A 72,089-nucleotide genomic window follows, 5' to 3' on the forward strand; every position below is an offset into this window, starting at 1 on the left:
TTATAGTTAAGTAAGTGAAGTCCCGTGTCCCCTTGTGGGGTATAAGGCAGATGATGTACATCTGTTTCACTGATCGATTTTCTTTACGGACAAGTAGGTGATCAACCTTCTGCGTCCTGCCAGACCGAGACATTTTTTCTGTGCATCCCCACCGGGAATTGAACCCATGAACGAGGTTCCAGACCAGGAGGTTCTACGCTCACGCGTTAACCACTATATCAAGGAGGCAGTCATTAGTAATAGTTAGTTCGTGGTAATTTTGCGGGTAAAAACTTATCTATCTCTATATTTAACTATTTGAGCGTCACCACGGACGTTAAGCTAGTCTAGTATTAACACTTAATTAATATCCTCACATAATACAGCGTTTATAATGTTGATAGGATATGCGGGGTGTTGAAGCTATAATCCCTTTTAAGAACCTATCTATAACCAACTAGCGTCGCGGACAACTTGGCCCGCGTGGTTATTTAATCCCCTTGGGGGTAGAATTCATCAAGATCCTTTATTGGCGCATGCCAACATCATATCATCATATTTAATAATACCACACTAATATTAATTAAATAATTAAGAGGTAAAGTTTCTTACTTTGTATGTTTGCATGCAGTAATCTTTGGAAGTACTAATCCGGCAATAAATTCTTTCAAAATTCTTTCTTTTATCGATTACCTTTTGAAGTTTTCAGAGGCCTTAAATGAGTTCATGTTTAATTCATGTTCCACTCATGTTTATTGGAGGTGACTTACCGTTAGGCGACTCACACGCTCCTTTTGCGACTATGATATAAAACCATTTTTATTTTTGATTGTACATCGTCTATTATATTCTACGATACTACATGTAGGTAGGCGTATGAATACAAAACCAAACTCAGCTTTGTTAGCACTCCTTGTGCTAAGAACATAAGCTTTGACACTATGATACCTTCCTTTGTAAATGTAGGTATATATAGACTATATATACATTATCAAAGGCACACCGTTATAGTTTTCATTAATATTTTTTTGAAATTTCCTAACGAAGTTAGATCTAAACTAGTTTTTAATAAATTTTGTAAATACTCTCATTAATTAATATAAAAATGGTGAATTAAAATCACCTAACCTAGAAATTTTGGTGGCTTAAAAAACCAAAAAAAAAATCAAGGGCTGACTGAGATTACATTATTTATCCTGAAAAATATTATTACTACATAATAAAGTTAATCAGTTTTACATTTATTACATAACAAAATAAACACAAAACTCAGCGCAGTAACTCGTCTCGACATCGTTTTGAAATTTGCCCAAAAAAATAAATACAAAATATTCTATGAAAGGCCAATTAAACCGGCGGTAGACATCATTATTTTTTATGCTAGTATTTACAAAGCGGCAGACGCTTACAAATAAATGCTTTCCGATTTTATGATCCGCTTGTTAGGTCCTCGTTATCGTAACCAAAGTTTATTTCACTTTCGACGCCGTCAATATTACAGGTGGGATTTTATTGGAATACTAGAAAAACTATACTGTTTGTTGTAGGAGGCACTCAAGTGTGGTAGAGAGGGAAAAGTGGGACGAAAACGATGAAATTTCTAGAGAACTTTTTGTACGAATAATATTGTTTATTGCGTGATTTTTGTAACTAACTATATTGTATTTTATTGTGTATGATTTTAATCGAGTATTACACATTTAGAAATTAAAGACTTATAAAGACTTGAGACTTGAGAGTCCCGCTCACGCTCGCTGTAAAGTGTTCGAAACGTCGGGTTAATAATATAATGAATAAATCGCGTTTAAAATCCGTTTAAAAGTTTAATTTCTAAATATATTTATTTACTTTTAATCGGTTGCATAGCTGAAAAAATAATAATTACTATTCCCCAATGTATTCGAATCAATTGTGCATTAACAGCATGAATCATGTATAAGAAGCTCAAGCAAACACCCTTATTGACTAACAGTTTCCATTTACAGATTAGTTATAATGTTTCGAGTAAATTTAGTTCTGCTACGTTCTCGCTCGCAGTAAATTTAGCGATGTATTCTGAACTGTGAGCACACTATTTACATTTATAGGTGTATAGTTGTTTATGCAATGATTTCGTACAGTGGATTATTTATTTTTACAGAGGTTACTACAAATGGAAATAGTTATTCATTGGTTTTACTTCAATTTTGAAAGAATTTTAATTTTTTTGTTTTATTTTAGTTTGATTTGAGTAAAGATAAAAGTATGCATGAAATAATTTGCGTGCTGGTTCGGATTATTTATATGAGGTATATTTGTATTAAATTACTTACAATACGTGACAAAATGTTCATTTCTGAAAAGAAATACCATAAAGGTAGTTAGTACTTAGAGACGATAAATGACACAAACACTTGATAGACAATAAAAAACTAGAACGCCTACCAAAAATTTAAAGCAAAATCTGTATACGTCGTCAACTTGCATCACAAAATACACAAGGAGAAATAATTGCAAGCAATCTAAGATTCTCAAACTAATAGTACAACAATCTCTTGTAGAATCAGAAGTACAATGAAACTGTAACGTGGAACGGAGATAATCCACTTGGCAGCTCACAATGCGCTGATACCACCTGCTTTTATTCACTACAGTGTAGCGCAGTTGGATATAAACATCGCAACTATCTAGATAAAGTAGATGTGCTAACATAAAATTTGTTCTGTTGGGAAATTATCACTCAATGGAGGGTAACTTTGTTGAACAAATGTTTGCGTCGTTGCATAATCCGGAGGTACATACGGGTAGAGTGGAGTTATAATAATTAAGAATATAATGCTCGCTATAAATTTTTGTATATTCCTGCTTATTTAAAATAGGCAACTCTGAACTAGAAGCAACATTATGATGATCTATATTGAGATAATAATGATACCATAGTTAAATAAATTTTCGAATTAAATATTATTACGTATATCATACATATTATAATTTATAATAGTACTTCGATGACAGACCTTACAAGACATTTTTAATGAATCCATGGATCCATATTTCATAGAAATTGGATTCTATATTTCATAAAAAAAGTCGAAGTCGAGTTTAAGATCATGTACATACAAGAACTGTTGTGTATTTCATGATAAAGTTCTTTCTATGCCATAAGTGGACAATTGAGCCTAAGAGTAAGCGATCACTACTGTCATGAATATTCGCAGATTTAATGCCTCCCCGAATGTACTGAATGCTGTTATGGGGAAAGGGATATAAAAAGGATTGACGACCGGATAGAAGGAATGGGCTGGGAAGTATGAGGAAAAGGAATCGGGCGTCCCGCTCCCCCACTCACAATACGAAACAGTAGCATGCTAATATTTCATGGTTTTGTGGGGATGTATTTATCTAACACCTACTGTCGTTGTGGCTTATAAACTGTCACATAAAGATGTTTATGGCTTATATACTAAATTCCTCTCATGAACGTAACATCCTTCTCAGAGTACAGATAGACAGCGCCGGGAAATGGCAATGAAAATGTTAATTTCTGAGCATTGTCCTGAGTCGTCTTAAATTGAATGATTATCCAATTATTTCATATATCCTAGGTCTTAAGGATTTTGTGCAATTTCAACTTATTTTGTTATATATGGATAACATTTTAGACACCTCTCTATTATAACCTAAGTGCCTTATTTCTAAATAGGAATTCAAATGAATAAATTTTTTTTTATGTCAGAGCTGGCAACTGAGCTGGTGGTAAGCGATCACAATCGCCCATGAACATTCGCAGAGGCAGTGCCTATGCGAATGCGCTACCCGCTTGTTAGGGAGTAAGGGATAGGGAAAGGGGTTATCACTTGTAAACTCAGATAAAAAAAATCGAAAGTGATTATGTTTAATATAAAACTACACCTTCAAATTGTCAGAGCTAGGGCAAATTAATATGAACCATACGGAAGACACCAGATTTCAAATAAAAAAAAATATTTAATGCTATAAAACAAAAAATTAAAAAATATTCATCATAGGTAATTGGTTGAGTATTCAGTCGAAAGTTATAATGTAACGAACTCAAAAAATTACAGTGGTTCTTCCTTTTTTATATATTATCTATATTTTTTGAAGTCGGTTGAAAAAAACTTATAATATTTACACTACTCACAACTGGCTTTTGTTATTTCTTAAAGATAATAAAAACAAAAATTTGTATTCAAACAATAGAGACTCGAATTCATAATTTGCTAATACGTTACTCATTAAAAATTCATGAACACGTGCAACGAAACGGACATCCATCTCTTTTACACGTGTGCATAAACGATTGTTTATCTCTTTCACATAATGAACTAGAGTATGTAGACCGCTATCGGACCGTTGTTTATTTTTGTAATCATACACACGCAGACCTTAGTGGGGAGAGTTTGTCAGTGATTAACGCGTAACGTTACACACATTATAATTTTTAACGTTTCGAAAAAATTGCTGATTTGACATAAAAATACGCGCATGCGTGCTGATGAAAACATATCTGTCAATGCTGCGTCATTTCTTGTCAACACGTGTAGTCTGATTTGTGAAAGCTTTACAAAATGTTTTTATAGTATTTATTTCTCGTGTGTACAAAATTGGGGTTTAAAATGGCTCGCGACGTGGGCTTAGATGGGATATTGGAGGAAATTGGGCCGTTTGGAAGGTACAATGTTATGAATTATGCGTTACTTCTGTTCCCAATATATTTGGCGGGAATGTACGGTTCAGTGTATGTGTTTGAAGCTTCGGATATCGGATACAGGTAAGTTGCTTTTATTACCAAAAACTAAATAATTCCAAATAATTGTTACTTATTCACACGAAATTATAAGTTTTTATTTATATTAATATGTAGATAGCTATTTATATGTATATAGAAAATTGGATAACTAAAAACACGATTATAACAGTAATATGCTATCAGGGTTTTTTTTTTTAAATAGGCGTAAATAATTGAGGTTATGATCACTATCGGCGTAAGCTTTCACGCATGCGCAAACATTACCACAGATAACTAAATATTTATTTCGTAAAAAGAGCTTTATGTTTACAGAATGGTTTATAACCAAAACCAACATCCTTTTAAACTTCTATTCTTTGTTATTTTCTTCTCTAAGGTATTCATTATCTGTACCGCTTTTTAATGTGTATTTATAATCATACATCTAAAGGCCAAGGTTATTTATCATTATTAAAGTAAGATGGTGCGATATTCATAATTTTCAAATAACTCTAAATTCATATTATCTTAGCATGTTTTGTTTTATAATATGTAGATTTAATCGATAGCATTATTTTAGCACTGATTAAATTAATTAATTTAACCTTGAATCAGAAGCGAAAGAAAATTATTTTCGCATTGAAAACAAAAAATAAACAATCATATCAATTTAACAATGCGCAGGAATGCGTTTAAAATTGTTTTTTTCTTTATGTAATAAATATCGTAATATATTGAAGAAAGATAAGGCACCATATAAATACCGTACTGTCCTGTATGTATGTATTTAAGTATTTAAAAACTCTTACACTCATTTTACAAACTATATTGATGAACGACCACGAAACATATATTTAATTTAAATTTTCCTTGAGAATTTACCAAATCCATTGTTTAAGAATAAATCTTCCAGTATTGCAATAAAGGAATAATTCCATAGAAAACCAAGAAAAAATATTTTCTTTAATTTCATTAATTACGCGTGTACTAACTATATCTCACAAAATTTACTTTTACATAAGTAGTAAATACTGTTATTATTATTATTTTTTATTATTATTTCAACATAAAAAAAATATTACCCTATTTTAACTTATTATGCTTTGCTTTATTATATTAGGAATATTAGTAACGTATCAACCTAAGCAGATCGGAAAATAAAACATTTATTGTGGGAGTCGAGCACGCTTCGGCACGAATTGGGCCAGCTCGCACCGGGGAAGTACCACACCCCCACAGAAACCGGCCTGAAAAAGTGGCATGCCACTGTTTCGTGCGGTGAGTGGGGGAGCTGGAGGCCCGTTTCCTTTTCCTCACCCGTCCCAGTCCATTCCTTCTTTCCAGTCGTTATTCCATTCCTTTGCCCTTACCCCATAAAAAGCGGGCAGCGCATTCGCAGAGCCCCTACCTTTGCGAATGTTCATGGGCGGTGGTGACGCTTTCCATCAGGCGAACCACCAGCTGAGTTGCCCGCTATGACATAAAAAAAAAAATCATTTATTTAAGTACATACGTAGGTTGTTAGCAGTAGTATATATTGTAATATACTGTGGATATTTTATTAAACTATGATTAGATATATACCTGTTTTAGACCTTATCTAAATCAATACATATTTAAAAATATCACGCAAATTCTTAGTATCACCCATACCTTACTTTAAAGTATTAACTGGAAGGGGCTATATACTATCCCGCATACTACAATGCTATGTTATTTATTTTCTTTTACTTACATTAATACGTTCCAAATAACATGGTTGATAACGATTCTTTAAGCATATTGAAAATCGAGAGGTCGGTAATATCGTAGTTTCTAAGTAGGAGTCATTACATATAATCTATACTAATATTATAAAGCTGAAAAGTTTGTTTAAGCGCACTAATCTCAAGAACTACTGGTCCGATTTGAAAAGTTCTTTCAGTGTTAAATAGCCCATTTATTGAAGAAGGCTATATTGACTATATGTTTACCACGGGTGATGCCGGGGCGGACCGTTAGTTTAGCTTGTCATCCATGTGTATGCTTAGATCTTTGAATCTTGACAAAATATTTTGATGCGGGTTCTTTCAATAGATAGATTGATTTAAGAGTAAGATTAATCCACATATAACACACATAACCGCACCCATGCGAAGCCTAGGCGGGTCGCTAGTCTCATATATCATAGATTACTAGGTGATCCAACTCCATAAATATTTTCCACTGTTTTTACCAGCAACCGTTATAATTTTACAAAGGAAATCTTGCACGCCGGTAAATCAAGGTAGATCGTAGGTGTTGAGTTCGCTTCACATTAACGTTAACGTGACAAAGTGAATTACGGGGAGCCTTAACCGTTTTAGACGTGAATATCCTACTACAATATAAATGAGAAAGTTTGTAAGGATGTGTGTGTGTTTGTTGCTCTTTCACGCAAAAACAACTGAACCGGTTGCAATGAAATTTGTCACGGAGATAGCGGGACAACTGGAATAACATAAAGTCAACTTTTTATCCCGATATTCCTACGGGATACGGACTTGCGCGGGTGAAACAGCGGGGCGCAGCTAGTAAACGTATAAAGATAAAATATGCTCCTCCTTTGTCTGTCAAAGAGGGCCCACTGAAAACCAGTGAATCTACGTCACAGATTAACACCGAGTGGTGTCCTTTTTTAAATGTTTTAATGCTGCACAGACTATGTTTTATGTGGAGAAATCTTGATATAAGATACCCACGCAGCCATGGGTTATGTCGGATATCTACTAAAGTCCCACTGTGTTCCAACGCCCTTCTTCAGGAGTTTAATGGGAACATACATCATGACACTGGATTTTTATATATAAATAAGATGTTAAAGAAAATCCAGCCAAATGGTCAGTCAGAAAAAGACAACCCCTTTTGTGGTGCAAAGCCGTATATGTTTAAAAAATTGCAGTTAATTGATATCTTAACAAGAGAATATGTTTTATATTCTTCATTGGTATGTTAGGTTTCGAAGAAAACGCTAATATTTTTAGTTAGTTAGTTAGTTAGTTAGTTCTTAATCTCAAATTTAAATTCATTCATAATGTGTATTCTCAATTGATATTGGAATAAATTATCAGTATAGTGTATTTGTTATTTATTTATGTGTAATTATTATATAACACAGTTTACAACTGCAAATAAAAACACAACCAAACACTAGCTAGTATGACGATAACCTATACGAATCGAAATATATACACTCTACTCGCATTCTTTTCAAATCAGGTCAAAATAATGTCGTTGACCCCACTTTCGGCAATGAGGAGTTAAGTGGTACGAATAATATGTACGTGAAATTAAATCATGGAATGCCTCGACCTTTGTCATAAATATTTCATGTCATTAGACTCTCGTTGCCAAGTCACTAGGTGCATTGTATAAAAGAAAATGCTTTCTATCACTGTCTTCAATCATTAAAACTATGCAAAGGATTTTGATGAGGTTTTCTTTATAGAAAGCGTCGTTCAAGATGTATGTAAGTACTTGTTGCGCCCCACGGTTTCACCCGTGTAAGTCCGTACCCCGTAGGAATATCGGGATAAAAAGTTGCCTATATGTTACTCCATTTGTCCAGTTGTCTACGTACCAAATTTAATTGCTATCGATTAAGTAGTTTTTTCGTGAAAGAGTAACAAATACACACACATCCTTACAAACTTTCGCATTTAAAATATTAGTAGGATTAGTAGGCTGATAACAACAATTAAAATTCTCCTAATTTAACGCATGCGTAAAAATTATTGTTTTTTGTACTTGAATAATGTGCGTCTATCCATCTTCCAGAGTAGAATATATATAAACTGTTTATTTCATCATTAAATTGATAACTCTTATTATATTAAAATTGAATGACATCGCAATATAAACTTCAATTTATTCTGAACGCTGAAGTTCAATTGAAAAAATATTTGTCAGATTGGATATGCAAATATTATAAATATGTTAAAGGGGTAGGTTTTAAGATTTAACCACTACACAAATTTTATGATATTTAACGTGAGATAGTTGAAGAGCCTAGCCTATATAATATAATATGCTATGTATGAATTCTTTTCAAAAATCTCCAGTCTTATAAAATACAAGACGACAATATCCTTTCATTACACAGGAAATGTAATGTACAATGTACTCGTGTTTTGTAACGACGTAATTAAAGTACTACAGTGTGCAATGTCTCATAAATCATATTAGGGCAATATAGATAATTTTCCCCTCGTAATGCAGCGCAGTAAATGATAATTGAACTCCGGTTCGGTTCCGTCACAAATGGCTGTTTTATCTGAAGACTAGATAACGCAGCGTTAATTTTTGTTTGATTAGGCTCTAAACGAACATCACATATGGATCATAAGCAAAAAAAAAAAAATCATAAGCAGCGTTTTTTTTTCTTCTTTGTATCACAGCATAAAAACGCTTTATATGTGCCGGATGTTCGTTTCCTCTTTCTCAATAGAATATGAAAAATTCGTTACTGATCGCACGTCTTTTGTTTTTTCTCTAATTGTCTCAAGACAATATCCTAAAGCATAAAAAATTCGATTAGTGAAATAGGATCGTGGGTGGCCGATTAATTATTTTTTATTTTATGTGACCGATTAAATATCTTCTTCCATTTTGATCGTCGACATCCACTGGTAATTTTACAATAAATTCTTTTTTTTTTAATGTAGAGATGTAACAAATTTGATTCGTTACGTGTTAGTGAATAGCATAGTACGTACTAGCGGTCCGTCCCGGCTTCGCCCGTAGTACATATATAGCCTATAGCCTTTCTCAATAAATAGGCTATCTAACGTTAAAATAATTTTTCAAATCGGACCAGTAGTTCCTGAGATTAGTGCGTGCAAACAAACAAATAAACTCTTCAGCTTTACAATTATGTAGGATAGATTTGTTATCTGCATTATTTGATAATACGTACTTATAGTCCCGTTCATAAATATTATGTGATCTTTTACTTATCATTATATTTTTATTTAAAACAGCGTCAGACGTCCGATCCGAACTTTTAGGGAAACACAAATTAACTTTATTATACTAACGAATATATTTGAAGAAAAACTCAAAGAAAGAAGAAGACACAAATAAGTTTTTGTCTAACCTAACCTAGATATGAATGGCTATATATAAGTCGTTGAATAAATTTATTTTTAAATGTAACTTTCAAAAGAATCAGTATAATTAGCACGGTCAACAACCTAATATTCTAGAAACCAGTATTTTAAAATAATGTTTGTAATTTGAGACAGTTACTAAAAAAAACACATTTTCTGTAATTATGAATGTAGTACTGTACAAATTAAATAAAGAGGTGAGGTTTAATGTACTCTCCGGATCTCCTAAACCGACTTTAGTAGCCAAGTTATCTAATGCGTGTCATAGGATATATTTTATTTTGTTTTTATCGCGCTTTAACCCGGGCGGAACCAGGGCGAGTGGTAAAAACGTATATTCTGTATTATCCCGGGTCAAGTATATAATATTGGCTAGTATATTATTATATACTATATTTGTAAAACATGTTTCCTGTTTTATGAAAGTTATGAAATGGACTTTTTATAACACACAGACACAAAATGACGTGCTCTCTTGATATATTCATACGTAGCGCATGGGCGCAAATGCCCATTTGAAATAAACAAAACATAGCATTGTCGTCAGATTTAATTTAATTATTTAATAATTAGCTAAGAGTCATAAACATAACCTTATGTACATCATATATTTTTATCTAATCTATATTATGTCTTATATGTATATATAAATAATAAATTAAGATCTAAATGTTTGCTATAAACTTGAGAACGACTCAACATTCTTATGGATATAAAAACAACCTTTAAATCCTACTAATATATCCTACTAATCCTACTAATATTATAAATCGAAAGTTTGTAAGGATGTGTGTGTCTTTGTTGCTCTTTCACGCAAAAACTACAGAACCGATTGCAATAAAATTTGGTACGTAGACAGCTGGCCAACTGGAATAACATATAGGCAATTGTTTATCCCGATTTTCCTACGGGATACGGACTTACGCGGGTGAAACCGCGGGGCGCAGCTAGTATACCATAAAAAGTCATTTAACATCCAATGATGGTCTATAAATTCCAGGATTCTATATGTGCATACAAGTTTAAAAACGTTACTCAATTGTCACGTACGAATGTGATAAATTCATTCAATGTAGGATTATCAGCACTAAGCGATTTATTTGTTTATATATAATTGTTTGTATCGCTCTAAACATGCGAATGAAAGTCTCAATATAAATACAAAGTGTGATGTGATAGTGTTTTGTCATAGTATTGACGAAATTATTAAGGATTGAGACTGTGTAACTTTTTCTCTCACGTCATTTTAACATAGACAGAACCTTAGAAGTGCATAAAGAAACTCGCTTAAATCCTAAATGCCTGTTTAGATACATGTTGTATGGAAATTGTGACTGAAAATAAATAAATAATAAAGATTTTGATATTGTTGTTAAAAATCTACTTTTTGTGTAAATTGAACATTTTTTTTATACGCCTCTTGAAAATAGTCTCCAAACAATCATTAACTTTTCTCAAAACCTTATTTTCTATCACTTCCTACACTTGGTTATACGAAAAAATATATAGAGAATCTAACATTAAAACAATCATGAAAAATAAACAGCGTATGATAATTATAATACGGATACACCTTCACAAAAGGTCAAAAAGCGAATATTCGTAAGCAAAACACACTATGTATTAATTGTTATTGTTTACTTACATATTGATGCCATTTACATGATATAAATGATAATTAATTAAGATGTCTATTTGTTTGATTATTTAATTAGAATAAACACAGATATTATTGATATTTTGACAAATAGTTTATCGATATGGAATCATGATAAGGTTACGAAACAGGAAATGCAGTAACATTATAATCGTATTTATTAAATACGGACTTTATAATATCGACATCATCTTCATTATCACCAATAATGATATGAGGTAAATAAGGCAATCAAATGAAACACACTAGTGGCGCCAGGACAGGAGATTTTCAGAGATGGTAAAATTCAGATGGAGGTGGGAAATTCGTTCATTACATAAATGAAATGCTTAAGCAATTTGAAATAAATATTTTAAAAATATTTAAAATATCAAATTTGACTGCAAAAAAAAACGGAATTTTAAAAGTGCCCAGTATTACGCTAAGCTTGTATCTGCTTTCTACAACAGCAAACTACACGTGAAATAAACAACAGAATAGATGAAAAAGGCGCATTCACAAGCACCTAGCTGGCGATTTCTAAAGCCAACCTTTGGGGTTCTTTTTGAAAAATTCTATTGTAATCCAAAACTGACAAACGGCGTTACGTCACGGCCGTATAAATCCAATTCGAACAGCAATTGTTGCGTACAAATATACCTACAAACATATCCTGTGCGTGCGATCGAATCATAACCCGATAGAACCTGACAATGACGCGGAAACCTCCCCCGAATATTTGATGTATCCAATAGATGACATAAATCTTAGTTCTTACAAGGAACGTGGTTTGAAAACTTACGCGAGAAAGTATTTTTTGTCGTGGACGTATTGCGAACAGATCAAATTAGTGTTAAACTATATGCTGCTCTGTATTACATAATGTATAGTAAAGAAATAAATAAATAAACTGGTGCGAGATTTTATTATTTATTTTCGCTACACACATTGTAACAGAAATCAAAATCTTGGACAGAGTTAAGTTAAAATTATTGAATACATTTGTACAAGATACCACTATAACTAACTATAACTAACAAGGATATAAGAGTAATGATCCTTTTATATTTTTTCCTGGAAGCTAGAGCATTTCATCAAACCTATTAACCTTTATCCTAAAACCTTCAGAATTGGCAATCCATTTTCAGAGGCACCAGGCTTCTGCATGTGTTCGTGATGATCACTTACCATCGACTGACCCACCGGCCTCTTTAACAACAGACGTAAAGCAGCTAGTGGGTTACCAAAATAAACAAGGATTTCAGAGGCGAATATTATAATTCATTCATTCAGCGTACAAAGCAGCCGTCACTTGATATGAAACCAAGTATTACGCTATCACATACATCTGTTCGTACACCGCACAATCAATCACGGAGTAGACTGATATTAATTGTATTTGTTATTAAATTGATATCCACAATATGGGCTACTATTTAGTCCCTAAAGACTATGCAGTGGCAATTTTATTGGGTGTGGATTACAATTAAGGAATCGTGTCGAAAGTTCTGGATATCTGCCTAGCTGGGCTAATATAAATGGATTCTATTAAACTCGTATTTCATAGAATTTACTGTAATGGAAATCATGGACTTTGTACATAAATGTTGGCGAGGTCAACTGAAATTCTTTCCTCTCGGAAATATTGGTTTCCGGATCATCTCTTCATGACTATGATGAAATGTAACAGAATTCGTAATTAACCGAATAATGCGTCGCTAGTGTATTTCACAGAAAATATTATAATAGAGAATAAAATGTCATATATGTTTTGAAATGTCAATATTATGAAAATGTATGACTTTCATGTATTTTTCAACCTATACGTATATATTAGGAAATAATTGCGAAGAAATCCTGACGCCATAGCGTACCGTTAACAACAAATCGCACAGAGCAGAACAACAGGATTAAACAGTACATGACTAACTGCCGCAGGGCATACATTTAATGTTATCCCGCTTGATCACAATTACACTGGCCCAACCGTCATGTAGGGGAACGTCACTCGGACATGGGATTGCGTGAGCGCCGGCAGGCATGTTGTACCATACTCTTTGTGCTGGATAGTTAATATCGTGTACCGTGTGAGTTTTTGCAACACGTAACTGGCAGTTTTGTCGACATTGTTTTGGTTTTAGGGTGGTTGAGGAGTGATTTTGATTGGCAATGGATTCAAAAGATGCTTTTTGTAATGACATATGTAATACAATGTACATATAAATAACGAAAAGTATAATAATAAATATTGAAAGGAAACGATTTCGTCTACACTATATACATAATACATTATTATAATAAACTGTAATATAAGTAATGTTAATCTTATTGTTTTGAAATATTCTCGGTTAAACATTCATATATATCTAATTGATTTTACATGCACGTTCAAATCAGCTAAGCAACAGCATTCTATAACTAGTGCAATCCAAAATACAAGAATTCTCAATTTCATTTTATAATCCATTTACTATAGGGTAAGTAATACGTTTGGGGGTATAAGGCGTGGCTGTTAACCCCCGCCGTTGAAGGCGAACGATGGCCACCGTTGGGTTTTAGTGGGTAGGGTTTGATTGCGAGTCCCACATACCCCCTCTCAGAAAAACTGTAGAGGGGGATGCGTAAATGCATTTCCCAACGTTACAAAAAAAAAAAAAAAAAAAAAATAAAAAAAAAAAAAGGGTAAGTAATACGTAAAGACAAAAACACTTTTTAAACTTAAAAAATTATCAAAACTTACCCTTTATAATTAACAAGCATATATTAGCTTCATATTTGTATGTATCCGACCCCTTTAGACTCAATTTAGACCCATTTTAAACGGACAATTTTAATTCAAACTTTGTACACTTTAATTATGTATTATTAATTCATTCATTGCAGCTATTCACACAATAAATAGTACTAGCTGCGCCCTGCGTTTTCACCCGCGCAAGTCCGTATCCCGTAGGAATATCAGGATAAAAAGCTGCATATATGTTATTCCCGTTGTCCAGCTGTCTACGTACCAAATTTCATTGCAATCGGTTCAGTAGTTTTGCATTAAAGAGTAACAAATATACACACATCCTTACAAACTTTCGCATTTATAATATTAGAAGGATAGTAGGATGTAGGATATCTCAATAGATAGAGAGAGAAGTTATCAATATAACTTCATGTAGATAACAATATTATTCCATACCAACAGATGTAGCGTGCCCCAATGCGAAGGGCTAAACACATCGTGGCTGGACTACGCGATACCGAGAGACAAGAAGGGCCCCTCCAGATGCAAGCAATATGTATGGCGAGAGAACACCACCGATACCTGTAGCAAGGACCACTTCGAGAGCACGGAAAAGGATTGCGACTCCATTGTGTACAACGATGAGGATTCCGCGGTTAGAGATGTAAGTCTTTCTCTATACTAGTATTATAGAGCTGAAAAGTTTTTTTGTAGTTTCACTGCGCTTATCTCAGGAACTACTCCGGTCCGGAAGGTCCGATTTGAGAAATTGTTGCCGTGTTAGATAGCCCATTTATTAAGGAAGGCTTTAAGCTATATAACATCAGTAGTAATTCCTGTAGGTAAAACCGCGGGGCACAGCTAGTATTGGATATAATTATCATAGTAGTAAAATGACTGATCATCTAATGAAAGTGGAACGAGGTTATTGTAATAGGGTTTTTCAATTAGTATATTATATTCAACTAGCTTTTGGCCGCGGCGTTATACGCGTTTAGTATTCGGAGTAGTTTAATAGATGTATATATAAACCTTTCTCTTGAATCACTCCATCAATAAAAAAGCCCTATCAAAATCCGTTGTGTACTTTTAAAGATTTAAGCATACATAGGGTCATAAGGACTACATTGACGCTAGGGCTTTTTTAGTATGTAAGATATTATTTCAAGTGTTCTAAATTTAAATAATAACGTTTTTACCTACTGCACAAAATTTTCACGAAAACAATTATTATTATTTTAAACAATTTACTAAATCGACTTCAGATTATTATATATACACCAAGCACCAGATTTGCAATAAAATTAAGGATCATCAAAATCATTATACAGTCAAACATAAAAAATTAAAAGGAATTGGTAACCACCTTCTTTTGAAGTCGGTTGATAATTACAATTCACATCGATTACAATGAGATTCAATTTATCATTTCTCTTAAATACAACTCTCGCATGATACACCGGGTTTTGTTTAACTCAACTTCTATAAACACACGAATATAAACAAATACAGAACGATCAAACACAAGAAAGTACTAAATACAGAACAGTCATTCTATTTTCAAAACACCTGATACAATCAACAACCTAACGTACAACAACAAAACAAATAAATAATATCACATCGCGCACACGGTAAGGCCGTGGAAGCATAATCAAACAAGATTATCGGAGTCATCCAACCGACGGACGACACCGAAAAGATTAACAATTATCACCATACGAGCATCACGCCACGGTAACCGTGTTTTGATAGCATATCAACATGACACCGCCACGTGGGGGACTTTGACGCGAGATAGGTGTTTTTAGATGTTTGGTAATCTATTTTTATAATACGTGAAGCGAAAACTTTGAGCGTGCACGTTACAACTCGCTTTTATTAGCTTCACCTTTGCTTTGACTGTTTGTTGTTGGTAACGAACCTATCTGTAACTTTGTATAATGTATATATGTAGTTTAAGTATGTTCATATAAATTATTATTTATTTGAATTATCATATTGATATATTGCATATATTATCTAATTTAATTTATTGACTTGTAATATTCATTTATTTCTTTATATTTTTTGTAAAGTACATGCATTTTAAAAGTTGTGAAGTGGCTGGCAATCCAGATGTCGGAAGGGTGTCACTGAAAATCAGTGTTGAGGTGTTCTGCCTCAAATATACTGAGTGGCATCCTTTTTTGGCGCATGCAACCACACGTAATTTAGATTAATTTATTCATTTTTGTTTTCATTCTCTGATTATGTTTTTTTTTCATTGACTTTCTTTCTTTTTATTTTTCTATTTTTATGTTTGTATGTGTGTTTGTGTGTGTTAAAATAAATTGATATTTCTTTCCGTCTTTCTTTCTTTGTTTGAATGCTGGCAGACTCGTTTTTTTTTGTCATAGTCGGAAATGAAGCTGGTGGATGGCATGATGGTAAGCGCTACCACAGCCCATGAACAGTTGGAGAGGCGTAAGGTCGCAAGCTACTATTTCAAGCCGGTCTTCTGTGGGGGTGTGGTACTTCCCCGGTGCAAGCTGGCCCAATTCGTACCGAAGCGTGCTTGAATGCCACACCTTAAACAGACAGATTAAAATCAAACTTTGTACACTAATCAAGCATGGATGACTATAAAATAATTTCATGAGATAACAGACACGATTAAATAAATTCCTTACGTATACTCTGTATAAGACAAATGAGATAATTAGTTTATTCTATCACTAGCATTCCGCCCGCGGCTTTGCTCGCGTAGTCACGGATAAGATAGACTCGGGACGTTACCGACAAAGTTCCCGTTCCCGTTAGATTTCCGGGATGAAAACCATCCTATGTCCTTTCTCGGGTCTAAAACTATCTCTGTACCAAATTTCAACATAATCGGTTTAGCCGTTCTTGAGTTATAAATAGTGTAACTAACACGACCTTCTTTTATATATTAGATTATAGAGCGTGTTTTTCAAAATATTTATTCATTATTTTAGCGCAATTTGATACACTTGAAACTTGTTTTTTTGTATGTTTGTAACGCTTTCACGCAAAGACCACTGGACCGATTTCAAATATTCATTCACCAATAGAAAGCTGCAACTTCACTGAGTGGCATAGGCTTTACATATACCACGGGCAAAGCCGGGGTGACCACCTCGTAGTTTATATAAGGGAAAAGCGCAATAAGCAATTTTTTAAATATTGAAAAAAAAAAAGCACAAAAACACATACTTCGATGCATTTGACTCACAGTTACGGTCGAATTTCGACCCCCAGCCACCAATGTAGTCGTTGGTTTTTTATATTTGTACTGCATTTGTGTAATCTTGTATTGTCAAAGCTTGAGCGATAGCACAGACATAGATAACACAGACGCAGACTATGCTGCACAGATTACTGCGATAGTATTTTAATCGTAAAAAAAAGGTTCTTACGTCTACTATAACTGCTCTTGTTGACTCTCACAGACTGTACTGCACAGATCACTAAAAAGTTACTAAGACTGTATTTAAATAGAGAAAGAATAGCTTTTTTCAACTCTATTAAAATGCTCTTGTTGAGTCTAAGGATAAAAAGTGAAGTCTCGTGTCCCCTACTGGGGTATGGGGCAGATGATATACATCTGTTTCACTGATCGAAACTGCCAGACCGAGACATTTTTTTTTATTTTCCCAACCGGGAATCGAACCCAGGACCCCTCGGTTCTACGCTCACGCGTTTACCACTGTACCAAGGAGGCGTCGTAAGGATAATACTTCACAATTATTTTCATGACAATTACATGAGATTTTTATTCAATTTTTTTTTTAATGTAAAATGTAGTTGAGTACCTCTAACGGTACTACGTCATTAACAAAAACGAGTTTAGCATTATTTTTATATGCTGGGAATTATACTAACCAATGTTCACTTGCATAAATTACAATAAATGAAAATAATAATAATATAGAAATATATTTCAAGATAAGAATCTTATAATATACCATGAACTGAAGTAGTACAGGCCAAGGTGCGAGTAATAACAAATATAAACAAACACATCGGTTTTATACATTTTAGTAAACAGTTGCAAACAAATAACAAATAATTATCCTGCTGACAAACAATCGTAAAACTTTATCACGTTTAGAAATGTCCAAGCATTATAACTATATCATTGCAAACACCTAATTTTAATCATAAATTATTTAACTAGATTCACATTTCATCGTGAGAAACAGACATGTCGAAGAATCGAAACTTCGACAAAACGTGACAACTGTTTAGTACTAACCCACACGTGGCCAGCGTGGTGGGTCATGAGTAGAACCCTCAAAGGAGTCATAACGTCACTCAGAGGCGAAACATCACTCATTTATGAAATAAAGACACTGTCATTAATTTAAATGTTTGTCTAAAAATCTTCTGATGATAATTCTACCATTAGAACCGACATTTAGGTAAACCAATTAAGTCCAATAGCAGAGACCCTAATTTCCGTTCCGTTATATTTGGATGCGAATTGGTAGAAGTAACTATTTTGCACAAATTTAGCTGCTCCAAATACCATAAATCCAATATATAAAAATAAAGTCTAAGTGTTTGTATGGTGTAAGATTTTAATATTTTGAAGTGAGGGAAATAAATTATTTTACACATACGCACGCAAAATAGATAGCAATAGTATTATATGTTGTCTTCATATCATGGATGTTACTATAAATAACTTTAAGGAATACAGGATATTAGAACGTTTTTAAACGATATAACAATACAACAGTGATGCAGTAATTTGCTTAGTATCTTGACCCGGAATACGACCTCATAATGATCATTTTATCGACGCGACTTATCATTAAAAGATACGACGACATTTTATTATGTTGTATGCTGCTGTAATGATCTCTTATATTTTATTTGAAACCATTGTTCTTCTAAATTCGAACGCAATCGAACATCAATTTTTGGGCGAATTAAATAAAGTTACATAAGATTATTTAAAAAATTATTGTTTGTCACTTATATTTAACCAGCTATTGGTGTTCTTTGTTATTGGCGTATTTATTGTGATAATTAATCAGATACTGTAAAATTAGCTGTTTAGGTACCTTTTATAAATAAAATAAAATAAAAAATGAATTTAGATGAGACTGTTCATCTTAGTTGATCACAGGTGGATGAAATTAGTGAAATATATTTGTGTCATTGTCTTGTTAGTTTCAACTGACTTGGGTTTAGTACCTCAGACCTGTCTGTTGCGTGAACCGATTTTGATGGAAGGCAGTTTAGTTTTTTGTTTCAAATAATAATACAGAAGCATTTGGTATCTATTTAAGTGTCCGATGCTCTTCGTAATAACATAAATAATAGAATTGTATGTTTGCTTTGCCCTGATGTTTCCATGCAATAATGCATACAATTTGCCGAACATAGAATTGTAGCTGAAAAAAACATTCTTACGATATCACTAATCTTGTATTACAGAGCAAAGAGTCATAAAGCAGATATTGAAGCATGTAATTAAAGCAATAAACGCCATCTATACAATAAGTACCGGATGTGTGTTTAACGGAATTGTAGATTGTTCAGTCGTTAACGACTAGATACAAAATACAATTTTTTTTAATTTTCAGAAGAATCCGTTTGTTTGCATATTAATATATTTCTTCAAAGTATAGCTCATGCTAACGAAGTATTTCCATAGTAGAAAATTGTTTCTAAATTACAGTAACACTTCAAGTAAATCTGCTTATATTTATATGATTGTATAAAGACATCATTATCATCATCATATGAAGAACATTCTAGAAATAAGGACACGTTCTGTTTTCTATTGTTTTCAGTTTGACCTCGGCTGCCAGAATTGGAAAAGGACTCTAATAGGCACGTTTCACAATTCGGGGCTGTTCATCTCTCTGCCACTAACGGGCATTATTTCAGACAAATATGGCCGTAGGTTAGCCCTGTCCGTGGCTTCCCTCATGAACGGTATATTTGGTTTTCTGAGATCATTCTCCACTAGCTACACAATGATGGCCATATTTGAGTTTCTCGAAGCGGCCTTGGGTGCTGGAGCTTATAGTACCGCGTTTGTTATTGGTAAGTTTTGAATCACTAATTTTTATTATAATATAATATGCAAGTTTTATTTAAAATGACGTCCTTTTACAGCAATGGAACTCGTCGGACCCAAAGGCAGAGTGTTCGGGAATACACTAATCAACGCAGTCTACGTGCTGGGGCTGATGACGCTAGCCAGCCTGTCATGGTATCTACAGAGTTGGAGGACCCTACTCAGAATAATATACATTCCAGCCATGTCTGTGTTCTCATATCTGTGGCTTCTAAACGAGAGCGTACGATGGCTGCTCAGCAAAGGACGACATCAAGAAGCCATGGCCATCATAAAAAAAGCAGCAAAAATGAACAAGGTCAATTTGTCCGATCAAGTTCTGACTCCCCTTTATGAATTGGACAAACTCTCAACTGATCCGGACAACGAGAAGTCCAAAGAAGACGTAGTAGAAGAGAAAAAAGAATCGATGTTTATGCGAGTGATAAAATCTAGTATCATTAGGAAAAGAGTGGCTGTGTGTTCGTTTCTGTGGATAACATGTACCTTTGTGTATTACGGTCTGTCAATAAACTCGGTGTCGTTGGCGGGTAATAAGTACGTGAACTTTATGCTGGTGGGTTTTGTGGAGATACCCGCAAATTTCGTGTGTTTACTAGTGTTGGACAGATTCGGGAGGAAGAAGGTCCTAGTCATAATGTATGTGCTGAGCGCGTGTTTGTGTATCAGCCTGTCATTTTTGCCTAAAGGTAGGTGAAGTTTTATAATACCCAATATACATCCGCGTATCTTTATTATGCCTCATTTTTCGTGATATTACACCTCAATAATGATATCGTGTTTTAAGGTTATTTCTTAGCTGATGATAAAAGAAAGAAATTGTTCTGACTTGATCACTCTTGAACGTCGTGGCGTAGTTCAAAGTTATGTAATTCTAGCCACATAACACAAGATAAAAAAGAAACTGTAAAAATTACTGATCTGTAACCGCATGCTAGTATTAATATTTGTAAACAATTGTGTGTTTGATTGCATTTATTAATTTATTTATTTAAAGGTTTACCAGTAATTGTAACACAGATTAATTCATTCAGATAAATACATTCTCTGCTCGAATCCTATCAGGCTTGACATGGTAGAGCAAGGACAAATCAAACTTTGCATGTATGGAAAATTTATCACTAACACATGTTTAATTTTGGACCAACCAACCAAACTTTTGTGAACCCTTAGTATTCGAAAAGTCAAATAGGAAAGTCAAAGATTGAGATGAAGCATCGCTTACCAAACATCCAATGAAGTACATGTATTTATAGACGCTTGCTCAACATCTATGGCAGATTTCCGAGAAAATATTTTAAAACGAAGTTGAGGTTGCTTCATATTTATCGTGTCGCCATCAAAGTTGCGATGGCTCCTCACTTCAGAACCGTTTCCCGGTTCATTCATTTATTCATGCAATGTTTGTTAAACGACCGTCTCAAGTTTACTCCAAGATATTATTATAGCAACAGGAAAGCTGCTATAATATTATTGGTATAACTCATAAGTTCATTTTTAACTGACTTTAAAAAAGGAGGTTCTCAATTCGACTTTGATGGGGTTTGTTACCAATGGTAAGAACTTTTAACTGGAAAACCTGATTTTGATGAGCAAGCACTACAAAGTAGGGTTTCGATTTTATGATCATCATTACAATAGATAAAATAATTTATTCGTAATGGATAAACACGCAAAACACGAACGCAAACTAATCTACTACGAACTACTTTCACATATCAAATACATAGATATCAATTATTCAAATATGATAACCAAGAGTTTTTGTTAAACATTCATTCCAATTCAATCTGATACTGTGGGCGCAGACTAAAAATTTGCAAAGAAAATCATAAATTATTTATGATCAGCGAAACTCCAAGGTCCAAACTCGGGAAAGTCAATTTAGCATAAACTGTCTTAGGGATCATCGCCTTTGTTTGCCTTAAATCGACTCTGAAGAGATTTGAAAATTTATTTTGCTTTGTTTTGTTTGTGGTTCTCTTTAAAGCGATAACAATGTACGATATCATTTACCCTGCTTATATTATAAACTAGACGCTCGTCCCAGCTCCGTCTGGATATCAAGATTCCTATTGGGAGCATTTAATCGGGATAATTATAATTTGTACTAGAAGCAGAGTTAAAACTCCTAAACTTACCAGGAAATCCCTGATTATTGACATCAATAGTGAAATAAAATAACAATAGACGGCCAAATCGATTAATTATATACTTATATTAAAATAACTGATTTCTATCTTCTATCTATTCTATCTATTCTATTATATCCCATTTATTTTACATATTATCGAAAAAAGATTGCTAATATTATTTCGTTTCCTTCAAACATTAAAACATTGCACAATTAACTCGCTTGACAACTTAGCTGCGTTCTCTAAACACAATCCTATCCTAACCTATCCTACTATATCCTACTAGTCCTACTAATATGTATTGTAAATACGAAAGTTTTTTTAAGGATGTGTGTGTTTGTTACTCTTTCACGCAAAAACTACTGAACCGATTGCAATGAAATTTGCTACCTAGATAGCTGGACAACTGGAATAATATACAGGCAGTTTTTATCCCGATATTCCGGGATAAGGACTTACGCGGGTGAAACCGCGGGGCGCAGCTAGTTCTAATAAAAACAGTACAGTAATATTCGAACAGCACTTTTTGTCTGTAAAAAAAATCTTCTCTATCCAAAACAGGTCAGAAATGGTGGTCACTAGTGCTATATCTTTCTGGAAAGTTCTCGATCACGGTAGCCTACAGCTCCGTGTACATCTACGTATCTGAAGTGTTTCCGACCAGCGTGAGACAGTCGCTCCTGGCTGTGTGCTCTTCGCTGGGCAGAGTTGGGTCCACTTTGGCGCCCTTGACACCGCTCCTTGTAAGTTGGCTTCTTGATTTACTGCCGATTTCGATATTCCAGATACCATGAATTTATACAATAATTCAAGCTTCAAAAAATCTAGTGATAGTTTTGTTCAGTTTAAAAATTTATGTAAGTTTTCTGTTCTATGCTATTAGGGGGAGTGCATAAATTACAATCAACAAATATTTGCCGAGACCCCCCGCTCTCAACATAAGATTTGACTAGACCCCCTCCTTCCTTAAAAATCTCACGTAATTTATGGACGCCCCCTAAGACTACAAAGTTTAAAACCCATATTGCTGTTAGCATACGAGTATAATGTTTATTTTACAGGCGCTATACTACGACAATCTTCCCGCCATATTCTTCGGAAGTCTGGCCCTAGTAGCAAGCGTGTTAGTCTTCTCTCTACCAGAGACAATTAACCAGCCTCTTCCCGATACGATAGAAGATGCAGAGAGACTCTCCCAAAGAAAGGACAGGAAAGAATGTGCTTAACGTTAAAAAAATCGTTAATTTGTTAGCAAAATCAGATGGATTGTGATTTTTTTATTGAAAGTTGTCTGTCTTTGTGATTAATACTGTATTGTGGATCTATATATTTTTAATATATGCACATTTCTATGCAAGCACAGAGCCCTCGAGTTCTAGTCTCTGGATTGCTACGCGCGTTTTCGCTTGCTCTCCGTAAAACGTTAGGAATTTTCTAATTCCTAAACAAATAATCAGTTCATAGAATTTTACAGTTAATTCCGCTCAAACTCATTAATTAAGGTTCCTTGTGAAGGTATATTATATTTTTGTGGACGACCTACTTTAAGTACTTGCTATTGCAATAAATTTTTAATGTGACTTCTTTTTATTTAACCTAACTCTTTTTTATTAAGTTAACTAGACACCCCAAAGTACGTTATATACTTATATAAAGAACAAGATGAAATTCATAGCATTTCAATATTTCGTAATGTCTGAAATACATTTGAGATAACAGAAGGATTTGGTGTATTTATTACATTTTTTTTTTCAATTTGCGACATATCGATTACACATTCCGGTATTTTAATTGCTAATCCCACATTATTTCCGTTTTCGGTATATCAGCTCTATCTCACATCAAGTGAAATAAAGGGCTCAGTATCGGAATTCAAAATAGCTTTTTCATGAAATCATGTTTACCTCTATGCTAGATTTACTACAGAAGGAACGCAATGACTTTGCCCTTCCACAGATTAAATATAAACCCCTTTATCAAATACTACGAATCATTCAATCATTTGAGATGATTATTTTATCGTCATACTAGCTGCGCCTCGCGGTTTCACCCGCGTAAGTCCGTATCCCGTAGGAATATCGGGATAAAAAATAGATGTTGGCCGATTCTCAGACCTACCCAATATGCTTACCAAATTTCAGAGGAATCGGTCAAGCCGTTTCGGAGGAGTATGGCAACGAAAACTGTGACACGAGAATTTTATATATATAGATTAAGACGTAATAGTTCTTAGTATGTAGGTATATATCCTTTGCATAAAATAAGGCGGTGAACATACTTAAGAACCGTTCTCAGTCGAAAAGTTTGCTCGTCTTTATTAATCAATCAATAACAATGAAGACATAAATGTGCCCCCATTATTCAAACACCAAATACCGAAGTGTTTTTAAGTATGTTAGCTCAATCTACGCTCATTGAGGAACCTTTGTATTTTAGTATGTTTGTAAAGTAATCACGCAAAAATCACTGGACCGATTTCAAAAATTCTTTCACAATTAAAAAGCTGCAACTTCACTTAGTGTATGTATACATATATGCCTAATTCACTCAGTGAAGTTACGGCCGAAACCGAGGCGAATAGCCAGTACAAAATAAAATCATAGTATTAGACTGAATAAAATCTTTACGCAGAAAACTTATACCTAAGAATAATGATAATTTTTTGTGTATCGTATATCATAGCTGTCGCCCTTATCTATTAATTATTATTCATATGTTTTATCACTAAAAGTTATTTTTTAAAATTCCCTTTAATTTTTACACGCTTTTTATTAGCTTCACCTGTATGTTTGTTTGTATGTTTGTTTGTATGTTTGTTTGTATGTTTGTTTGTATGTTTGTTTGTAACCGACTTCTTTGGGCGCGATTTTGACCCACTTTAAACGGCCAGATTTCGTTCAAACTTTGTAGATTTATTGAGGACCGATGACAATACACTAATTTGATAAAATTATTCCATTTTTTAATTTGCAAAATATGATTTTTGTTAAAGCGTGTTTTTTAGTTTTTTTTAAACTAATATTTATTTTATTCATAAACAGCTTGTTAAAAATACATGGCGCCTGTCAAATTAATGACGATGTTACAAGTAACGCGGTAAAAAATGTTGTGTGAATTTTGTATAGATGTGACGCTTGAGCCATTGTATTGATCCGGAATTTTTATCGAAACTTATAGGAGCAATATATATTGTACGAATATTAAAACCACGAGCCGAAGATAACATGTATTTATCTACCAAGACCGATCCCGGCCCATGAATAAATAACAACGGATAAAACCGGTTAATTATCAAATTATTTCACAAGAAGCATGCAGATACAAGTACGCTTTATACAAATAAAACATTTCATCCACGCTATCCCACTTCGAAAGTTCGAAAAGCCAGAACAAATATACAACCTCCTATATTTTTTGTCTTAAAAACTCAGACTCAATTGTTGATTGTATTTGTTTGATTGATTAAAGTGAAACGATGTTTGAACAATGCTGCGGAGTGCTATCTAAATTTTGTTTTCATATTTCTCACATGTCGAAGTTGAAACGTCGAAATAAAAGCAAATGCGAGGATTTGAAACCCATGTTTGACATGATTCACATGTTTTTGTATAGTGAAAATTCAATTGTGATTTTATATATAGTAGTTTTTGCAATGTATAATAAAATTTCAAATATGCAACCTATGGTGATGGTTGATTAAGTTAGATAGAAGAAAAAGTACAGTCCTTGGGTTTGGGAGTCGAGTACGCTTTGGTACGAATTGAGGCATATCGCACTGGGGAAGATACCACACCCACATAGACGATCGGCGTGAGATAGTAGCATGTGTTTTGTTCGGTGTTCAGGAAAGCCGACGACCCGTATCCTTTTGCTCACCCTTCTCAGTACTAATATTATAAATGCGAAAGTTTGTGAGGATGTGTGTATGTTTGTTACTCTTTCACGCAAAAACTGCTGAACCGATTGCAATGAAATTTGGTACCTAGATAACTAGACAACTGGAATGGCACATAGGCAACTTTTATTTCCGATATTCCTACAGGATACAGACTTAGGCGCAGCTAGTAAGAAATAAAATAAAGAAAAAAGATAACAATATAAAGATAATGAGAATTCGCTCTATTATACCGCTCTATGGCTAGATCATTCACCGTAAGGAGTGAGTAAACAGTAAGTCCGTCCGTCCGTCCCTTTATCTGATAATCATGACTTCATAAATATTTGAATAACAATATTTAATATATTTTGGCTCAGTGGTAATGATCGCTCCTTGTTCTTTATCAAAAGGTAGTGGGTCCGGAACTGAACTATTAGCAAGGCTCAGTATTCAGTTTATTAGCCAGACTATCACTGCTCTTTTCGTTGATGTAAAGAAGTCTGGTTTATCCGAACACTAGAAATTTTGACGACATATGAATTCTAGCAGCTCCCACTTGGTGAATGGCATCTCCACTGTATAATCCACTGTGATCCAGCATTATGAACAAAAATATCTACTTATTAATTTAACATTTTGTACTTGTAAAAGTATTTAGAAATTAAAAACTTTTTAACGGATTTTAAACGCGATTTATTCATTATATTATTAACTCTGACGATGACGATTAGACTGAGAGTTTCTCCGTGACCACGCTCGCTGTAAAATGTTCGAAACGTCGGGTTAGTAATATAATGAATAAATCGCGTTTAAAATCCGTTAAAAAGTTTTTAATTTCTAAATGTATAATACTCGCGTAAAACCAAACACAAGAAAATACTTGTAAAAGTATATTATTTTTACAATCAATATTATTGTTCTTAAGTTAGTAGCTACTCGTTTAATATATTTTACACCTTCATAGTAATTAATGAAATAAATAATTGTTAAAATGACATTTTAACACAAACTTAGTTATGTACCTAAAATCCCACGCTGAAATCCAAAAATTAAGTTATGGTAAGTATTTAGATTTACAAGTCCTAATAGGATCAGACCGAGTAAATACTTAAGTTAGACTTAGCCTACTAATAGCATATTATATTTAACATAACTCATTTGTGCAGGCGTTTGTTTGTTTTATATTCTTTTGCTAATATAATAAGTAATTGGTCCAAGATATATTTAATATTCTGAAATTTGAGTACTAAAAGTTAGGCATAAAGTTAAATTAAATAAGGAAACATTTTTCCAAAACCTAACTGAAAACATTGATTTAGAGCTACAACTGTTCCTTGCCTAAACCTGAACAAATAAATAATTTTGGATTTTTTTTTATCGTTAAAAAAAATCTTTCATGGCCTGGTCCCATACAACAACCATTATGATGTCTGTTATTTAAGTCAAACACGATTCTCATTGGAGAACGTAGAAATCACTGGAACCAAAAAAAAAACAGATTTCTCACAAACTCAAAATGTACCAAACACTTCCCATTTCATTACGAATACATATTAGCTCTACGTCAGTCAAGTAACTGTAACCACAGTATGCAGTTCTGTAAATATTAGTTTCATCCAATCGCCATCATAAAACAGTAATAGTGCACTTACACATTCGTGCGAATAGCGAAGCGAATAACGAACGTATGTGTGAACAGTGCGCTCGGTATTCGCTTTGAGGGTTATGTGAACGGTTATTAAAATGTAATCAAAGGACACGAATAGCAAACACGAACTTACTGTATTACGTTATTAAAAAACGAATTTAATGTGTTACGTGTGATACACAAATGTGTAAATAGTGACTCGCGACAACTCTTATATACGAACGTTCCGTTAATGCGAATGCCGAACATGAATATGTAAATGCACCATTACAATGTTAAAAATACCCCAACAAAACACAGCTGAATGCTTTATCCGCAGACAGCATAGTATTATGTTATCTGTGCCGCAGACAAAAGTAACTAATCGCTATGGGATATTACAACTCCCGGTCCCGATAACAATAGCTTATTGTTTAATCACAAACGTTTTAAAATAAACCCCCACATCGCATCTCGACGCATTCAACCATATGGTTTCGTGCATTCCATCCATAATTATGTCAATGGTTGCAACATCGATCCAATTATTCAAACACAATCCATTACAGCGTGAGCACCAATATCGTTAACAGATATGCTTACTTAAACAGCGATGTAGGAGAATAAAACGTTAGTATCGGTTAGTGTGCCATATCGGCGTACGCGCGTCGCGCCATAAAAATGACGTCGAGTACTTGTAGTGACTAGCTTTCGACCAATCAGTGGTGGATATCCCTCGCTTAAAGATACATGTGTTGTCCGTGCCGGTCTAAATATCCCTTAATGTCCTTTTTTAAATCGATTTTGTATCAAGATAGTGCATAATACATGTGTTTTTAGGCTACATTATTGTGTTTTTATCTTCATCCTTCTAGAAGTATTATTGGTGAGTACTAAGTTTCTAAATTACATCCCATGTTGTATAAAAAGTAATGTTTAAGTTATCAAATACTATAGGTTAGTGTATAAAGGTGAATTGGGGCAATGTTTTGGAGGACAGCATGCGCTTTACAAATCGATTAAATAATAGGTTATTTGGAAACAAATTGAAAGGGAGCAATTATATATTATCTGTTGCACACATGCTCAACTTCTATCGTATTTGTAATTAACGTATTCTCGTCACCAAATATTTTTTATAATGAATTTATTTTCATAACATAATATGTATGTATCTACAAATGTTATAAGTATTACATGAACAAATTAAAGCGAGTGGCTATATAAATACAGAAAATGAAACATTTCTATGTAGAGCTATTTAAATCATTAATAGAAGTCTCCTTAATTATTTAATTACAATAATTGTGATTGCCAATAATTATTAACAATTACAATTAACCTTTTTCATTTATACGATTTAAAATTAAAAACTTATAACCTCCAAATACATTGAATAACTCAAAGATGTTATATTTTGTTCAAAAAATATTGTACATGTCTCGTAAGGTAAACCACACAAAGCTTTGATACCTTTTAATGTTGTATTAATGCATATTAAATTGCTTAAATAATTTAAATTATATCATACCATTTATATTATTGATAATTTCTGACTATCGTAGCGAGTTCTTCGGTGAATTTAATAATGCGAATCCCATTTATTAGCTACTTGCTGGTAGCTCGCACGCGTTTTATTAGTAGTAGTTTTATGGATGTCTTTATAAATATAAACTTAAAAAAAAATCCCATCAATATCTGTTGCGTAATTTTAAAGATCTTAGCATACAGACGCCGTAAAGTAACTTTGTTTTAAACTATGTATTGATGATCTGTTAAAACAAGTGAAACCCGTGGATTCAGCTTTTTAAAAATTGCTAATATACTTGTGAAAGAACCATTCTGCGATCAATTTGTTTATGATTATATTTTCTATCGTCTTACTAATTAAATACTATATTTTTAATTAATTACAAAGGGTAAGATTCATCATCTAAAAATCGCTCCACATATTCCATTTCTACTACAAATAATAAAATATCATGAAACTCATTGGTGGTTAAAACAGGCTAGTATATCCTTTGACATCAAATGACTTTTTTTTATATTCAGCCACAATTTTTCCCAGCTAAAATCAATTGAGAAATCAGCATTATATTAAATAATAAGAGGCATTTAGGTTTAATTACAAAACACGATTTGACCAAAGCTATTCATATTTTTATTTTTTACAGTTTTAAAAGAAAAAAAGAATATTTAGTAGTTCAAATTCATAAATTATTTATAGGTATTAAACACATCTTCTGACGCATCAATATATAATGAAGGGTTTTTATAGACGATGTTTATGTTATCATTACTACCGTCCTAAAATTATTTACGTAGTATGGTATTTATTTATATTTTCGAGTTTTAAAACTGCAATAATGATAAATAAGTCTAAATAATGCTTTTCCCCGTCGATACCTCGAATTACTCTGTAATTTCTCTCTTGTAGTTCATGGAAATGTAGAATAAAGATCTAGAACTTTCCAGAAACTTTTTCAGTAACAAATTAAGTGTACAATGAATAATGTAGAGAACTTTGGACTCTATCCTGAAGGAAATAAACTACATTATTTAATAGACATTCATTGATGCACAGATTATAAAACAATGACTGCCTTATTATTACATGATTTATCTTGTCTTCCAGGCAATTGCAGTTAAGTATAGATGATAGATAAAATAATTATTTATATAAATAAGAAATGAATTATATTCTTTGGCAATGTCCTTGCTATTTAGATATTGCAAAAAGGCAAATTAAAGGAAAATTATAGAGGAACGTTATTGCGTATTGAATATTTATTGTATAGAAATTTCATTTTAACTCTGAAAACGCTATGATTATTACGCGAAAAATCTTTTTCACAACACATATCAAACTAAAATTAGCCAAACCGAATACGCTATGGAGCATTCTCATTAAATACTCACGTTTTCGTTCGAAATCCGGATAAAAACGTATAAAGCACACTTTATCATCTGATTTTAACCTTGTAACTATAAAATATGCTTTGGATGACACGACGACACCCTGAGTCATTTATCTCAATATGCTTGTATTTTTAATTGAATTAATCAATATAATGTAATAGATATTATTAAAAAATGTTTCAATTTGATAATACAAGCGTGTCATTCGTGTTATGGTAAACCAATTAATGTTCAGAAGGCGTCGTGGCATTTCTCAATTGTCACATTACGCTAAGAGCGTTTTCAATAGACGATTTCATTAGAGCCAGAAAACGAATTTAGCGATATGGATATTTTACTGTAACACTACGCGTTGTGGCTATTTTTTCGCTCGCGTAATAAATACATACTATAAATAACCGGAGGTCCATATCCTTTTCCTTACCCTTCCCAGTCCTTTTTCTTTATTCGTCTCGACAATCCTTTCTTAATCCCTTCCTAATTTAAAGTCGGCAATCCATTTGTAGAGGCGTAAGATCTGCAATGGATCTAATGCCTCTCCAAATGTTCATGGGCGGTGGTAGCGTTTACCATCAGGCGTCCCACCAGCTCCAGTGCCGATTGTGACATAAAAAAATAAATAAATAAATATATTTTATAATAAATTGTACCTACTTATTTCAAGTATACAATGAAAACGGTAATTAATATTTAAAATGTCATAATTATTATATATTACGTAATTTAAAAGCATATAGGTGTTGATAGCAATGAAAAGATTGAAATAATTTCATATTGTTGGTGATTTATTTTTTATTTTATGGCAGCAGTACGTACAAGGGATGCACGACGTAGTTACATATAAAATTACATAAAAATAGCATAGCCCTAATGTTACCAGCTTAAAATTTACTGAAGATAATACTTAGGCATGATCATCATTTACGTATTTCTGAAGCTTGTCAATATCACACTATTTTTATAAATGTGAAAGTTTTTTTGTTTGAATGTCTGTCCGTCAATCACGCTGAAACTACTGATTAAATTTTGATGAAATTTGGTATACAGCCAGGATATGAGCTGACTTGGGTGATAGGATACTTTTCATCTCGATTAAATGCTTCCTTGGGATAAAACAGGAATTATGATATCCGGGCGGAGCCGGACGAGTGTCTAGTATAAGACAAGTTAGAACTATTTTAAAGTACACATAAAACGTTCAAGTGCATATTAAATCAATCCTTCGTTATATTGGCGCAGTTAATATGACTAACTACTTAGAAATAAGTTAGCACCAAGTATAAATAATATCTCGAGATAAAACTTCACCTTAGCAACTATAGGTTTACTGTGAGGTTAAAGGTTAGGTTACTAGGAACTGTACTCGTATCAACGGAAGTCAACTATGCGGAACTAAAATAAGGTTATTATATATTTATATTAGGTTAAGGTTGGTATGTATGTCTCTGAGTAACCGCGACCCCGGTTAACAACGCGGTGAGACGAGACGGAGTTTATCGGAGGTTCACTGCCTATAGATTTTACTGTAGGCAGTGGGGAGTCCGACATAACCTACGACCTTATCCTAAATGTTAAAAAATTGAAAGAAAAATTGTTTCTTTATATATATGGTGTCGCAAGATTGTTAAAACCAATAAATTATAATCTAATTCGCGATATTACAACAGTCGAAAAATTGTGATTTTGCATATGCTCACAGTTTAATGGATTATTTTACGGTGGTTGTTTTACGAGATTTTTTAATCTATACATATGTATAAATCGCGTTCAAAATTCGTTAAAAAGTTTTTAATTTCGTTAGATTTGTTTACCTAATACAAATCACTTAAACTATTATTTACTTTATGTCTTCCTTATTATCATATACAAAAACATTAACCGTACAACAAAGGGGCACTCAACAAATACCCAACAGAGTTATTTCCATCTTGTTGCAATCGCATCGTCATCTGGCGAACGGTTCTTGAACTCTGCCGAAAATAACATATGTGAGAAAAAAAGCGTTTGTCATTTGACAATAGTTTCTATACAATGCTTCCCAGCCATTGTTGGTGCAACTTTTTCATCAACAATTTAAACTTCCGCCCATTATAGTGTGAAATTCGTGCGGATCGTGTGAGGATTCAGGAAGCCCAATAAACCTAGGCTTTAAGGACGCTTTATCATTTCTGACATATAAATTCTTCATTAAATTTTTTTATGAAACTAAACTATATCAAGCAAAAGTATCATTGTATCATTGCCACCTATAGATTATTATTTATCATGTCTTTGTGAGAAAAATTTAGTTTGTAATCAACAATATACCAACATTCCATAAATACATTTTTCCCCGCTATTTTAATATAAAGATTACTTGAAAAGATAATATTTCTTTATATTAAATTATTTTATCGTTACCTACGTCTATATACCAAGTACCAATCCTGATAAACATAAAAAATAAATCACGAAAATACGCTAACCTGCATATGTTTTTTTATTTAAACGTGTCGATATTAAAATAGCTACACTAATTATATAGAAAACTGACATTATGAAGAATAGACGAAATTACGCGCACAAAAATTTACAAGAAAGAAAGATTTGTTTAATCTTTTACTATGCAACAGCGGTATTATTTTTAATTCATCTTACGATTACGCTCCGATAATTACGATAACTGAATTAAGGTATAACAAAGCAGTATCGCACGCGTGGGTCAAGGTCAAAAGAATATCAATTCATGATTATGCACTAGCTTCGGTCTCGCAGCTCCTCTCGTGCGCAGGTTACTTAGCCAGACTAAAGTTACTATTTAATATATCACCAAGCGAAATGTCATCGAAATTGCTGCAGCAAAAACGTGAAAAAATTTACAATACAATATAAAGTTTTGTAGATAATATAATCAATATACCTATATATCTTACTACCTTCTAATAAAATTAACGCGAAAGTTTTTAGGTATGGCTGCATGGATGTATCGATGTTTGTTACTCTTTCACGCGTAAGCTTATCGTATCTGTATGAAATTTAGTAGAGAGATAGATTTTAGTTTGAATTAAAACAAAGACTTTTTAACCGGCTATCACGCGAGTTACGTATACGTATATAATGCTCTCATACAAATTTCTACTACAGCGCAGTAACCAATACGTGTCGTTGCGTCTCCAATGCTTACATAAACTCACATCGAGCATGTCAGAAGGACCACGTGACGATTCCGTGACAGTGTTCATGCAGACCGTTATTTTGATAATCAAACCCGCGACCCCGATGCGAACAGGCGGGAAAATTAGCACGTTTCGTTGGCTATAGTATTTTGTGATTTAGCCACAAGGATACGATGTGTTTGACACGCTTATTAGCTTCGTCTCTATGTTGGTAATCGACTCCTTTTGACTCCATTTTGACCCACTTAAAAGAGATAGATTTTATTCAAGCTGAACATTTTTTTTTAATTTTTTGTGAGAGCCGAGCAGGCTTCGGGCACATATTGGGTCAGCTCGCAGCTCGCACCGGGGAAGGTACCACGTCCCACAATATTAACGTGAAATAGTTGCATGCGAATGCAACTGTGTTACGTACGGTGAATAGGGGAACGGAGGCCCATATATCCCATATATCCCTTACCGTCATCAATACTTTCCTGACTTAAAAGCGGACAACGCATTATAGGCCTAGCTATAGGCATAGGCCCCACTTCTGCAAATGTTCATATGCGTTTTGCATCGTGTACCATAGGTAAACCACCAGCTCGGTGGAACGGTGTTATATAAACTATAGATTAACTAGCTGCACCCGGCAAACGCTGTTCTGCCTTACTCTTATCATTTAGGGGTATGAAAAATAGATGTTCTCATAGATACCGGATAAGCAATTTCATCAAAATCGGTCAAGCCGTTTCGGAGGAGTATGGCAACGAAAACTGTGACACGAGAGAAACACGACACGAATTTTATATATTAGATTACAAAAAATCTCACTTCCCGCTTTCATAAACTAGTAATCAGTTTAATAATTTAATTAGAAATGACTTGAACAAGTTTCATTATAACCAAGCGTCGAAAATAAAGCATCTTTGTTCCCAAACATGATTGGACAATTCGTTAAAAATAACGATATTAATTAATATCTCACGAATTTTATATCAAGCGATGATTAAATCTCGACATAATTCACAAAGAGTTGGTTTGATATACAAAATTTTAACAATTACATAGAAGAAAATTTCATTAATTAATACAAGATTAATAATACTTTTAGATTATCCAGCCTAATTTGCAAGTGACAAAAACCTTCACTGGCCTAACATTGTTCTTTGGTTTTAATTAAATGCTATATTACAAACAAGTCATCTCATTTATACATTTCTAAATACATCCATATACTAATTGAAAAATTCAAGAAAATTAACAAATTAATCAGCCGTTTAATAAGGAGCCTAGCCTGTTTATTAAACAAATCCATTTACACCCTTAATGGCTTATATATTAATTATTTTATATTATATGAGCAACTTATACTTTTATAGAAATAATCGGCTTTATAACTCGTTATATTAATACAGAACCACCTTGACTTAGTTCAAAGATGAAACATGCATCTAATCGTGTTGATGGAAATAAAATATATATGTATTTTGTTACGACTTTTGTGTTGAGAGATAGTGAGAAATTTAGATTGTCAGAATGCTTTTTAGCATAGGTGCCCATAGGAAATTCCGTTGCCCACGCAAAAAGTCCTACTCGACATATTCTGATTTAAGTTTCCTTCTGCTTCTTGTTACTGCTTAGTTTATAGTGTTAAATTAAGTATTTTTCTTTTATTTATTCAGTTATGTTAGTAGGCTAGGCTGAAATGTCAATCAAATGAAGTAGTTATCGACGAGGCAATAACATATACATATAATCTTTCGCATTAACAACAGTAATAACGAATTCATTTGTGATTCAACCGACATCCAAAAAGGAGAAGGTTATCATTTTGACTGTTTTTTTAGCCTGTTACTCGATAACTCCGTGAATGTTTCACCGATTGAGAGGATTCTTTCTGTATTTGATAGGAAATTGTTATCATTTGACCCCATTTTAGAATTTGGACTGGAGACGTGGGTTCAAGGATAAAAGTTTTATTTTATCAAACGTAACCAAACGAAATTTGTAAAGCGTTAAATCATTTTTTTTTTATTATTATTATTCATTTTTCATTTATTATTATTATTATTATTATCTCAAGTATCATACAGAAGCATGCAACTTATCAATCAATTATGAGAAATGTAATTAAATTTGAACTGTTTATGATCAGACAATGAACAGAGGAAAATATTGTGAATGTGTGTGTTATAAAATGTAATTGAATACATTGATAAGCAATCAACTTGCTGTTGTATTCTTTAAACTTTAGTTTTGAAGAATTTTAATTTGTATATTATATAAAAACTAGCTCTTGTTTTATTTATTAGGATTATGGCTTTGCCCGCGAAATTAATGGAAATTGACATGCAAAAGAGAGGTTTCACGCGGTAAAAAGTAGCCAGCGTCTCTGGACACAAAAATCCCAGCATAAAATTGCTCTATTGCGAAGTGAAAGGAAAACAAACAAACAAACATTCGAATAGTATTAGTAGTAAAGGTAGAAAAATGGATTAAGATATGAAAGTCTTATTTCCAAAGAAATTTTCACCATTTATTTCAACCCCATAAATATTTTTAACAAATAACTGTTCCATCTTCAAATTGTCAGACCTGGACCAAATTAAAGAGACACAAGCTTTTAAATAAAAGACAATCATCAAAAACAGTTCAACCAGTCGAAAATTCTAATGTAACAAAGCCCAAAAATACAGACGAAGTTATTTGCAATCGGTTTAAAATGCATCATGTGTAATGATGTAAAATGTATGTCCTAGCAGTTCTTACGAAACTGTAACAAATATATAATAAGAAATTGCAGTTAATAATTGATTGACCCTTTTCATACGAAATTTCCTTCAAAAGAGTTGAAAAAAAAAAAACATTTTCAATCAGTTGTTTTCCATAGCGGAGAGTTTTCTAGTTATATTCGAATCCTTGACCTGGCAGATACGTATCAACTGCGTCAATCGATTCAATATGGTACTAGCTTATTGCACGTCCGCTTTATAACCATTTTCAAAGAAAAGAGGATGTTTCAATCTATCACATTGTTATTTTATATCATCGTCATCAGCCCATATATGTCCCACTGCAGGGACTCAGGCCTCCTATGAGGGTTTAGGCCTTAATCAGCCACGCCCAAGTGCGGGTTGGCAGATGTCACAATATGTCAAATTTTTTTGATTCTTCGACATACCGGTTTCCTCGCGATGTTTTCCTTCATGCTTGTATTTCTGTATGTATTATTATGGTACATAAGCTACAACATCGAGAAATTTCATCAAAAACCGTTGAACAGTTTTGACAGCAAACATCCATCCAATCATTGATAATGATGTATGAATATCTTACATTTATTAATATTATTATGTATTAATATCTTTAATTGTATCATCAGGACATTTGCAAAAAACGGCATGGATTGTTTATACCATAGTTTTATTATTCATTATTTATTCATCTAGTCGGTTTTTCACATCATATATATTCTAATTTATTTCCCATAGACAATAAGAAACAACGAACAATAAGAAAATTCATATTTATGACCATATACGTCACAATGGCGTATGTTTCTTTCACTTTAACGTAAGCGCTTATAGAAAATCATATGTGAAATAAATCTATTGTTTGATGATTATTATAAAAGACATAACAATATGGTAAACGTGACTGCTGTGGTAATTTCAATATAGTTGAAATTGCGAATTTGATGGTTTTTGGCATATGCCAAAGACTATCAAAATCTGATCATATGATCAGCCGTTAATACAATATCTCTATTATTAATATAATATTACATTATAATATCATAATATTATGATTATTATGATTTTTTGGGCCAATTTTCTGAAAACACATGAATAATTGGTATTCACAGAAAGTGTTCTGTGAATTGAAATAATGACTGTCACTGAAAAAACAAAATGTGGCAATTACTTTGAATATAGTCATTAAAAGAACAAACGTTTATTATTTCCAACCATAATATTAACTTACATTATCATGTAATTTCCACGTTCCTGTGTTTAAGCATAAAATACAGCCCTCGATTACAATTATTTTGTATTACTTTTTTTTTAAGCCAAGGACAAAAAATTTCAAGAATTTCATTGAGAATTTCATTTCATCGTCCCTACTCATAATAAAAATGTGAAACTATCACTCTCTGTCTGTCTATCAGTCCCTTTTTCACGCCTAAACTACTGAACCTTTTGAGATCCGAGAAAGGACATAGGACATATTTAATCCCGGGAAATAACCGGGGAAAACCCGGACTGCCTGAACTTTTCCTTCGTCTATTTGGGCGTTACCACTTATGAAAAGCCAATGCTAAATAAATTAATTAATGCTCGTCAGTTTTCTCCTTTATTTCGAAATTTAAAATACAATTTTTCATTAGTTCTCAAACGTGCTTTGAAATTAGTTGAACGTAGCCGTTAATTAATGTAATATCTTCTTTTTGCAGATTATAAGCACTGCATAAATAAGTATTCTAAAATATTCTTCTAATCCTCCTAATTAAACGTTAATGAAATTTACCTATTATATAAAAAAAAATCCAAATGCCGCGCAATACAATCTATAGGTATTGGATGTAAATTAATTATTTGAGTTTAATGCTGTTATTTGTATTTTACACTATGAATAACTAACCCGGCAAATATAGCTCTGACAAGGAACCCTTATTTTAAGCTTAACTTTTTCGTATTCTCAGTTTAAACACACAACAAATCACCATAAAAAAGTCGGGCCGTTTCGGATACATTTAGTAAAAAACACGAGAGTTCTAAACAAATAGAACTATCATCATCATTATCAGCCCATATATATGTTCCCAATGCAAGGACACAGGCCTCCTATGAGGGCTCAGGCCATAATCCACCACGCTGGCCAAGTGCGGGTTTGCAGATGTCACATTACGTCGAACATTCAAGTAGACATGCTGGTTTCCTCACCGTTTCAAGCGGTGGTGATATTATCCACACGCGCAGATAAATCGAAAAAAACGTATATATATACAATAGAACTATACTTTCGCATAATTAAGAGGTCATGCAAGCTCTCAAACAATTACCAATCCAGATCAAACTGTCCAATCACGATCGCGGACTGTTAACTATACAAGCAACCCATATTATGCAACGTCACAACGTAGCATGGATGTGAATAATTTTTGAAAGCAATCGGAACGAATTGAGAATCATATTAACGAGAATGTGAAAACAATTTTTCAATCACGCCTGGCGATTGTATTAAAGACGATAATTGTGAAATGGGACATGATTTGTTATCAGAGTTAGTTATTTTCGGTTAAGTGCAATCAAAATTCCGTTTATGGTGGATATTTATCGTTCGTAAGTTTATCTTGTTGTTGAGGAAATATGTTTATTAACATCGGTTTTAAATAATTGTCGATTGAATGAGATAATTAAGAAGTGTCTATCAGTACACTGATAAAATGATTTTTTTAACTACACATACGTACATTGTTGAATATTGTAGAATTTTTTATTCATTTTAGAGCTCCGAGCAACAGCCACACACACATACAGAGATCAACGTCAAACTTATAACACCGTTATGTCTGCGTCGGGGTCTAAATAAACAATATTGCTTTTACATTGCAATTTATATTTCGGGACAAAAATAATTTCCATATTTATAATATACAACATTTTAAATTGCAATATTTCATACGCACTTGATCGCCTCCTCGGCACAGTGGTTAACGCGTGAGCGTAGAACCAAGGGGTCCTGGGTTAAATTCCCAGTGGGGACGCACAAAAAAAAAACTCGGTCTGGCAGGACACAGAAGGCTGTACTTGTCCATAAAGAAAATCGGTCAGTGAAACAGATGTACATCATCTGCCCCATACCCCACTACGGGACAGGGGACTTCACTTTTCATAGGCACTTACCAGACCACCAATTAGGCGGTTTCAGGCGCACCAAAAAATCGCAAAGGGACCACGAAAACTAATTTAATTCTATTAACCCTGTAGCTAATCCCCAACAGGTCAAGTGGCGAATTAACCCACTGATCAAAGCTAGCATTTTGCGACGAGATTAATTGAAGCACAACGGAACTTGTGTAGGACTGTATACGACACAGAATGTACTAGAAATAAGGGCGTGTGATTAACATCGACTAGTAATTTTTTTTTAATTGGAATGTATTAAGATAGAAATCCAACGTTCATACTCTAGATTTATTGCCACCTATCAAAATTATTGTTTAATTTCGTTATAATATTACGTTTTTAATAATAAAGATACAATATATTTTCTGATCTTTAGTAGTATTTACGACTACTTTTGTTTACTGCCTAGGTACTTTGCAATAAAACCATTTGATGTTTTATAAGTTTGGTTTAGGTTTTATAAGCACAATACCATTTCTTTGAGCAACGATTAATTTAGAAAGGAAATAAGTGCGCATAACGACAAAGATGAGTAATCTGTATAAACTATACTTTATACTGCTTCGTTTATTTAATTTAGAATAACTTATCCATTACAGTCTACTATTACCATAGGTACATCATAATTTGTATAGATTTAACGTACTATAAATGAATATAGAACAAAAAGAAACCGTAGGTACAAATACAGGACAATATAAAACAATTCCCAAGCAAATATTTAATTATTTATGGAAAATATTTAAAAAATCGTTCGTCTGTAATGAGCCTAAGCCCTTCCCACGCGGCGCTTACGGCTACAAAATAATGATTCATACAAGTTTAATCGCACAGTGCACTGCATCAAACATCGCCGTAAAAGAAAATGGCCGTTTGTGACTTCCATACTTCAAGTTTCGTCAACTCTTAACGCGTTTTTAGTCATTAGTTACATACCTTGACAAATCTAGGACAAATCTTTTTAACTTAAAAACAGGTATTATGTAATATATCGTACCCGAATTGATAAGTTTTACTAATTGCTTGTAGTTAACAATATAATTGTCTATATTAAATTCACCTATAAAATATAATATTACAACCTGTAAGAAATTATAAATTCCCTAGAATATCTTAATTCTAAATGCAACCTTAAATTCCTATTTCCATTACCAACCATAAACTTTTAAATCGAGTCCCCCAATCGATCCTTTTATAACACAGAACGGTTAAACGTTTCACGTCCACAGTTAAATGCGTTTTAAAATCACTTAAAACCAATCGAAAGTTAAAGCATTCATTCCATTTGCAGAAGCCGCGACAAGATGGCGGACAAGAAAGAAATCAATTTGGACTCGGTGCTGGAAAGCCTGGGCCCGTATGGACGTTACAACGTATTGAATTTCGTCCTTTTACTATTTCCCGTGCTTTTGAGCAGTTTCTACGAGTGCGGTTTCATTTTTGAAGCGCAGCAACAAACTTATCGGTGAGTTTGTTTTTGGCGGGAAAACTTTGAGACTGTCAGAAGGAGAACACTTTCAAATGTGATTGCTTTTTTTAATATCCTCACTTCTTGGCCGTTTACGTGATGTTTCGTGATTTAAAAATAATTCTTTTTTCCAATATGGCTGAATCAACGACATTCAGATTAACTTGGATTGTTCGTAATATTTTTTTAATTTTTGATAAATATAATTACAGTTCCTAAGGTGATTATTTAATCATGTTTAATTCCTATTGTAGTAGATAAATTTAAATAGTTCAGATTTTTTAAAACAGATCAAAAACAGGGAACAGATAAAAAAACCCGCGATGAATTGCAATTATATCGATTTTAGAAAATAAATAATCTTTCGTTATTTTTTTGTTTCTCCGACGTCATTTTCTTCTCTTTTGTAAAGGCCTTAGTTTTTATATTATTCTTAACCTTATATTGTTCCATTCATTCACGTTATTTCAAATAAAATAATAATGCTTTGGTGCAATATTATAGTTTTATATCGCATTTTTATTTTATTATTGTTTAGAATTACAATCATCTTTATAATATATAAATAATATAATAATCATAATCACAAATGAGAGTTTTGTATTAAATCAATGAAACATAAATTAAAAATCACAAACAATCAAACAATAATTGCATCGCACAGAAATCGAAAGTCCCAACTCTCACACGTATTCTACTCATATTGCAATAAAATTCAGAAAATCTGCATTGTGAATCATAGAAAAATAAATACTAGAAGTACTATGGTGGGAACACTTTGAGATCATTTATGTACCACAAAAGTCGTGCTAGGTCAATACGTCAATAGTCGAAACGAATTTTATGATTTTTTTACTGGATTTGTCTCCCCCTTCGATTTATATAATTACTATAAAAAATCTTGCAAAAAATCTGTAAATGAGATGTGCAAGTTTTGAATTCGATTGTTTTTATTTTTTTTCTCGATTCTTACGTAGGTTTTAACCGACTGATTATAATTACTATTTGTAATTTAGTTCCATTTTAAAATTAGAAGCCCACCCTCTTCAGGTACGTCAGTAGTAAAGAATCATTTATGGACAGATATAGATAACTCAAACTAATTCTTATCCACTATAATTATTACATGCATTAGTAAATCTCATTTGTACAGATTAGTCATGTCGTGGTATGATAAAAATGAATGCTTCAGATAGTATAATTTAGGTTGGCCGATAAGCGTGTCTTAGCGCAATGATTATAATAGTTAGTCAATGAATGTACAGATAAGATATGAGGTAGTTTATTTTAAATTTTATCGTATTCATAAGTTATTTAAATTGTACATTATATAAAAATAGGTCGTGACTAATGTTGTTTGTTTAGTATTATCTGTAGAAATACGATTTGTTTTGTTCAATTGAAGTGTTTTGCATAATTCGTGTTTTAGTCAATTGTTCTAAACCGAATAATGTGGAAAATTAATACTTGGTGAAAATAAAAATTGTAATAGGTACCTAAGTTTTGAATAACTCTCTTGCATGCAAACATTCTTACAACGTGCGAATGTTAGGGCCCATGTATGGAAAAACATTTCCAAATGTTGTCTTACACAATAAATGTTGAATCGCGTATTTGTGCGTAAGTGAGAAACCGACATTAAATGATAAATTGAAATTACTAATCATTAAAATAAATACAAAAAAATAAAGTGAAAAGCGTATCTCAGTTCATTATCACAAATTTAACAAGCACACTACGGAGGTGTGATAGATTTGATGTAATGAATGTACATCACTTTGAAATATGTTGAATGAAACAACATAAAACATTGACTGCTTACCTCCAGTCTGTATAAATCTGTCAACACATTACTCCGTGGTTAAACAATCGCAAATATAGAAAGTCTCTCAGAATTATGTTTTAATGGATTACGACTTACGTTATAATTTTAACCATTTTTTTAATCAGATATATTGTTTTTATATGTTGTAAAAATGACTTCATTTATGCTTAAAAGGTTTGATGAACAACTAATACACGTTCCTCGTCAGACGAACCAAAATTATTGTGGCTTCATTTCTAGGTGTAAAGTCGAGGGCTGTGAAAAGACCTACAACGATACATCATGGCTGCACTATGCTATACCCACCGACCCTGAGAGGGACGCCCCAGCCAGCTGCTTGAGATATGCCCCTAAGAATAATAGCACAGTGGAACAATGCCTTCCCGAAGAGTTCTCCAATATTACCATACCTTGTGACAGTTACGTTTATGAAATTAATGGATCTTTGGTTAAGGAGGTAGAAACATCTACTAGTATTATAAATGCAAAAGTACCTCTGTGTGAGACTTCTAAAGTACTAAACTGACTTTGGTGTAATTAGGGATAGGGAAAGACTAAACCTTGGGAAAAGGTAAAGGTACTTTTATTAAGAAAGCATAACGAGATAGGCATGAATTAGGGGATTGATATGTACATCTATACGCGATAAAGTGAAGTGCACGCGAGCGAAGCCATAATCGGCAAGCTAGTATTAATAAAACAGACTAGTGTTAAACAATGAGCGAGATACTTTATTGTAAAATGATTTGCTTTGTTTACCATTGGCAGAATGTTGTGGTTTGCATTATAAATGTTTTGTAAACATTCAACCTTCTGCAGCTAAAACGTATAATTTTTTCATGAAGATACGGTACATTAAATACGATGATCAAATTCTAATTTCTCCTTAGCCATAATATCCAATAAACGTAGGGGAGCAATTGACCAGCAAAAGTACGCGAAGGGTTACCATGACAACTTAAAGCAGTTTTAATTCCAGTGTAGGGAGAATCTATATTTTAGACGATTTACAGTTTTATAGCTTTCCTACACTGGAATTAGTATTTCTTTAAGACGTCATGGTAATTCCCTACTTTTTTCCTGCAAATTCTTACATTAACGTCATCTCGGCAGAAATAGGAAGACTTCTTAAGACTATGTCTTTAATTATTACACCGTCTACACAAAACAGAGTCAATTTTGCAACTTCAGTTAATACAGCCGAACCTTAGCCATACCCAGTCTATCATCATTGACCAAACTTCTCAAATTTCAGTTCGATCTAGGTTGCCAAGAATGGAAGCGAGCGCTTGTCGGCACCGTCCACAACAGCGGCATGTTCGTGGCCATGTTGTTTACTGGCATTTTGTCGGACAAGTATGGACGAAAGACCGCAGTTGGTCTGGCGGCTACCGCCAGCTGCACTTTTGGCATTATACGCGCTTTCGCGCCTAATTATAATACGTATCTGTCCATGCATTTCTTCGAGGCCGCGCTGGGAGGGGGACTGTACCCTTCGGCTTATGTTCTGGGTGAATATTTTAGCTATTTCTAATTAATTAATTAAAATGCATCAAAGTCATGTTATAGGGAGATATATTCTAACCATTGTATTACACGTGTGGTTATTGAATTTTTGGATTGAATGAAAATGTAGTTATTTTTATTTAAAGTAAATTGTTAACATTAAGTATTAATAAAATATGAAAAATATACTTATGTAGATAAATAAAGGGTTAGATAGAATATGAATTTACGTTATTATTAATTATTAATAACATAAATATCATTCAATTAATATATTTATTCCACAGCGGTCGAGCTGGTGGGCCTTAAACAGCGAGTGATAATTTCCGCTATGTGTAATATGGCCTTCGTAGTAGGGGTCGTGATACTCGATCTCCTGGCTTGGGTAATCAGCAACTGGAGGACCTACATCCTCATATTATATAGCCCCGCTATCATAGTGGGCTTATATGTATGGCTAATGAACGAAAGCGCCCGCTGGTTACTAAGCAAAGGCAGAAAAGAAGACGCCATCAAAACCCTGAAACGCGCCGCCAAAATCAACAACATGGATCCAACGAAACTCGACCTCGACGCGCTGAGCGATCCCCTACTTCGAACGGAAGTGCAGACGGACAAGAAATCACAGTTCTCGAAGGCGATACGCTCGAGTATTATATGGAAGCGTTTGGTGATTTGCTCTTTCTTGTGGCTTACTTGCTCGCTGGTTTACTACGGGTTGTCGATCAATTCTGTTTCGTTGAGCGGCAACAAGTATGTCAGTTTCATGCTGGTGGTTCTTGTAGAGATACCAGCGTATATTGTTGTGGTGATAGTGCTTGATAAGTATGGGAGGAAGAAGACAATGATAGTGAACTATGCAACCTGTGCTGTCACCAGCTTGCTGTTCGCGTTCTTGCCTAAAGGTACGTAATATTTATCTACTATTCATTTTATGTAGGGAAACAAAAGATTGATTGTACAGTGGAATATATTAGTAGAGGCGTCAGGTCTGCTATCGACCTTCCCTTTTCTATGCCTCTTCAAATGTTCATTGGGGGTAGTGCTTACCATCTGGCAACCCAGCAGCTCCAGTGCCGACGGTGACATAAAAATAAATAAACTGGGAAATCAATTTTACGTAGTGTTTAATTATTTTCATTTAAAATTCCATCTAAATCGGTGCATTGGTTTACCTGTTAAATCGTTACAGACATATTTCGCATTTATAACACTAGTGTGGATTGATGGCGCACTTAGCAAGATTAAAATAAGCATCCTATGTCACTATTTATATCATATGTTGAAGCTTGTTACTTCAAGTGCTAACTTTAAGTTATGTCGCGAACTTAGACCGCTTCCTAGAGCTAACTGAAACTTGAACATTTATGTATTCAATTAGACTTCTTATAGAAGCATTTTAAGAGACATAACACAGTTTTACATTTAGCACGGGGCCAATATTTCAAACCTGGGAAGTGCTGAATTCGAAGCTCTTCACATACGAACTACCACTTGCGCCAAGTATCATCAAACTCCGCTCAGTGGGTTGCGTGAAAGACTGACAAACATACATTCATCTTCACCTATCATTCAGTTTCGACATAATCAATACTATGCATACTAATAATACAATGCTGCAAAGAGTTTGTTTGTTTGAACACACTAATCTCAGGAACTACAGGACCGGTTCCAATAATTTTTTCACTTGAATTTATGCGTGATCTCGTGATCTGAGTGTTAAGGCTATAAATGCACCACGGGCGAAGCCGGGGCGGACAGCTAGCGTTCGGACCGTAGCGTATAATAAAGGATTACAGACCGACAGAAAGCGTTATATTTAACTGTCCTACAAAGAAGTTAAATATAAACTAATCAGAGCGAAACAAAAGCATAGACAACTACTGAAACCGGTCAAACTTAAATCACTTTTTTCAACCGATTTCAATAAAAGAGTACATCAATTCGACTTTATTTTTATGTGTTTATTACCTCAAAGCTTTACTGGGTGAAGAGATTTTTATGATAATCTAAATATTTTATACATTTCACATTTCAAAAACTATCGAAAATTGTTATGATAACACATACTGCTTACAATTTAACGCATTAAATTTTGGTAGCTAATAATCTTATGTAAAAATTAGTATGTATATAGTATGGAACCCTTATATTTCCAACTAGCGGTCCGCTCCGGCTTCGCCCGTGGTACATATATAGCCTATAGCTTTCCTCAATAAATGGGTTATCTAACACTGAAAGATTTTTTCAATTCGGACCAGTAGTTCCGGAGATTAGTGCGTTCAAACAAGCAAACAAACAAACTCTTCAGATTTATAATGTTAGTATAGATTTATGGTTAAGGTTCTGGTCGGGGATGTAAATTAACCAGCTCCCGTGGCCCCTTCACTAAAAGCGGCACAGAACAGAACACTCGTGGGTTTTTAGTCGGAAAGAATCCGACATAACCCACGGCACCTTTCCTCAAGGCCGTGGCTATCCAAGTTAGATTTCCCCGGTCATAAAATGGCTCGGTTTATCTTATGTAAGATTTCCCAAATAAAATAATGGTTCGGTTTATTTATGTAGGACAAGCTATTCGTCCCGGTTTCGCCCGTGGTACAAATATAGCCTTGCCACTCAATGAAGTTGCAGTTTTAATAGAGAAAGAAATATTTAAAACGGTCCAGTGTTTTTTTGCGTTATAACGTTACAAACATACATCTCTTTATAATATTCGTATAAATAACTTACACATACAACTTATTTACGCACAGAATGTGATTAAACCCACAGAAACATTTATTCTTAATATATAAATATGCGTGGGATTCTCTTGCTTTTATTGACCTAGATCGTGTTGTGAAATCCGAATACACGTGTATATTAATCGATTGCGAAGCACATTTCATTAATGAGTATTTTATCACTACACTAGCTGCGCCCCGCGGTTTCACCCGCGTAAGTCCGTATCCCGTAATAATATCGGGATAAAAAGTTGCCTATATGTTATTCCAGTTGTCCAGCCGTCTACGTACCAAATTTCATTGCAATCGGTTCAGTAGGTTTTGTGTGAAAGAGTAACAAACACAAACACTTGCTTACAAACTTTCGCATTTATAATATTAGTAGGATAGGACAGGATTTAAGAAAAACGTCGTGAAATGCACAATTAGCGCTGTTAAAACCACGCATGATTGTTTGTTATAAAATAATTTTCTTACGAATAGTATTTATTACTTTCTTATTCAATGTCTTTCTCAAACTCAAACAATTATTCATTCAACTAGACTTGTTATGGAAGCAATATATCGACAAAATATATTAAAATACTTACCGCCCGTTTGAAAAGCAGTTTCTATTAACCTGACCTAAGGTCAGATGCATGGGGATTTTCCTACACCATGTGGTTCAGCTGCGAGTGTAATTTAAGAACCATTTAACGTAAATATTGGTGTCCCGTTTAGGTATACCTAGACCTGGAACACACTTCCGACAGTCAAAAGTACTTGAAGTCCTAATACACAGAAAATAAGCTGCATATTCCATCATCTTCTTTTAATATTCTCTGTTTATGTTACTTTTACCGCCTCCTTAGGAAAGTGGTTAGAGCGTGAGCGTAGAAAACTATCCTATAGCACTCGGGAACAATGTAGCTTTCTTTTGGTGAAAGAAATTTCAAAATCGGACCAGTAGTTTCGGAGCCTTTACGGTACAAACAAACAAAAAAAATCCTCGTTATTATATTTGTAGACTAACTGAATTACTGTGCATGACCTACGTCCTTCGTACTAAAGGATCATATTTTTATCCATTTTTTAAATTGTAATAATAAAAACATCAACCAATATATGAGCAATTACATAACTGATAAGAATTAATGCTACTCTGAGTTATTAACGACTATCAAGTCTATTAAGGTAGGCCATGATTAATGATCAAATAAATAATATTACTTGTGTATAATGTAACACAATACATAATATAACAGACCTTGTAACGCATATTGAATGTCAAGTATAGTTATTTTTAGACTCGTAACATTATACCTATCATGAACAATATTTTACCTAAATATTTTCTACATGTTGCATTAAGCGGTTTCACTCACGGACGAAGCCACGGGCAATAGTATCATGTATAAACTACGTTATTTTAGTCTCATTAAAATCCATTCCATTGTTTTTACGTGAAAGAATAACAAACATCCATCTTATTAGATACTTGATTTACTTAAGATAACTGAACCTATTAACAGTGTTTCGAGTAAATAAGTGTCAATAAATTGTCTAAGCATTTAATAAGTTTCAATACTAATATTATAAAAAGGTAAAGTTTGTGACGTTTTAGAAGATAATCTCTGGATCTGAGTACAAATTTCTTTCCCTGAGCAAAATAATACCAAAACGTGCACTAAATAGAAGCTATTTTTCTACACCGGCACTATTACCCTGTACTATCATACCTAACCTTTTCAAAAGTTTACAACGAGTATAATTTTTTCAGGTAACTGGTGGTCCATTGTCTTGTATCTAATAGGCAAATGGAGCGTCACGCTAACATACAGCTCAGTGTACATCTACGTGTCTGAAGTGTTCCCCACGAACATGCGACAGATGCTGTTGAGTGTTTGCTCCACTTCGGGCAGGATTGGTTCGCTTATTGCACCTCTAACTCCACTACTGGTAAGTCATTAAGTGGTTTAATGGTAGTCCTACTAATATTATAAACTAGCTGCGCCCCGCGGTTTCACCCGCGTAAGTCCGAATCCCGTAGGAATGTCGGGATAAAAAGCCTTGCCTATATGTTATTCCAGTTGTCCAGCTATCTACGTACCAAATTTTATTGCAATCGGTTCAGGAGTTTTTGCGTGAAAGAAATTTTGATAATTATTTGCAATAAATTTGTCTTAAGCTATATTAATAACAAATCTAGACATGAATAAAAAATGCTCAAGCAAAACGTGAAATTTCCATAGTTTCTTAGTAAAGTATACCATACAAAAATGTATAATACTGAGGTACTATTAAGGCTCGCATCGCTGGCCTCGAAAACATAGCCTTTTTGGCTTTATTCTTGAAAATGATATGTCCTTTTATTTGAAAATTAAAACACATTGCATTTGAAATACTATTTTAAAGAAATACATCGCGTATCGAAGACGATATATTAGAATTTAAAGCTCAATCTTCGATGCCTTCTTTCAACTCATCAACAATTCTATCGTTCTATTCCAGTCGCTATACCACAAATCCATGCCGACTGTTATATTCGGTGGCATGTGCATCATTTGCAGCATGCTGGTACTCCTTCTACCGGAGACGCGTAACATGCGGCTGCCAGATACGATAGAAGAAGCAGAGGAACTCTCGAAAATGAGGGACAGAACTGACCGATCGCTGGATACTGTGAAATAGGAACTGATCAATCTCTTGATGCTAGATAATTTTATTTGTATAATTGAGTGTGGACCAAAAGTAGTAGTATTAGCAAGTAGTGTTTAGTGTGCGATCCAACAAAGTATAGGATCGCGCGCCATATTGTGACGTCATAGCTGATAATTTTAGTCGAATTAATAAAATTTGTTTTCAAAATTAATGTAAGGCGACATAATAGTTACGTTACCGTTACGTTACGTAAACCGTTAGTCACGGCCTAAAATGACAATAATGTTAATCGTATTTTAAAATGATATTTGACACATAAAGGGCAATGTAGTTCCTATCCTAAGTTGGATCGCATTATATTTGTGATTAATTATGTTTTTTTTTGGAGTGTGAGGGTTGTTTTGTGTAGAAAGAAAATATCGTGATACTTTTTCTTATAGTGACCTTAATTTATTAATGAGAGAGTAAAAGTTAATAATCTGTGAATCAATGACAAATGGAATATTGTTGACATACTCTTTGTTTATTTGCATTTAGGAATTGACAGTTATTAAAACGCGTTTTTTGCCATTTTTGGAACTTTACAAAATGCGGGTAGATGAAATAATAATAAAGAAATAGCGTTTAAAACCTTGGTGGTTTAATATATTTTACTTAAATTCACAATTTTTTTATTGCAATGTCACTTATTTTATTACTGCGGGCCTTAAACGGCGCTTAACAATTAATTATTGAAAATATTTATTCAGTGTCATAATAAGATCCAAGTGTTTTTATTGAATCAAATTGACACGCAACTGGAAAATTAAAAATATTCCACAAGCGTTCTGAATACATATATTTATTAATACTGTTATCATTTAATTGGATTTTATTATAACTGCGAGATCATTGAATCTTGAATAGTTGTTTAATGTATAATTATTTATAACTTCATAGATGTACTTAGTTATGTTGTCAATTCTTGATATTAGTGACCTTGATATCCTATTATAACTTCAATACATTTTTGTAATTTTAACTGACAGATAAGCTAAAGGGAACATATCAGGTAACTGTGAAGTCAGCACTACGTCTCATATCAACCGATATAAATAAACACGTGTTTAATTTGTGATAAAAACAATTTTATCGTCAATGGCTCTTAATTTCTTAAATTACCCGCTATTATTTAAATAGTAAAATAAATCTTCAACAATAGATATTAAACTATATGACAGACATTGTTAAAAACCACGATAGCGATAAAGTTTTAAAACGATTTTATTTTTACGGCGTCTTTAAAGCACAATGGGAGTATCTTCATCAAATAATTCTATTGTAGCAACACTGTTGTTACAATGGCGTATACATTACAGGGTATTGCCATGTAAAATATATAAAATGTTTATATGATGTCTTCGTGTTTGTTTGAACCAAAATACAGAAAGACCAATTTTTAATAAAGTTTAAAAGGTCTTAGAAAAAATCATCTATTTAACCCGGGTTCAAACTCAAAAATTCTATGAAAATTCGTTAATTTCGAGGTTAAATAGATAGAATTAAACAGCCAATTTTATAAATGTTGAAATTTAATCGAAGGCACATTTACATTAAAACTATACTTAAATTATCTTAGACTCCTATCATTCTGAAATAAATCAAAAACCTTAAAAAATAATCTCATTATAATTAACCAATTAAGTATTCTAATTAAATTTTGCGTGTATTTGTAAATACGTAATATAATACTTACATAAAAAAATTAACAAATATCGAAATATTAAAATCGAATAAAAAATAATGTTTAACTATAATACTGTAGTAATAAATAATAACGAATAGAAATATGCCGGATATGTAATAAACTTACACAATGTCCAATGAAAACGTCAATTATCAAATGATTAACAACGTATTGACCAATAGAAGCGCAGAAAATCCGCGGGAAACTCATAAATCCATAGAACATCTAAAAATATATTATTTAAATGAACTGAATGAATTATTAACATACTTAATAGGCATTTAAATAAATTTAAATAGCTATAAATTGATTCTTATTTGTTTTTCTTGATAAATAGGTATTCTTTTTATATAATTAAATAAGCATTTTTATAATTTTCTTACGGTTTTAATAATTATATATGTATGAAGAATTATAGTTAAGATAACTTTCTAGTATATTCTTATTGTTTAAAAATTGCAATCGCTGAAAAAGATCAACTTCCTTTTAAACCAAAAAATTATGCCATTGTTTAAGTTTTAATAGAATTCACAATGTTTATTAACCGACGTTCCTAAAAACGATGATGGTTTTCAATTAGATTAGATTGTATATTATTTTATGGTTTTGTTATTTGATAGCACCGGGTGAACCAACCGATGTGATTTCTCTTGTTTTGTGACGTGATTTTTGTTTGTTTGATAGGAAATTGATATAATATGGTCCTATTTAATAATTTGCTGTTCACTGGGGACGTCGGTAACCTTTTATATAGAAAATAATTTTATGCAATTAATTAATATAGAATGTTTTTTCCTTTACCCTTTTTATTTATACATAATTTTAATATACCATTTAAATAAATAATAAGCAATAATACTATTATCTAAGTATAATTTAATTTATAGAATATCAAATTTGCACAGTATTTAAGACTTTTCACATACCCAAACATCATATGAACGCAATTATTATTAATTAGTTTTATAAATAAAACATATTTATTATTTATAATAATTATGTTAATAAGAGTTTCTCTAAAAGTTAGCTGAACTGTTGTTTCATAACCAATTTACAGTCAATTGCGTATACAATCACAAGATTTTCATTTCACTATAAAACCAAAAAATGTACTAAATAAAAATTCAAATTTGGCAATTTTTAATCACATATTCAATTCTGGCAGAATGTATTGAAGATTTGTTAATTTTATTGAATATTTACAGTTAACTTTGCTTTTACATACAGATAATGTGTAACCATAAAGAATAGACTGAGTACAAAAGTTTGCGAACAAAACAAAATAAAAAAAAATCTATTTCAGCATATCTTGAGCCAGTAATCAGACTTTTTCATATGCCTATATAGGTAAATAATTTAATTGTGAAAACCTTTGAATTATTTTGAATCAAAATGTACATGTTATTCACGGTTTAATAAATTATGAAATATATTTGTGCCTTCTTTATTTAGCCCCGAGATACCTAATATTTATGTGTTTTAATGCCTGGCCTGACAAAAATCTATTTGTTCTTAAAATACTGGATTATTTTAATTGATTAAATGTAATAAATGTAAATTTATCGACATTTTCACTAAATGGATATAATTAATTGACAATAATAATTATGATTTCTATAAAAATAGACAATTAAATTTTTAGTTTTATAGCATGGAAATGCCTTATTAATAAGATATTTTCACGGATGGCCGAGCGGCTAGGCGTTGCTTCGGTTTGGCAAAAAGACACGGGTTCGAATCCCGTCCCGATCATTTTTTTTCAACTCTTTCAAAATTTATTATTTTCTACAGAAAATGTCAGTAAGTTTCCATTTCCTCTAGAAATTGAAATGCTTAATCGATAAATAATATAAATAGTATATAATGTGGGGAAAATCTTGAAAATAAATTTCTTATAATTAAATGTAATAAATGAATTCGTGCTAGTTAGACCGCTTACAAATCAACAACGGCTAAAGGAATTTTAATGATTTCTGATTTGTTAGATTTCTCTTCGCTTAATAAGAAAATCACAAAAAATCTACCCGGACAGATTCAAGCAACTAATATAGTATAGATAGTCCCCAATATAAACCACAGAGTATACAGCGCTTACAAACATTTTGCATGTTTGTCACAGAGCTATTAAATATTTGATTAAACCTAAGTAATTGCTAAGATATTCCCAAGACCAGCTTGCGGCCGATCGCGGAACGCATGAATTATTAAAATCTACGACAATTAATTATTACGGAAACGCTAGCAAATAAATGGGTGCTATATTCAAACTAGTTGATGCTCGCGGATTTGCCTATGATCACTGATATTCATTCCTACTGCACGTTATAACATCATCGAGATAGCAAAAACCAAAGTTTTATTTATAAACAGGTACATCAACAGATCGCACATGTTTCCAATGGTTAATGAAAATACTCAGCTCCCCCGACAACACACTTAGTACAATTTTGAAGAAACTTCCAAAAAACGGAGGAAGTTTTAGCTTCTACGTTCTTTAATTTTTTCGTAGATAATATGTTTATCTATATTTTTCGGTAACTGTGAACCAATCAATGTTTTTATTTAGTTCTACAAGGTGTCTCCATTACCATTAAGTCAGGATGAGATAAACGAAATCTCATGGAAATCGATGATACTAGCTAATGTATGAAATCTCTGAAGTCAATTTTAACCCACGTCCCGGTTCCCGATTAAGGTTAAGTAAAAACGCAATAACCTAATACTATTGAGCAGAGCTGACCTGGTGATGGAGTCTGGAGGTGGATTGGGGAACTCCTCAACGGCGAACACACTATAATATCACCCAATTATATTTACATGACGTGATTATACCCATGGTTGGTTGCAGGCGAGAGAACTCCTCAAGGATGAATACTGCAGATACATTTCATAAACGGTTTTATCCATAGTAAACTGTTCTAAATCTTACTATGCAAATAAATCTATACTAATTTTATAAAGTTGAAGAGTTTGTTCGTTTGTTTGTTTGAACGCACTAATCTCAGGAACTACTGGTCCGATTTGAAAAATTCTTTCAGTGTTAGATAGCCCATTTATTGAGGAAGGCTATAGGCTATATATGTACCACGAGCGAAGCCGGGGCGGACCGCTAGTATTCTATAACGCTCATGAATGATGTTATTATGTACTATTCTATTCATAAAAAAAATTCCAAATTTAGGTGCAATCCTTATGACATAGCTAAAATATAACTTCGTATGGTTATCTTTTATAAATATTGATATGGTAAATTTCTCAGATGTTTTATCTATAATAAATACTATTCAGTTATTCGAGAGGAACAAATTCAATAAATTAAAGATGTCGAAGAATGCTCCGTCCTTTCTTGAGTTATAATTTATAAATTGCGTAACTATCCAAACAATGTTTTTGACAATTTGAACGAAAGAAATGTAGAAATAGTTTTACTACTTTTATACATTCTTTCATCATTCAGCATCTAACAAATCGATGTACCTGAATTTTGATATAAACGACACAATTACGTATAGGTCGCTTATTATCCTATTCCATCCACAAATCCACCATTCTATTTTCTATTTTTATCTATCTTCTTATATAATGAACGTGAAAGTTTGTGAGGATGTATCGTATGATTGTTACTCGCGAAAACCCCCGAATGCATTTTGATGACACTTGACAGGGTCATAAACTAAAGAATTACTTAATTTGCCGGTTCGTCAATGTGTGAAGCCGCAAAACACAACTAGTACTATTACAGATATTTTGAATTAATTAAGTTACAATTACCCGTGGATTTAAAAAGCGACAGTTGAACAAACCATGATAGATTTTAGCAATTGATAAATATGATTATTCAAAGTAACTCGCAGCTCAACTTACCCAAAAATTTTAATTAAAAAGTTGACCATTCAAGTGGACATACAACATATCATCACCATCTCCACATATGACACATCAATCTGTAATGGAAAACTTGATGAAATCGCAAGGAAGCGGCATTTCGTAGAACCAGACATATCTTGCTCCACGCGAAACGCACATTCTTTAAAAAAATCCACACAATACACAGACTAAATATAACCACAGTATAACTAAAGCTAAGCCATCTTCATGCCCTACATCTAGCATCTTATAAGTACAAAAACATCTCCCATCTTTCCAATCTAGACAATGCATATTTTAATACCGCTGGAGGCTTTCAAATAATTTTAACACCTAGTTCTGAGTGATTGCAAGACGCAAGTATTAAGAGCTCGAACTAGCAGCTGTTGCTTCGCTTTTGTGCTTTTGCTCGGGTCGCGGACCCCGAATATTGCACTCTTAAACAACCTATAGTGATGCTGGAAGGTTATCGATAGGAATCGCTGACCTGCTTGTTATTTGGTGCGGTTGTAATACGAATGAAGCGTGCAAAGACGCACATTCGTTATTTCTAAGTCTTTTTGAATAAATACAATGTACTTAAATTACAGGTAAGTATTCCTATATTTGAACTTAAATAATTTCAAGCATCATGGGTATTTTTATGTAACCATCCATCCAACTCTTAAATGCCTGAAAGTATATCTTGTGCAACCAAATAACGCAGTAACGTTTTAATTGAGATGTGTCAATCATAATATTAGACAAGCTACCTTAACTCACTAAGGTAGTTAAGAATATGCCGTTTTCTAAAGTAAAAAACACAATTGTGCAAGAAATTTTCCTACACCGCTTTCCCAAGTCTTCAAAAGCACAAACTATCGACACAAAACATCGATACACTCGCATACCTAAACATTAATACACACATAAAAGCTCTTTGTGGGATTGAAGAGCGCTTACGAGACGCGGGGAATTTTTGATTAATGCCTTGTTTCCCTATACCTTGAGGCTTCGAACAATACATACGCGGATTAGTGATGTTCTTGCATAATTAATTAGTAACGATATATATGTTGTATTAGGGATGTAGCTGTTTTTATTGGCCCTGTGGTGCGTAATTGAATAGATCTAATAATTTTTTTATGAGTAGATTAGTAGCTTTTAGTTCATGGCTTCAAATGCGATAATCAGATTTAACGGTTAAGTAAATAACAATCATTAATGAGAAATTTATATTATTTACTAATAGGTACAACTTTAGAATAAAATTTAATTCGAATTTTATTGAAGGTTATATTACCAACTTCAAGAAAAGTCTCAAGCACGCACCGGAAAATGTACCACAACCCCACAGAAGATCGGCGAGAAATACTATCGTATTTTTTCGGTGAGCGATGGAGCCAGAGGCCCGTATTCTCTTCCTAACCCATTCCAATCCATTCCTTTATTACCGTCGCCAATCCTTTCCTTATCCTTCACTTCTTAAAAGTGAACAACACATCTGCAGCAGCCCTATCTCCGTGTTGATCCATTTCCATCAGGTGATCTTTTAGTCAGAAATAACTTTAAATGATTTGGACTACGCACTCAAAGCCACTGGTCAATCCTACTATCCTACTAATATTATATCCTACTATCTTACTAATATTATAAATGCGAAAGGTTGAAAGGATGTGTGTGTGTTTGTTTCTCCTTCATGCAAAAACTTCTGAACCGATTGCAATGAAATTTGGTACGTAGACAGCTGAACAACTGGAATAACATATGGGCAACTTTTTATCCCGATATTCCTATGGGATACGGACTTACGCGGGTGAAACCGCGGGGCGTAGCTAGTGCTAAATAAATAAAAACATGTTGTTACGATCATATATAAAAAAATTCTCTTTTATAGAGAATTTGAATGTCATGAAACTAAAAATTAAATTAACAATACATCAATTCACCATAAATCAAACACAACAATCGCCTCAACTACATAAGTACATTTACAGATTTTCCTGTAAATGTACTGATACTGAACGAAACACCACCGTCAAACAAACTCATTACCGTAAATGCCATAAATAGGCACCTGAACAAAATTTCCACACAACAATAAACAGCGAATCAAAAGTAACTTCACCACTACAACTCGGAAGCCAAAGCGGTACCATCGTAAAACTGCCGGACAGGGACCGCATGTGACCTCGAAAAGGCCATTTGGCGCCGGTCTTGTATTTAATTTCTCAGAATGTTTTACCTTTGTAATTAGGATTGTCGTGAATTGTTTAGCCCTCTACGGGGTACGTTCAGTTCGTTACGCGTTATAGTCGGCCACATTGCATCGTTATCCGCCTAACAAGAAAGGTTGGACTCATTATAAATCCCGGAATTAACCCTGGAATAGCTGTTAGAATTACTTATCGAATTACACCCAGTTGGCTGAGGTTAGGCTTTTTATATGAATAAATAATTTTATTTGATGGTGTAATGTTTTAGAAAGCAGTAAGAAATAAAGTACCACACATTTCAACACACACAAACAAACAAATAATAAAATGAAGAACCAACAAACAAATATTGGAAAAATAAGCGTATCGAGGCACCAACTTTTTAAATAAAAAAATCTTCAAAATCGGTTCATCCATGATAAAGTTGTGAATTCAGAACTTCCTTCTTTTATTGAAATCGGTTCAAAACGAGAGGAGGAGAAAGAGACAATACGATAAAATAACTAAAACTCCCTGGCAAACACAAAAAACACGTGAATCGGTTGAAATTCAAAAACCAGTCGAATTTAGAACCTTCCTTTTTAGGACGTCGGTTAAAAATGATGATTTTATAATGAAACAAGCGACTCATACGACGTATATTGCATTATACTCTCATACAAGTGCTTTTGAACTCGAGCTAAGTCGAGGCTCTCGGCTTGAAACGATATTCAATGATATTAGAAAAAGATTTAGCTGATATGAAATTTATAGAGATTGCGGAACGATAACGTGCCCAGAAATGCATTTGATTAAAATATACTTTATATTTGAATATTATTGGCATTTGAATATAGATTATTAATTTCGGAGGCGAATGGATATAAAATATTGGAAGCTTGTAAAGGAGCTTTTGGGGAAATAAAACCGTTTGCGAATGCTTTTAAGATATTTCGTATTTGAGTTTATTTACATTAAATAAAGATTTAGTTTGAAAAATTTTGTGAATTAATTGCTTTTAATATAAATAACCTTGAAATTTGATCAGTTTCGCGGAACATCATTTACAACTAATGGTTAATTAATTCAGTTATGCTAGCAGACTGCCCCGGTTTATATCGCCTTCCTCAACAAAGGAACTATCTAATACTGAAAGAATTTTTCAAATCGTAACAGTAGTCCCTGAGATAAGCGCGTTCAACCAAACAAACAAAAAACAAGCTCTCTTTAGCTTTATAATATTAATATAGAATATAGATGAGTAGAGATATATATAGAATTTATATATATATATTGAAAATTAGAATGATATGTGTCTTCAGCAATCAAAGATTCAAACGCGAAGGGGTAAAAAAGGCATGTCGGTGAAAATTTAAATCCCGTGGGGTGCAGGCGACGAGAAATTATTTACGTGGTAATGACTAACACAGGCTTGCACTTACGTACGGAATATTTAGCAGAGTAACTGTACGGTAGAGACTGTTTTAATTGTATTTATTTGTGAAAGAATAACAGGTGTATAGGTTAGCGTATTATTGGACACGATATGCATCTATATTATTGTACCTCTGTGCAAATCTGTTGTATCGCAATAATGCATATGTGTGGTTGAACGCAGGTAAGATTTCTATCGAATGAGAAGCATAGATAGATCATAGACCATAGACTTGTATATTTAGAATGCCTCAATAATAAAGAATTAAAACTCTTTAAAACTTCCAAAGCGAATTGAGACATCTTAAAACAGATACGAAAAGGATAATATTACTATGTCTTGACAATGAAGATTCGTAATAAGTAATATTAATAATCAACTACTGCCTATGTGATGTCTAATGTCCGGATATGTGCCTATGTGATGTCTCCAGACACAAAATCAAACCACAAAACTCTCCGTTGCGCCGTATAAGAAAGACAAACAAAAAACCAACACACTAACTTATTTATGATATTAAGAACAATGAATATCCAACTTATATCATAAACGCGAAAGTTTGTAAGTATGGATGGATGTTTGTTACTCAATCACTTAAAAACTACTTAATGGATTTTATTGAAACATTACAATAATATAACATCAGAATAAGGCATAGGCTACTATGTTTCTCAAAAATCAACCCCTGAGGAAAAAGGGGATGAAAGTTTGTATGAAAGCGTTTTGATAGCGAACCGTTCGCAGGTCAGCTAGTAATTCATAAACTTAAAACTATTCGCAATGAAAGGATTTTTATTTAATAATATTTTCGATCATAATCATAATAGAGTTAGTAGAAACGAATATACCACAACAAGTCTATAAAATACTAGCTGCGCCCCGCGGTTTCACCCGCGTTAGTCCGTTTCCCGTAGGAATATAAGGATAAAAAGTTGCCCATATGTTATTCCAATTGTCCAGCTGTGTACGTACCAAATTTCATTGAAATCGGTTCACTAGATTTGCGTGAAAGAGCAACAAACACACACACACCCTTACAAACTTTCGCATTTATAATATTAGTAGGATATATCCCACATCACAGTATATACAGAAGAAAACAGAATCTGTTCGCTTATTATCTGTACAAGGCAGATTTATTAACCGCCCCAGGGGCAAAGCATTAAGCGAATTACGCATGATGTATCACCGTCTTAATTAACATTATAATTATTTAATTTACATGGAACTGGATTCATGTTTTTGCATGAAGGTGAACGGGATGAAATACGTCATTTAGGGGTTTGAATATTTAACGGAAAAAATCTCAAAGAAATGTTTATTAAACAAAAGGTTGAAGGGTCGAATATATATCATACTTCACACTAATATTATATTGTTTGTTGCTGAAACTACTGAACGGATATTGATGATATTAGGTATACAGGCAGGGTATAGGCTGTCTTGGGTGATAGGATACTTTTATCTCGCTTCCATTAATAAAATAGGAAACTTGATATCCAGGCGAAACCGGGACGAGCGTTGGTCGAAACTCGAAATATGTATATATGATTCTTTGAAGAATGTGTTTTACTCTAGTCGCTACATTAAGACCTGATTGTCCTGACTGACCTGGCCTTTTGCCCCGTTTACCTGGACTTGATATGTCCGCCTTTTTGCGTATAATAGTAAGAAGGTTCCTGTATGTATAGGCGTAAAGAATTATAAATAAAACATAAATATATCCGCCCGACTTAGTTTTTAATCTACAAAAACTCAGATACCAATGGAGTACTATAGGTGTATGTAAACTGCATACGAAGCTTAGATTCCTATAATTATTTAAGCAAATAAACTGGTTATTAAAGTAACAGCTATCGCCATACGGGTACTTTTATTTAAGCAACAATGTTCTCTAAATTACTAGGAAATGAAAACCTCGGTTAAAGAAGTTTGTTATAAAAATGTTAATTTTGTTGGATTATATAGGTTCTCAATTCTTAAAGCCAACTGCTGAACCATATATAAATATAAAACATATCATCATCATCATCACCATCAGCCCATATATGTTCCCACTCCTGGGACAGGCCTCCTATGAGGGTTGTAAGACATATAAGTATACAAAATATAACCGATATAGGATTAATCTAAATACAAACCCTTTAAGAAATATTTTTAAAGTCAGAACATAAATTTAATACCCGGCCGAAAATAAAAACTCTTTGTCGAATCCATAAAGCAAAGGAATTCTTAGAAAACACAAAAACATTAAAATAACAAGACTATATTATTAGAATGCGCATACAAGTTTGTAGACTACAACCCGTGAGTCAAAAACTTTTAATCCCACAAAGAGCTTATTTGAGAGTAGGCGGAATTTAGTGATGGGACGATTCAATACGATACCTTGTTAGAAGTTCTTTTGACCCATTTTGGGTATACCGTTCTTCATTTTTTTGTCATTGCTTCACCACTATCTCGACGCTGATAAGCTAAGATGTGTCATAACGGTCTATGCATATAGGTTAGCATATAGGATAAGTGTATATTTTATCTTCTTTGTCATAGTCGGCAAAAGAGCTTGAAGCTCGCCTGATGGTAAGCGCACCTGCCTCCTGACTGCCCATGAACATTTCCAGAGGCATAAGTAAGGCTAGGATTGATGGAGGGAATAAAGAATAGTTTACGAGATAAAGGTGGATTAAAAAAATCAAGCGCGTCTGCTTGTTAGAATAACTATATTTAAATGAAATTCCCAAAAACTGTTTTAGTGTAGAAAATTATTATTTAACCAAAATTTATACTTACGTTTTTTGTACTTGCTCTTGGAAAGTGTATGAATGATATATTTTTTTTTTTCTTATTCTAAAGCCTTTTCTATTCTTTAAACATATGAATACAATAAAACAAAAAAAATAAACTACACTAACTTCATTTTTTTATTAAAGTCTTAATCATATGATTGCCGGTGTTTTTTTATGCGGACTCTGGAGCTTTCTTTAATTTTCCTTGGGTATAATCCGCTAAATTCATCGATATGATTTTTTTGCAATTGTGTATAATTTTATTGCAATATGGTATGAAGATGTTTTTCTTGGTTTTGAACGTTATCGGCATATATAGCACTTGGTATTTGAAAATTTTACAAAACACCTAGCATTAAATCTATAATTAGAATTTGCTAAGCGCGATGCTTAAGGCATTATATAATATTTAATTGATTTATTTTAGTCAACGCACAGTTCATAATATCTTGTATTGTGGAGTTTATGACGAGTATCATAACTGTGTTGAATGAAATACTCGAACAAGTATTTATAAAAATATAATATATCCTCCTTCATTACAAATATCTTCATTTTAGGTATCACTCATCTTATACACTTATGTATACGACCCATAAAAATTACATAAAATGAATTCCCTATTAAATCTATTATCGATAAAAACCATTGACAACGCACACCACTATAACTTACACAGAGTGCAATATCGGATACGGGGTTACGTCAACGGAATAAATCGCGAAAAATCTGCAACACAAGTTGAGTGTCGCCCCGAATGATATTGTACTGTAGCAGTGTAATCTCTAAGTGATTCGTTGTACTCTCATATTTGCGAGGGAAATATTTTTAATAGATCCTGGCGGCATTCTCACGACTTACCTTTACCTTTTTGCAGCTACGCTGTTATAAACATGATAGTTTCTTTGAGTTGTATGCAGAAATGGTTGATCAGATTTAGAAGAATTTAATATTAGTGATAGATTTAGGCTTCTTAGGCTTAGAAACTGATTTAGGCTACTTTATTTAAACATGAAGGAAATGACACTGGGTAGGGAAATAGGCCGTTTGCCATCTTTAATATTATAAATGCGAATGTGTGTGTGTGTTTGTCGCTCTTTCACACAAAAACTACTGAACCGATTGCAATAAAATTTGGAACGTGGATAGCTGGACAAATGGAATAACATATAGGCAACTTTTTATCCCGATATTCCTACGGGATACGGACTTACGCGGGTGAAACCGTGGGGCGCAGCTAGATTTAGTATAAATATTGCGCTAACTAATTATCAATTATTATAAGAGGGCAATACCAAAACTAAAATCCATTTGATGGCAACATTATAAGCTGTGGTTAACATACATTATATGTTCTATTGGCGGAGTGTTTGTGGTAAAATTGTGAATTACTGACTTTTAATATTATATGATGTTGCGGTTGGAACTGCAATAAGGCAAATGATTAAAATCCGATCGTATTTATGAGTCGTTTATTCAAAAGTATTAACTCATTGCTGCCACGACTGAAATGTGTATGTTTAAACCCTAATAACGATTAAAAATGTTTTTTTTTTCTATGTCCGGGCTTATTATAGCAGAACTATTTAAAAAAGGCGGTACAGAATCTCTTTTGAACTACTTCGTTCCATTCATTAAAAAAAATATCAAAATGTAAGGTCATTTACAAACCTTACGCTTCTACGGTACCAATGGATTGCCGACTGTAAATGGTAAAGACAGAATTGACAAGAGGGAATCTATACTAATATAATAAAGTTGAAGAATTTATTTGTTTGAACGCACTAATCTTAGGAGCTACTGGTGCGATTTGAAAAATTATTTCAGTGTTTAATAGCATATATATGTAACACGGGCGAAGCCGGGTGCGACCGCTAGTAAAAGATAGGACTGGGACGAGTAAGCTTTAGTTTTATATTGTACCAGCTTTTGCACGCGTTAAATTCATTAATGAAAGCGACTATGTAATTAAGTATAGAAGTATAGCTAAAATGATAATTTCAAAGTAACGACTTTATTATTCAGTACTAATTTCAGTGAAAAAATATAATCGCTCATGAGTTGTGTACATATATTGTTTGCATATAAATCATTGTAGTAAATATTGTTTGCATATGTGACTCAAAAGCAAACAAAATGAGACATTTATTTAAAACTCCATTTTAAATTTAGTTTCACAATGTTCAATATTAGGATGATTCAATTCAATGCTTGTTTAGTTTTCAGAACGATCATTGTCGCCATAGTTACGGCGGGAAATGTTTACATGTATATGAGTGTGTGTGTGTGTTTGTGTGTGCGTGCATGTATTTTTCTCGACGGGCCTTACAGAATTTAGTTCTGAAATTGTGTTTTTATTTCCACATATCATTTTGAATGAAATTTCATCAAAATAATATCATCTAAAATGTTTCCAAAACTATACTATAAAGGGCTAGACACGAAAACATTTTTCAGATCTAACTAGATCATCCTGAATTTACTACTAAATTAATACAACTGAATTTCAGACACTCTTACACCTTATTTAAGAAACGTGGCTTGATCGGTTCGCGAGTGAAATATTTTTTTTGCTATAATTCTTGTAAAAACAAAATGGCCAATTCACATATTTTAAATTATATGTAAGGTATGTTAAATTGGTTGTTGCCATGTAGAGGAAAGATGCTTGACCCTACACGAGAACTGATAATTATTTGACAGTGTAATCCCTATTCCCTATAGCGTGGTCTTGGTAACATTTTACCAGAAATGTGTTTGACGGGCCTAGTTTTGGCGGGAACTCGGATAAATTTAGTTCGGAAATTGAAATGTTTTTTTTTTTCAAATATGTTTATATAGAATTACGTTTAGCAAAATAAAATATATATCTAATTGGACAATATTTTCATTTGATGTAGTTTAACAAAATGGAATGTACTCGGCGTATTGTAAGAAAAATACAAATAAGTACATAAAATAAAATCATGGCATTTCATCGTGGCATTAATATAATACGCTGATGTATCTTGTAATTATTTTTGTCCTAATGACTTTCCTTATTATTCTTATTTTAAATTCAACATCTGCTTCAGGCTTGCGTAAAATACATAATAAAATAAATGATAAATAAATCTTTATGTATTTAAAGCAATGAAAATCATGTCAAAGGCATTGGTAATTACAAATGATGGTGATATAATTGTCACAGTAATTGTGAAAAATAATAATTTATTTAACTATTATAGGGTAAGAGTAATCTGACGTAACGTGAATAATTGAATAATATAGTTACAGTTCCTTGAAGGTGATAAGCTGCAATTCTTATATTAACAATAAAAAGTCAGTATCAAACGGTTTGGCGCGCACTATAGCCCGGTGACCGACGCGACACCGTCGCGTTCGCCATTCTGTAAATTAAAAAAAATAACGTTCCAAATTTGAAGTGTTGTGATAGACGATTTAATTTTTTAATCTCGTAGTTTGACATTCCTTCGTTCCCGCTAAATAAGTTTAAATTGAATTTAGAACTTCAAAATGGTAAACAAAATGGATATGGAAAAGAATAAAGAAGTAACCGTGGACGATATTCTGCATATTCTCGGACCGTTTGGGAAGTTTAATATATTAAATACTATTTTGATATTATTCCCCGTTTTATTGGCGGGCATGTATTCTTCAGTGTATAACTTCGAAGCGATGGATCTTAAATACAGGTGAGAACATTTTCTTTCATAATATTATGTGCTGTTAAAAATAACACTTAATGCGTTATTTAGTTGCTACGAAAGTCTGATGTCTGATGATAAGTAGATTTCAATATTTGATTTCTTCAAAAATTATAACTTAAAATTCATGGAATCTAATCCAAAAAAATAACTAATTTTAACAATAAATTAAATCCCCTTCAAATTGACAGAACAAAACGAATTTAAACAGGACCACACGTGCGGCACTAGCTTCCAAATAAAAATGAATCATTAATATCGGTTTATCCAGTAAAAAGTTATGAGATAAAAAATAAAAATCACAATCGAAGAAATAGCCAGCTCGCTTTTTAGAGCCGGTTGAAAAGGAGATAAACGTGCAATGAATGGACCGTAATTTTTCAAAAAAATCTCTTTAAGTACTTTTAAAAATTAACTACATTTATAGCTACAGGTCTCTTGTCGATTCTCGTTAGTAACAAGATTTAAATCAAATCTTGTTCACTAGATAATGATTTATAAGAAATAGTAAAAGTATCGCAGAATAAAAAAGTTGATTTATATTTTTCCTTTTTCGTACTCGATAACTCCGTGGATTGTCAACCAATTGGCGTGATTCTCAATATTAGAACTCCACGGGAGGGCGCCAGGCACGTCTGTGACCATTTTTTAATTATTATTCAGTTTCACATTAAAGTTTATTTTATAATTATTATTCAGTTATGCACTTCAAAATACCAAAACACAGAAGATTCAAATGTTCAAAGTTTAAATGTAATGCAAATACAAACATTTTATATATTTTGATGGATTAAATATATATATATATATATATATATATATGTCGTGTTCCACTATATATCGAATGCATTTATCATTCGACCTAATTTAAAAGCATATTGAATACGTAGATATAAATAATTATTCAATTGATATGTTGTTTTCTTTCTTGTATTTAACTTTATTTAATAAATATACAGATAATGATTAACATTTTATCAATTTAATTGTGGAGTAAGGACCACTTTCTCGACTTACTTATAAATTAAAACATAAATTCGTGAATAGGCGATTCAACAGTTATTGAATAATTATATTTTCATAAATTATTTGTTAATAGCTAGAACTCGTTCACTCGTGTGGTCAGATTAAATGTATCCTATGTCCTATCCAAACTATAATCTATTCTTGTAACAAACTCCCTACAGGCCGCAACAGAGGTTTTCGCGTGAAAGAGTAACAAACATCCATACATTCTAACAAACTTTCGTGTTTATAATATTAGTATGATTTTAACTGATTAATAAGTGATAAGTCAAACAGAATATATTCAGATACAGCCTTAAATATTCACAACATTTAGAAATTAAAAGCTTTTTAACGGATTTTAAACGCTATTTATACATTATGTTATTAACCCGACGTTTCGAACACTTTACAGCGAGCGTGGTCACGGCGAGACCGACTGACTGAGTGAATAAAACGCGTTTAAAATCCGTTAAAAAAGTTTTTAATTTCTAAATGTACAATACTCGCGTAAAATGAAAAGCGAATTAAATAAGACAAGTCTATAATAATTTTATAGGAATCTACAAGTAATCAAGGAACTAGTCTTGCAATAAAAACTAGGACATTCAATTGATATGTGACAGGTGTATAGTGCATTTAACACTAAATAATGATTATGTTAATGCACTGTAAACATATTGTACAATAAACCATTGTTTATATTATGAAAACTATACTAAATATGATAATAAACTTTTATATGATAGATTTAAACGTATATAAAAAATAATGCATATTATCACCTATTAGTAAACTAAAATTCCGTTAAATCTTAGTCTTTGAAATTATCCTTTACTGCGCCCCGTGGTTTCACCCGCGTAAATCCGCATCCCGTACGAATATCGGGAAAAAATTGCCTATATGTTATTCCAGTTGTCCAACTGTCTACGTACCAAATTTCATTGCAATCGGTTGAGTAGTTTTTGCGTGAAAGAGAAACAAACACACTCACATTCTTACAACCTTTCGCATTTATAATATTACAAGCTGCGCCCCGCGGTTTCACCCGCGTAAGTCCGTATCCCATAGGAATATCGGGATAAAAAGTTGCCTATGTGTTATTCCAGTTGTCCAGCTGTCTACGTACCATATTTCATTGCAATCGGTTCAGTAGTTTTTGCGTGAAAGAGCAACAAACACACTCACATCCTTACAAACTTTCGCATTTATAATATTAGTAGGATTGGATTAGAACACATGTAGAAAGGTGAATGAAATTGGTAAAGCCAGAACAGTACAGAAGCAGGTCTAAATCCATAGATAATACAGATTTAGGTACTATTTATATAATATATAAGTATATTGGTACCTAAATCTGTGTTGCCACATTAAAAAACGCATTCAAGTATGGATGTTAACAAGTGTATGTACAAATCGTTACATATAATAATGGACATAGGGAAATAATTACAATTATGTCAATGACAATGGAAATTCTCACTGATGATATAACGATAATTGTTTGGCATTTATTGAAATTAAATAATTTCCTTTACAAAAGACAATGTAATAATGGCTTTCAGTTTTTGCTATATTTAAAAACGCGTAAAATTTTTAATCTACTCTATTTTATCATACAATAACCGTAATTCATAGTTTTATAGCATTGAACATGCTTTTTTTTAATGAGAAATTTTTAAAGAATAGAAACATTCGCATTCGAATCCCTATCCTACTTCCTATCGTACTATCCTACTCCTACTAATATTATAAATGCGAAAGTTTGTAAGGATGTGTCTTCGTTTGTTACTTTTTCACGCAAAAACTACTGAACCGATTGCAATGAAATTTGGTATTTAAACTGGAATAACATATGGGCAACTTTTTATCCCGATATTCCTATGGGACTTACGCGGGTGAAACCGCGGAGCCCAGCTAGTATATTATATGAGAAATTTTGATACCAGTTTATTCTGTCAGGTCCTTGGACCCTTGTCCTATATATCCTATGTCTTTGTATTGATAACTACCTCAACACCCGCGGCTTCGTCCGCCTAGTCAAAGGAAAAGATTGACCGTCCCTGAATACCGTAAAGTTCCCGTCTGATTTACGGCATAGCAATTACCCCATCTCCTTTCTCGGATCTACGACTATTTTCACACCAAATTTCATCCAAATTAGTAATAGTAGATTCAGTGGTTTAGGCGTAAGAAGGAGACAGACAGTTTACTGTCGCATTTATAATATTGTAACAGGGATTTCTGGGTAGAGAGCTGTTCTTGTATTCTGTATAGTGCATTACATAGCCTCAACTTGCAACAGGCTCACTATCAATTATTTCAGAGGACTTAACTCTATCAGACGTTATATATACCTACCTGCTTCCTATCTGCCTACCAATACAAGTAACCACGCATGTGGGTGGGTGACGCCGGAGGTTCGTATCCTTGTCATCACCCTTCTCAGTCTTTTCCTGCATTCCTATCGTCAATTTTCTTTATCTCTTTCCATTAAAGTCGGCAAACCAAAGGCTTTATATGAGTGTTGAAAAGTTTGAAATAGTGTGTGTGCGATTCACATACGATAGAAGTGAAACTTCAGTAAATCGACAAAAGCATGAGATGAATATATATAAAATATAAAATAGTATGTATATTTCTGTCTCATTCTTTGCCGGCTTCATTCTACACATTTTTGTCTTACCTGTCGTTTTTTCCGTTGCATCAGGTATGAAATCACAACGATTCTAAAGAAGTTTCACTTCAAAATAATCGAATAATCGAATCTCGGCTGGAGCCATGGCGAACAGATAGTTATTTATATTTACTAATTGTTCGCCCCGGCTTCACGTACTCATAGACTTCCCATAGTAGAAATTACCTCTACCAGTCGGAGACTACGCACAAACATTTCAAACATTACATGTCCAATGGTGAAAGAAATCTCGATCGACTCAGTAGTTCTTTAGGTTAGCACGTGTAAACAAATAAACAGGCTATTCAGCTTTATTAGTATAGATACCTTAGTAGATATATTTTTAACTTCCTGACGTGCCTTTAAAGAAGTTTTTGCATAAATTACATTTACGCCAGTATTGACACTCGTTTGCTTCCTTCTTTGTTTTTTTATAAATTTATTATTGTTTATCTCGTAAATAATGAATAAATAAACACGTATTTATTAATAATCATTAAGTAAATAGAACATTTAAAAACATTTAAGGACTAATTCGGTTGTTTTGATTTAATTCTTATGTCGTCCTGTGTTCTTCCTACACATTGTAGGGCAAATGTCTGGCTAAATAAATGGCCAATATTGTAAGCCTTAATAGTAGGCTGGCATAAAATCGCGACAGAATTTCAGCATGCGCCCGTGGCCTCTTCACTTATACGGTACGACAGAAGAGGGAGGTTTTAGTCAAGACTCCGACATAACCCACAGCCTCTTCCCCGGGTATCATGCTATCTATGCAAGTTTTTCCCACTATAAAAATAGGAGCAAGTGAAACTGATACTGAAAATTATTTTACAAATAGATTATACTTATTTTTAAAGCCAGTACAACCAGTTGATATTAAATAATCACGTTAAAAGTTAATAAACAATGCGTAAAACGCTTAAATGAGGCAATTAAATCGGTAATTTATTTAAATTAGATATGATAATCGTATGATAACAGAATCTCTAACATAGATAGGAAGCGTCCAAATGAGAAGTAACTATTTCATAATAATCGACTGCAATCTAGTAAATTATGTAAAAATAATAAATAAATAATTAATTGCTATCCGATTTTTTGGAAGATTTGAAAGAAAAGTTTAAGGCGTCCCTTAGTCAGGAACCGAAAAGATAAAAGAAATGGAAAGTAGAAGGAAGGCATTGTCACAGCACAGTGGATGACGTGAGTTCGAATCCCGCTCGTGATAAATTGTTTTCTATTCTTTAAAATTTCCACAACAAGGAAATGTATTTCATGACAAAGAATAATATATGAATTATATACTTAAATTATGCAAACGAAAATAGCCTTTATATTGTATAAAACAAGTTCGAAATAGCGCTGCTATTCAGGCTACACTGAGGTTCTTCTTTCCCAAATGTAAAAAATTATTCTGCAAACAAAATCTCTAATAAAAAATACCTACCAACGAAAACAAAAAATAGAGAAATCTCCTCGTGAGTATAATAAATCGTATATTTATTTTAGTATATTCAGTAGGTAAATATCTTGATATTTTATATGTTCTAATTTTTACCTACCTATCTTTTCAATAAAACCTTTTTGCTTATTTCCTAGCTACCTATTTCATTCTATTAAGGTACCTTATGCCCTGTTGGCCTGGAAGATATCACTATTAAGTGATAACGCCGAAGAATTTATTGTTTTGTGCTTTTTGTAAATATTACTAATAAGACTCCTTTATGTTTAGTTTTATTAGCGAGTTTATAAAAAAACCGATGACAAAATCTGCCACTTTATCAAGTAACTTCACCTCCAGTTTTGTATATAAAACTATGATGTGTATCCATTTAAAAATAAAAACATTAAGGTTTTTGGTATTAACGAGAGAGTAACCTTCTTACTTTTGTAGTATTTTGTTAGTTTAGTTGTATGTGTGAATAATGTATATAACTATTGTTATTTTTATTGCATCCACGTCATCAGAATGTACAATAACTTACGTAAAATCAATATCGATTTATCCTTTTAAAAGAAATACTGTAATTTTTAATGTTATAAATAAAATAAAACAGTCATTTATGATTAAATATTTTCCATATATATAGGTAGATAATTCGATGATAAATATATTATTCACAAACATTTTCCTCTCATTTAATATCCCTATTTATTCACCTTAGATTAATCAAAAGTTAGCCCTAAATTAAATTTTGATTATATACCTATCTAGCCCCCCGGCTTCGCACGAGTCCAATAATACATATGATTATACAATGAATTACTCTATTAAAAAAACCTATCAAAATCTGTTGCGTCATTTTAAACGACATACAGACGGCGGAAAGCTGTTTTTATACTATGTAGTGATAGATATGAACTACGATTTTTTATAACCAGCAAATTAGAAAAATAATGAAATGTGACAGAAAAAAAAGTGATCAATTCTGAATAACGCCTACTCATTTATTAAAAGGAATACTTAATTCATGTTTCCTAAATAATAATTATTTGCAATAAGGGTCACCGCCGCTCGACGTATCATGGATGTATCGTTCTTAATTTGAAAATGGGAATGACAACAATTTCCTATGAAACTCAAAACAAGTAAATAACGTCAATACAATAGGTTCCCACGCAGTTATTGAGTACAAAACCAAAAA

At 33.0% G+C, this 72,089-nt stretch overlaps 3 protein-coding genes across 4 annotated transcripts in view; all 3 read left to right on the forward strand.

Annotated features, from left to right (window-relative positions):
- Positions 1–4,333: 4,333 nt before the first annotated feature.
- Positions 4,334–24,015, forward strand: LOC119839688 (organic cation transporter protein-like). Its single transcript, XM_038366105.1, has 6 exons — positions 4,334–4,750; positions 14,661–14,862; positions 20,006–20,261; positions 20,334–20,984; positions 22,992–23,173; positions 23,492–24,015. Exons 1-6 carry the CDS (start codon positions 4,596–4,598, stop codon positions 23,654–23,656), a joined length of 1,611 nt encoding a protein of 536 aa, XP_038222033.1. The 5' UTR covers positions 4,334–4,595; the 3' UTR covers positions 23,657–24,015.
- A 4,617-nt stretch (positions 24,016–28,632) lies between these two features.
- On the forward strand, positions 28,633–50,154 carry LOC119839669 (solute carrier family 22 member 1-like). 2 transcript variants are annotated; one of them, XM_038366073.1, is made up of 7 exons: positions 28,633–28,820; positions 41,191–41,364; positions 43,433–43,649; positions 44,448–44,703; positions 44,986–45,603; positions 49,184–49,362; positions 49,915–50,154. In XM_038366073.1, the coding sequence occupies exons 2-7, from the start codon at positions 41,204–41,206 to the stop codon at positions 50,092–50,094; spliced, it is 1,611 nt and encodes a 536-aa protein (XP_038222001.1). In that variant the 5' UTR covers positions 28,633–28,820; positions 41,191–41,203; the 3' UTR covers positions 50,095–50,154. The 2 variants fall into 2 exon arrangements, with proteins under 2 accessions (XP_038222001.1, XP_038222002.1); XM_038366074.1 differs by lacking the exon at positions 28,633–28,820 and adding an exon at positions 40,734–40,875.
- Positions 50,155–65,400: 15,246 nt separating this feature from the next.
- LOC119839734 (organic cation transporter protein-like) overlaps positions 65,401–72,089 on the forward strand; it is a 23,774-nt gene continuing 17,085 nt past the window's right edge. Inside the window, exon 1 of the mRNA XM_038366169.1 lies at positions 65,401–65,747. Coding sequence (XP_038222097.1) covers positions 65,569–65,747 — 179 coding nt within the window. The 5' untranslated portion in view covers positions 65,401–65,568. The remainder of the gene's footprint in view (positions 65,748–72,089) is intronic.

The sequence above is a fragment of the Zerene cesonia genome, chromosome 4, assembly GCF_012273895.1.
Source record: "Zerene cesonia ecotype Mississippi chromosome 4, Zerene_cesonia_1.1, whole genome shotgun sequence".
Lineage (NCBI taxonomy): Eukaryota > Metazoa > Arthropoda > Insecta > Lepidoptera > Pieridae > Zerene > Zerene cesonia.

What these genes read in the sequence shown, in the direction of transcription:
- LOC119839688 (XM_038366105.1), top strand. Translation starts at nt 4,596, where the DNA reads ATGGCTCGCGACGTGGGCTTAGATGGGATATTGGAGGAAATTGGGCCG. An exon ending in CCTGTCATTTTTGCCTAAAG is followed by an intron (nt 20,985 to 22,991) that starts GTAGGTGAAGTT and finishes TATCCAAAACAG; the next exon opens with GTCAGAAATGGTGGTCACTA. An exon ending in CGCCCTTGACACCGCTCCTT is followed by an intron (nt 23,174 to 23,491) that starts GTAAGTTGGCTT and finishes TTTATTTTACAG; the next exon opens with GCGCTATACTACGACAATCT.
- LOC119839669 (XM_038366073.1), top strand. Translation starts at nt 41,204, where the DNA reads ATGGCGGACAAGAAAGAAATCAATTTGGACTCGGTGCTGGAAAGCCTG. An exon ending in CCCTTCGGCTTATGTTCTGG is followed by an intron (nt 44,704 to 44,985) that starts GTGAATATTTTA and finishes TTTATTCCACAG; the next exon opens with CGGTCGAGCTGGTGGGCCTT. An exon ending in GTTCGCGTTCTTGCCTAAAG is followed by an intron (nt 45,604 to 49,183) that starts GTACGTAATATT and finishes TAATTTTTTCAG; the next exon opens with GTAACTGGTGGTCCATTGTC.